At 45.9% G+C, this 71,663-nt stretch overlaps 1 protein-coding gene across 23 annotated transcripts; it reads left to right on the top strand.

The window, feature by feature from the left end:
- The first annotated feature begins 21,438 nt into the window (after positions 1-21,438).
- On the top strand, positions 21,439-67,790 carry SNX19 (sorting nexin 19). Of its 23 annotated transcripts, XR_016393971.1 has the most exons (15): positions 21,441-23,595; positions 25,387-25,606; positions 26,642-26,742; positions 26,851-26,970; positions 29,185-29,315; positions 30,509-30,605; positions 31,083-31,263; positions 33,708-33,837; positions 53,888-54,072; positions 54,850-54,937; positions 55,212-55,242; positions 55,473-55,528; positions 55,873-57,111; positions 57,727-57,790; positions 58,249-61,986. XR_016393971.1 is itself a non-coding variant. In XM_022556161.3 (14 exons), the coding sequence occupies exons 1-13, from the start codon at positions 21,883-21,885 to the stop codon at positions 56,003-56,005; spliced, it is 3,186 nt and encodes a 1,061-aa protein (XP_022411869.1). In that variant the 5' UTR covers positions 21,441-21,882; the 3' UTR covers positions 56,006-56,035; positions 66,544-66,634. The 23 variants fall into 23 exon arrangements, 15 of the variants coding, with proteins under 15 accessions (XP_022411876.1, XP_022411877.2, XP_089771963.1 ...); XR_016393970.1 differs by lacking the exons at positions 57,727-57,790; positions 58,249-61,986 and adding an exon at positions 66,544-67,790; XR_016393969.1 differs by having other exon boundaries at positions 57,727-61,986.
- Positions 67,791-71,663: the final 3,873 nt, after the last annotated feature.

The following is a 71,663-nucleotide window of genomic DNA, read 5'->3' as shown; positions in this document are numbered from 1 at the left end:
TGTTTCCTGGTGCGCGAGGAGAGGGGATTCAGAGCGCTGCTTAAAGGAGTTCCAGAGACGGTCGCGAGCCGCGGCTAAAAGCGCGGACCCCAGAGACGGACATGAGATGCTAACGCTGCTGCCGCCGCCACCAAGGGGCCTGTATGCGAGCACAGGTCACTCTCCACACGCCCCTTCCTGGAAGGCTGTGCAGCCCGCCACTGCCAAGGTCCCGGGATCCAGGGACAACTTCCATGGGAGAACGCACAGCGCGCCTCAGGCTCGTGCAACGTCACGCCGGCCTCTGCCGCAACGTCTCGCCGCCTCTGACGCCGCAGGCCCGCCCCGCACTCCGTGCCCCTCCCTCCCCCCCCCCCGCCCCCGGCCTGAGTGAGCCAGAACCCGCGAATCAGCAGCTCCTTTAACCCCGTCCTGTCTGAGCGAAGAACAGACGCCTTCAGGCAACCTACACGCAGAGGCGGGGCCCAATCCAAAGCTGAGCCCCTGGGAGCTGTGCGAACAAAGAAGAAAAAGGGAAATCTCTCCCAGCAGCCTCAGGAGCAGCGGATTAAAGCTCCACAATCAACTTGATGTACCTGCACCTGTGGAATACATGAATAGACAACGAGTCATCCCAAATTAAGGAGGTGTGCTTTGAGAGCAAGATTTATGATTTTTTCCCCTTTTCCTCTTTTTGTGAGTGTGTATGTGTATGCTTCTGTGTGAGGTTTTGTCTGTGTAGCTTTGCTTCCACCATTTGTCCTAGGGTTCTATCCGTCCGTTTTGTTTTGTTTTAATTTTTTTTCTTAATAATTATTTTTTATTTTAATAACTTTATTTTATTTTACTTTATCTTCTTTTTTTTTCCTTCCTTCCCTCCTTCCCTCCTTCCTCCCTCCCGCCCTCCTTTCTTTCTTTCTTTCTTTCTACTTCTACTAATTCTTTCTTTCTACTTTTTCTCCCTTTTATTCTGAGCCATGTGGATGACAGGCTCTTGGTGCTGAAGCCAGGAGTCAGTGCTGTGCCTCTGAGGTGGGAGAGCCAACTTCAGGACACTGGTCCACAAGAGACCTCCCAGCTCCACGTAATATCAAACGGTGAAAATCTCCCAGAGATCTCCATCTCAACACCAGCACCCAGCTTCACTCAACGACCAGCAAGCTACAGTGCTGGACATCCTATGCCAAACAACTAGCAAGACAGGAACACAACCCCACCCATTAGCAGAGAGGCTGCCTAAAATCATAGCAAGTCCACAGACACCCCAAAACACACCACCAGACATGGACCTGCCCACCAGAAAGACAAGATCCAGCCTCATCCACCAGAACACAGGCACTAGTCCCCTCCACCAGGAAGCCTACACAACCCACTGAACCAACCGTAGCCACTGGGGACAGACACCAAAAACAACGGGAACTACGAACCTGCAGCCTGCAAAAAGGAGACCCCAAACACAGTAAGATAAGCAAAATGAGAAGACAGAAAAACACACAGCAGATGAAGGAGCAAGATAAAAACCCACCAGACCTAACAAAGCAGAGGAAATAGGCAGTCTACCTGAAAAAGATTTCAGAATAATGATAGTAAAGATGATCCAAAATATTGGAAATAGAATAGACAAAATGCAAGAAACATTTAACAAGGACCTAGAAGAACTAAAGAGCAAACAAACAAGGATGAACAACACAATAAATGAAATTAAAAATACTCTAGATGGGATCAATAGCAGAAAAACTGAGGCAGAAGAATGGATAAGTGACCTGGAAGATAAAATAGTGGAAATAACTACTGTAGAGCAGAATAAAGAAAAAAGAATGAAAAGAACTGAGGACAGTCTCACAGACCTCTGGGACAGCATTAAACGCACCAACATTCGAATTATAGGGGTTCCAGAAGAAGGAGAGAAAAAGAAAGGGACTGAGAAAATATTTGAAGAGATTATAGTTGAAAACTTCCCTAATATGGGAATGGAAATAGTTAATCAAGTCCAGGAAGCACAGAGAGTCCCATACAGGATAAATCCAAGGAGAAATACGCCAAGACACATATTAATCAAACTGTCAAAAATTAAATACAAAGAAAACATATTAAAGCAGCAAGGGAAAAACAACAAATAACACACAAGGGAATCCCCAGAAGGTTAACAGCTGATCTTTCAGCAGAAACTCTGCAAGCCAGAAGGGAGTGGCAGGACATATTTAAAGTGATGAAGGAGAAAAACCTGCAACCAAGATTACTCTACCCAGCAAGGATCTCATTCAGATTTGATGGAGAAATTAAAACCTTTACAGACAAGCAAAAGCTGAGAGAGTTCAGCACCACCAAACCAGCTTTACAACAACTGCTAAAGGAACTTCTCTAGGCAAGAAACACAAGAGAAGGAAAAGACCTACAATAACGAACCCAAAACAATTCAGAAAATGGGAATAGGAACATACATATCGATAATTACCTTAAATGTAAATGGACTAAATGCTCCCACCAAAAGACACAGATTGGCTGAATGGATACAAAAACAAGACCCATATATTTGCTGTCTACAAGAGACCAACTTCAGACTTAGAGACACATACAGACTGAAAGTAAGGGGATGGAAAAAGATATTTCATGCAAATGGAAACCAAAAGAAAGCTGGAGTAGCAATTCTCATATCAGACAAAATAGACTGTAAAATAAAGACTATTAGAAGAGACAAAGAAGGACACTACATAATGATCAAGGTATCGATCCAAGTAGAAGATATAACAATTGTAAATATTTATGCACCCAACATAGGAGCACCTCAATAAAGTTACATCAATGGAACGGGATAGAAAGCCGAGAGATAAACCCACTCACATATGGTCACCTTATCTTTGATAAAGGAAGCAGGAATGTATGGTGGAGAAAGGACAGCCCCTTCAATAAGTGGTGCTGGGTAAACTGGACAGGTACATGTAAAAGTATGAGATTAGATCACTCCCTAACACCATACACAAAAATAAGCTCAAAATGGATTAAAGACCTAAATGTAAGGCCAGAAACTATCAAACTCTTAGAGGAAAACATAGGCAGAACACTCTATGACATAAATCACAGCAAGATCCTTTTTGACCCACCTCCTAGAGAAATGGAAATAAAAACAAAAATAAACAAATGGGACCTAATGAAACTTCAAAGCTTTTGCACAGCAAAGGAAACCATAAACAAGACCAAAAGACAACCCTCAGAATGGGAGAAAATATTTGCAAATGAAGCAACTGACAAAGGATTAATCTCCAAAATTTATAAGCAGCTCATGCAGCTTAATAACAAAAAAACAAACAACCCAATCCAAAAATGGGCAGAAGACCCAAAGAGACATTTCTCCAAAGAAGATATACAGACTGCCAACAAACACATGAAAGAATGCTCAACATCATTAATCATTAGAGAAATGCAAATCAAAACTACAATGAGATATCATCTCACCAGTCAGAATGGCCATCATCAAAAAATCTAGAAACAATAAATGCTGGAGAGGGTGTGGAGAAAAGGGAACCTTCTTGCACTGTTGGTGGGAATGTAAATTGATACAGCCATTGTGGAGAACAGTATGGAGGTTCCTTAAAAAACTACAAATAGAACTACCATATGACCCATCAATGCCACTACTGGGCATATACCCTGAGAAAACCATAATTCAAAAAGAGTCATGTACCAAAATGTTCATTGCAGCTCTATTTACAATAGCCCAGAGATGGAAACAACCTAAGCGTCCATCATTGGATGAATGGATAAAGAAGATGTGGCACATATATACAATGGAATATTACTCAGCCATAAAAAGAAACGAAATTGAGCTATTTGTAATGAGGTGGATGGTCCTAGAGTCTGTCATACAGAGTGAAGTAAGTGAGAAAGAGAAAGACAAATACTGTATGCTAACACATATATATGGAATTTAAGAAAAAAAATGTCATGAAGAACCTAGGGGTAAGACAGGAATAAAGACACAGACCTACTAGAGAATGGACTTGAGGATATGGGGAGGGGGAAGGGTAAGCTGTGACAAAGCGAGAGAGAGGCATGGACATATACACTACCAAACGTAAGGTAGATAGCTAGTGGGAAGCAGCCGCATAGCACAGGGAGATCAGCTCGGTGCTTTGTGACCGCCTGGAGGGGTGGGATAGGGAGGGTGGGAGGGAGGGAAACGCAAGAGAGAAGAGATATGGGAACATATGTATATGTATAACTGATTCACTTTATTATAAAGCAGAAACTAACACACCATTGTAAAGCAATTATACTCCAATAAAGATGTAAAAAAAAAAATAAATAAATAAATAAGGCTAAGCTGTTATAGAAAAAAGACACCAAAATAGAAGATTATTTTTTTCTGAGCTAATCCTCTAAAGAAAGTGGACTCTAAGAGGCAACCCAAGGTCTTAGGCTGGCAGAGTAGAGCTGTCATCCTTAATACATGATTGTGGCCTCTTTTTCTGATTCTACAAGGAATTTGTCAATTCCTTGCTAGTTAGAAGTCCAGAGTGAGTATCCTCTCTTTAAGGAGGTAACACATAAGGTGCACACATCACTTTTACGTATATTGCATTGACTCCATGTTTGTCATATGTCCACACCTCCATGCAGGGGAGTTTAGAAAATGTGGTCTGTAGCCAAGTAGCCATGTGCCCAACTAAAACTGTACTACTGAAAGGAGGAAAGGGAGAACAAATTCCTGGAGACAATTAGCAATCACATACCCATTAGTTCATATTGAATGTGAAGTACTGGCATGAAGGTACTTTGCCTTTTATTTTCTCATCAGTAAACCACAAGAAACTAAAATAAGACCTGATGGAGAGGAATAAGCATCATCCAGATATCTGGATTTTGAACCAGGTGCATTACCTGAATGGGACTTTGGGTTATTAGAGAAGAGTTTTGCTCTATGTGTGGGGGGACTGTGGCAGTTTTCTCACTTAAGTCTAGGAGGGAAAATGTACAAGGATATTTGTCATTGCATTATTTGGTGATAGGATATGGAAGGAAATCTCTCTTTATCTCTGGGAGAGTAAATACATGAATGTGTTAGATGCATACAATGGTTTACTACATAGCAGAAAGCAGTAATAGATTAGATATATGCATGGTGATATAAGTGAACCTTAAACACATAGTGCTAAGTTAAAAAAAGTGATTCTTGCCTTAATACCATTTGTATAAATGTAAAATACACAAAAAATCCAACATACATATTTGCATGAACTCCAACAAAAATATACAAATTAACTCATTAAAATAATTACTCATGGTAGGGGAAATAATGAGAGTAGGAGTCAAAGGAAAAATGTGGAAAATTAAAATAGAAGATCCTTATGTATACCAATGTTACCTGCCATGAATTGCAAAGAACGATGAACCACCCTCTGCATCTGAGGTCCTCATAGAAAAAAGAGTGACTTATGAAAGAGGAGTGGGAAGCAAGTGGTAATTCCACAACTGAAAAAGATGGAGTAAGACGGGTCACATCTACCCTCCCTTCTGAAATAATAAAACCAGAAAAAAATGTATGAAACAATATCTTCCAAGACACTGGACATTAGTCAACAAAACAAAGTGATCCCTAAGAAACAAGAACAAACAAGGTGACATCTACACTCGCTCTGCTAATGAATGGCCTAAAGAGGGTTTCCAGGCCACACTGCAGACAAGAACAGGCGGTCTGAGTTGAGATGATGTAACTGGAAGTCTCAAGGCCGAGATGGCTAGAGCTTGCAGGACAGAGTACTGGAGAGGAGAAATCTGGACGGAGAGCACTGAATATCTGCAGAGGATCCCTCTATCGTCTTCAACTTAGTGCTGATCAGCACGTGCAAGGGAGGACACTCCCCAAAACCAGTGGGGGAAACACAGTCAAAAGGAAAAGAAGAAATGGCAGCTAGCACTGACACGGGATGAGAACGGTACTGTTTGCTACCAGCCAGACTAGAAAATCTAACAATTCAAAGAACATCAGTTGTGGTACCCAGAAGGATTTAGCCTAAGTAGTAGGGCAAAATTAGCCCCAAACCAAACATTGTTCTGGTTCCACCCAACAACGCTGACACATTAAGACCCAAAAGGATCAATTGTTTCTAAGTACCTTAACTGTGTCTTGGAACAAAGCTCAAGAATATTTATAGGAATAGAAAATATCTGGCATACAACAAGACAAAATTTACAATCTATGACATCCCGTATAAAATAACCAGCCATGCAAAGAAGAAGAGAAATATGCTAAACATAATAAAGAGTAAAATGAATCTCAATAAAAACCATCCAGAAATGATACAGGTGACAGGATTAGCAGACAAAGACACAACTGTATTCTATAAGTTCCAGAAACTAGAGGAAATATTTAACATGTTAGAGATGGGGAAAATTTTTTTTAATTCCCAAATTGGACTTCAAGAGATGATAACTACAATTTCTGAGATAGAAAATACAGTGAACAGATTAACAGTATATTAGATATCACAAAAGAAAATATTAGTGAATTTGAAGACATAGCAATAGAAACTATCCAACACAAAACATGGAGAGGGGGACTTCCCTGGTGGCGCACTGGTTAAGAATCCGCCTGCCAATGCAGGAGACAGGAGTTCAAGCCCTGGTCTGGGAAGATCCCACATGCCGTGGAGGAACTAAGCCCGTGCACCACAACTACTGAGCCCACGTGCCACAACTATTGAAGCCCGCGCGCCTAGAGCCTGTGCTCTGCAACAAGAGAAGCCACTGCAATGAGAAGCCTGCGCACCATAACAAAGAGTAGCTCCCGCTTGCCGCAACTAGAGAAAGCCCGTGTGCAGCAATGAAGACCCAATGCAGCCAAAAATAAATAAGTAAATTTATTTTTTAAAAACACATGGAAAGGAAAAAGACAAAAAAAAAATGAGCAGAGGCTCAGTGAGCTGTTTGGCAAATTCAAGAGACCGAATATACGTATTTTTGGAATCTGAAAAAAAGAGGATAAGGGGCAGAAATACAGATGAAAATAATAGCCAATATTCCCAAAACTGATGAAAACTATACATCCACAGACCCAAGAACCTCAATAAACCTCAAGTACAAGAAACATGAAGAAATATACAAGAAAGAGCATCATAATCAAATTACTAAAAACCAGAGCTTAAGGGAAAAATTCAAAGCAGCCAGAGATAAAAGGTATGTTTCATCAGAGGAACAAAGATAAAAGCTGTAACAGATTTCTCATCAGAAACAGTGGAAGCCAGAAGAAAGTGAAGCAATATCCTTAAAGAACTGAGGAAAAAAAAGAAACTGTCAACAACCTTGAATTCCATCCCCAGAGAATACACCTTTAAAAGGTGAAATAAAGACATTTTCAGGCATTAAAAAATGTGGAAATTTTTATTACCAGCAGAATGGCACCACAAGGAATATTAAGGAATCCTTCAGGCAGAAAGAAAATGATTCCAGAAGGAAATATCTTCTCTACCAAAGAAATGAAGAGCACCAGAGATGGTAACTACATCGGTAAATATAAAATATGTTTTTATTACTTAAGTTCCTTTAAAAGGCAGTTCACTCTTTAAAGCAAAAATAATAAAATGTATTTTTTTTTAAAAATGTATTTTAAAAAAATAATAAAATGTATATTTTTCAGCATTACAAAATATGCTGAAGTTAAATGTATGACAGCAATACCACCATGGTCAGAAACAGAAAAATGGAAGTAGACTGTTGTAATATTCTTAAATTATATGTAAAGTGGTATAATATTACCTGAAAGTAGACTGTATTAAATTAACAATGTGTCTTATAAACCTTAAATGAAACACTTAAAAAATTATAGCAAATGAGGCAGTAAAGAAGAAAATATAGAATCGTTAAAATGTTCATTTATTCCAAAAGAGGGAAGAAAAACAGAAGAAAAGAAACAAAGAATAGATGGGACAAATGAAAAACAAATAGCAAGATGGTAGACTGAAACTCAACCATATAAATTGGCACATTAAATATAGATGGTCTGAACATCCGCATAGATAAAAAAACAAGAACTCTATGCCTACAAGAAACCGACTTTAAACATAACACAAATGGGTTAGAAATAAATGCACAAAAACCACATAATCATTCCAACACTAATAAAGCTAGAACATAGCTTGAAAGCGATCTTGTTGGCCAAATTTTTAGCAGAGCATAGAAAAGAATAATGGCAGAGAAATGGAAAATAAAGAACTTCTTCTCAATTCATTCATTAAGGCGACTATTCCTCTGACACCCAAACCTAAGACATTACAAGAGAAGAGAACTACAGCTATACATATCCCTCATAAATACAGATACAAAAAGTCTTAACAAAATTTTAGCCAATCAAATCGAATAATATTTTTAAAAAGAATAATATATTGTGACCAAAAGGGGCTTGTCCCAGGAATCCAAGTTTGGGTTAGCATTAGAACATTAGTCAGAGAAACTTATATATTAACAAACCATGTGATTATTTCAATGGATATAGAAAAATTATTAGATGATGTGAATGTTAGTTTTGATGCCTCGACTTGGCTAGGCATAGCACCCAGTTATTTAATCTACACTAATCTAGGTGCAGCTGTGAAAGTATTTTGTAGGTGTGGTTAACATCTACAATCAATTGACTTTAAGTAAAGGAGACTGTCCTTGATAATGTGGGTGGGCCTCGTCGCAACAGTTGAAAGTCCTTCAGACCAAAATTTTCCAAATGAGAAGTTCTGCCTCAACACTGCAGCATGAATTTCTGCCTGTGATCTGCCCTACAGATTTTGGATATGCAAGCCCTACAACTGCATGAGGCAATTCCTTGAAACAAATCTCTAGACAGATAGATAATTTATACATATATACATTTATTATTTAGTTAATATATTCATAAACATGTATTATTTAAAATACTATAATAAACGTATATTTGTTATTTAAATTCTCTATATATGCAGGACATATATAAAGAGAGAGAGAAACAGAATCTTAAGTGTAAGTTTTCTGAATTGGTTTGGGATCTCTGGAATATGGTTCTCTAATCAGACTATATTTAAAGGCATTAATGACATCACTTCCAGTGGTAAAAAGCACTGATAGTCTGTGGTGTGATGTGGCAAAAAAATATACAAAATATCATCACTGGATACTCTAATCAAATACTTATAAAAAGCAAGGTGCTGGGTGACTGTATTTGATACCTAGTTTAGTTAAAATAACAAGGATAATGAGATTGGCTGGTTGCTCCTAAGTGCACTGGAGAAAGTAGGAAAAGAAAAGGAAGAGTTCAAGGCCTCAAGTTCCCAGCTCAAACGCAGCGTCAATTAACTGAAAGTGTCTATGCCATCCGTGAAGGAAAACTGCATCTCCTACAGCTGCAGAACTGAGATTTCTGAAAGCCTAACTCAGAGTCTCATCCTATGAGTAGCTGAATTACAAAGCAAACCGAGTTCTCAACTTCACAGGGTATATACTCTGTTAAACAGAGAGCACTGTCTGGGAAGGAACAGGATCCTGAAGATTGGAATGGGGACATAGGGACAGATCCTGATGCAGCTGGGGATACTAAACCCTTAAATCCTGCTGAGTCTTCTTTGCAGCCCTTCTCTCCCCGTCTGAAGAGGTTAGCCCAGCTTTGCCTGAGGAAACTGTAATGACCCGTCCTGAGTAGCTGCCTTGCAATATGCTGCTGGCTCTCCTTGGGGCCCGCCCCCCAGGATGACCCATCTTTGTTTCTAGACCTACAGCAGGATTCAAATCCCAGCAGGCCCCCACTGGTGAGACACAAAGTGTGACCTGTTAGGAGGTGTACTACACTCGAAAAGAACTGCATGAGTTTTCCAATTTACACAGACAGAACTCTGGAGAATATGTGTAGTAATAAACATTAAGGGTGTGGGAAAAATGGTAGAACTGGATCAGGTCAAATTTATTGATATGGGCCCACTAAGCAGAGATTCAGGATTCAACGTTATAGGTTCAGGGGTTAGAAAGTTCCCTAACTGCTTGTTTGGTTGATTATCTGAAACACGGACAAAAAGTTGGCCAACACCACGTGAAAATGAAATGCCAGAACTGCTTGGTGTACTGTAGAGGAAAGTATCCAAAGGCTTATTAGGAAGATCAGAATGTTACAATGAATTTATCACATAAGACCTGCTCGCTCTGTGTGAGAGGGTCCAAGTGACATGCCTTTCGCCACAACCAGGGGAAATAAATGGTGAGGGGAGCCCTGGCAACCTTAACTGTGGTCACTCTTCTCTGTAGCCCAGAAACGACAGCAGGATCTACTGTCTCTGAGTAAGATACTTAAATGCAATAGAGATAATTGGATCCCATGGTAGCAGGGGTCACGTGGGGGCACTTAACCGTCAAAGACAAAGTGGGTGTGATTACCATAGGACAGCCAGGTCAAAGCAGTAGTCAGAATAATCTGACTTACAGGGTCCTATGGCATTGGCTAGTTGATCATCATCCCTAGAGGAGAAATAGATGGGCAATCTGCTAAATGAAGCGGAAGAGCTCTAGGTCAAGTGTATAGAAGTCTAACTTGAATCAACAAAACAGAAAGTGATGCCCCTTCAATCAATTCTCAGACCTGAACGTATTTCACCAGCGTGACTGTTCATTAGGTAAAAGGAAAATAATCAGACTGTGGGGGATTACTGAACACAGGTTCTGAACTGTCATTAATTCCAGGAGACCCAAAATGTCACTGTGGCCCATCAGTCAGAGTACGGGCTTGTGGAGGTGAGATGATCAATGGGGTTTTAGTTCAGGTCCATCTCACAGTGGGTCCGATGGGCCCATGAACCCATCCTGTGGTTATTTCCACAGTTCCAGAATCTGAAATTGGAGCAGACATACCGAGCAATTGGCAGGATCCCCACACTGCCTCCCTAGCCTGTAGAGTGAGAGCTATTATCATAGAAAAGGCCAAGTGGAAGCCACTAAAACTGCCTCTTCCTAGGAAAACAGTAAACCAAAAGCAACGCCATGTTCCTGGATGGATCAGAGATTGGCGCCACCATAAAGGACTTGAAGGATGCAGGGCCCGTGACTCCCACCACATCCGTGTTCAACTCCCCTATTTGGTCAGTGCAGAAACCAGATGGATCTTGGAGACTGGCAGTGGATTATCATAAACTTCATCAGGTGGGGACTCCAATTACATCTGCTGTTCCAGATGTAATTTCCAGATGTGATTTCACTGCTTGAACATATTAACACATCCCTCCTACCTGTTATGCAGCTGTTCATCTGGGAAAGGCTTTTTTCTTGATGGCTATTAGTAAAGACCACCAGAAGCAGTTAAGCTGGCAACATGCCTTCACTGTCCAAACTTAGGGGTACATCCATGCTCCAGCCTTACGTCGTTAAGTTCGTCCACAGAGACTTGGCTGCCTTTACCTTCCACAGAACATCACGCTGTTTCATTCCACTGATAATATTAATGACATTGATGAGGTAGCAGGCTAGAACCGGCAACTATTCTAGACTTATTGGTAAGACATTTGCACATCAGAGGGTGGGAAATAAATACAAGAAAAATTCAGATGCCTTCCACCTCCGTGAAATTTCTAGAAATCCAGTGCTGTTGTGCATGTTGAGATATTCCTGTATATCCCAGGCACAATGCCTAGCGGCCCGCTTTGGATTTTAGAGGCAACCTATTCCTCATTTGGGTCGTTACTCTGGCCCACTTCCAAGTGACATGAAAAGCTTCTAGTTTTGACTAGGGCCCAGAACAAGAGAAGGTTCTGCAACCGGTCCAGGCTGAAATGCATGCTGCTCTGCCACTTAGGCCACATGACCCAGCAGATCAATGGTGCTTGAATGTCAGTGATCAATAGGGATGCTGTTTGGAGCCTTCGGCAGCCCCCATAGGCATTTTTCTAAGAGAAATGAAAGGATATCTCCATACAAAGACTTGCACACAAAAGTTCACACCAGCTTCATCTGTAATAGTCATAAACTTCAAACAATCCAATGTCCACCAACAGGTTAATGAATAAACACGTTATCATATATCCATACAGTGGAATACACTTCTCAGGTATAAAAAGGAATAAACAATTGATCCACCTCAAAATAACTATGCTGGGTAAGAGAAGCCAGACACACCAAAATCCATTGTGTATGATTTCATATATGTGAAGTTCTGCAAAATTCAAACTATTCTAAAGTGAAAGAAAGCCTGGGGGAGGGGGCAGGGCAATGCTGACAGGCAGGAGGGAACTTGTGAAGATGACGGATACGTTATCATGACTGTGGTGGTGGTTTCATAGGTGTATACATATGTCAGAGCTTATCAACTTGTGTGCTGTTAGTATGTGCAATTTATTTTATGTCAATTAGACCTCAATAGACCTGTTAACATATTTAAATATAATAACTGCATGGAAAAAATGCTTTTATGTTTCCCATTCAGAATGATATTGTAAGTCAAGGAAATACCTTCCTATCATGGTTTGCTATGAGGTTTCTTTGTTTTGCTTTTAGTTTAAAGTCATGAATGAATATTGAATATTATTACATGCTTTTTCTGCATCTGCTGAGATAATATGAATTTTCTCTTTTAACTGTTAATGTAGCTAATGACTATGGAATTTAATGGAGTGGGCCAAGACAGTGTACCTTTAACTCATCACATACTTCTCATCCTCTTAGGAGCCCAATGCATCAGAAAGTGTTTTCTATTCAGGACCTAGTTGTTCTGCCATGGGAGAGACTGTTAGAACACTTAGTATTTTGTACAGCCAGAGGTAGAATTTAAGCCTAGGTCTCGTTAACTTGCAGGTCATTGTTATTTCCATTTTTATGTGCATGAAAACAAATCTTGAAAACTATTAGTATTATCATTGTCGGGCTTCCCTGGTGGCGCAATGGTTGAGAATCTGCCTGCCAATGCAGGGGACACGGGTTCGAGCCTTGGTCTGGGAAGATCCCACATGCCGCGGAGCAACTAGGCCCGTGAGCCACAACTACTGAGCCTGTGCGTCTGGAGCCTGTGCTCCGCAACAAGAGAGGCCGCGATAGTGAGGGGCCCGCGCACCGCGATGAAGAGGGGCCCCCGCTTGCCGCAACTAGAGAAAGCCCTCACACAGAAACGAAGACCCAACACAGCCAAAAATAAATAAATTAATTTTTAAAAAAAAATTATCATTGTCTTTTTCAGTATCTTTATCATCAAAATGTGACCATTCAGAGAACCCACAGATAGAAAGGAACTGTTAGGGACTGAATTGTATCCCCCTAAAATTCCTATGTTGAAGTCCTAACCCCCGGTATACCTCAGAAGTGACCTGTATCTAGAAACAGGGCCTGGTGACAGTTAATTTTATGTTAACATGACTGGCTACAGGGCGCTCAAAGTAAACATGATTTCTGGGTGTGTCTGTGAGGTGTTGCTGGAAGAGATTAACATTTGAATCAGTGGACTCAGTAAAGTAAAGCATCCTCCCAAACGTGGTGGGCCTCATCCAATCCCTTGAGGGTCTGAACAGAACAAGAGGCAGAGGAAGGAGGAAGAATTTACCCCTTTTCTCCTGCCTCACTGACCAAACTGGGACATCTCATCTCATCTTCTCTGGCTCCTGGACTGGGATTTATACCACAGCTCCCTGGTTCTCAGGTTTTCAGGCTCAGATTAAATTACACCACCAGCTTTCCTGGGCATCCAGCTCACCGATGGTACATCCTGGGACTTCTCAGCCTCACTGGCAACTCCTCGTAATAAATGTGCAGCTACATGTACATATACGTATATGTGTATATGTTCTGTTTCCCTGGAGAACCCTGACTGATACAGGCCTTTAAAGGGTGACTAAGGTTAAATGAGGTTACATGGGTGGACCCTAATCCTACATGACTGGTGTCCTTAAAAGAGAGGGAGACACCAGGGAGGCACGACAAAGGAAAGGCACATGTGAAGACACAGCAAGACCGCCATCTGCAAGCCAAGGAGAGAGGTCTCCATAGAGGCCAGTCAACAGCTTAACCTTGGACTTCCATCCTCCAGAACTGTGAGACAATACATTTCTGTTGCTGAAGGTCTGTGGTATATATATTGTTATAAGACTCCCAGCAAACTAGTTCGGGAGCTTACTCAGTACTCCTTATTCCTGAAATGACCAGTTCCTCTCATCTTCATGGGAAATTTAGCCATCCTCCAAGGCCCACTCAAATGTCACCTCTTCCATGAAACATCCCCTAATTCTCTGCATTCCCATGTTCTGACACATTTTTTTTATAGAACTTTACACGTTGTGTCAGTGCCTATCACTAGACTGTGAATCCTTTAAGAAAAGCAACCGTATAAAATCCATCTTTAAATTCTCAATATCTGGTTAATGTCTGTTGGATGAATGGATGGATGGATTTATGAATAGAGAGTGAATGAATAAATAATAGGCAATTTTTCCCTGCTGCTTTCTGGTGGCTATTTATTTTTCAACACTGCATCTAAGGCAGGGTGTGAGATGTCACAGCAATGTCCCAGCCCCTGCATAGCTTCTTTCAGATGACTCATTTTCTAATTTATGCAAAATCTCCTCCTCCTTTTTTGGTATTTCCATACTTTACTCTTCTCATTACATCATCCATCAACCTCCTGGCCGTCCTTCTCATTTACTGAGAACATGTGTACCAAGGCCATGGTCCCTCTCCCTAGCTTAGCATTAGTGACTGCCAATCCTGTGTGGATCAGCCTCTAAACAACAGATTCAGAGTTTCTTCCTCAGCCCTAATACGTTATCCATACCCTACTTCAGGAACCCATTACTTTGCCGCACCCAGACTTCACCATCACAGAAACGTTTTCATCTCTAGATACGAAGGTTCTGTAGAAAGTCAAATAATGGATTCCCAAAGATGTCCTCACCTTAATCCTCAGAACCTGTGACTATGTTACCATACATGGCAAAAGAGGTTTTGCAGGTGTGATTAAGGTAAGAATCTTGACATGGGAAGACTCTCCTTGGTTGTCTGGAAGGGCTCAATGCAATCACAACGGTCTTTGTAAGAGGAAGACAGGAAGGTCAGAGTGAAAGAGACGTGACCACAGACGCAGAGGATGATGTAACATGAGGCTGTGAGCCAGGGGATGCAGACAGCTGGAAAGGGCAAGAAAGCAGACCCTCCCTTAGAGCCTCCAAAAGGAATGCCGCCCTGCCAACTCAGCCTAGACTTCCGACCTCTCGCACTGTAGGAGAATAAATGTACTGAGTTTGTAGTAATTTGGTAGAGCACCATCAGCACACAAACCCAGGCTCCAAGAGACAAATCTATAGCCACAGAACTCCCGTTCTTCTGGCTCGCTCCCTCTCTCCCAGGACCCCTAACCCTGTTCTCACAGCTCATTTCCCTCTCCTATTGCATTTCCTTCCCTGGACACCCAGACACCGTGAATTTAAATCTGAACAGCTCTCTCCTCAGGATGTCAAGGTCTGAACACCTCAGCCTTTCACTTCCTCTACCCAGACACCTCAAATATCACAGCACACCAGCCTCCTTCCTTCTGCTCTCCTATACTGAGAGTGCTAAACACCTCGGGAGAAAATAGCTCAATAACACATACTGGCACCACTACAAAGTCGTGATATTTAACCTCAGCTTGGTCCTTGGTCCCCCTTCCTTTTTCTCCATGACCTTCATTACTTCCTTCTAATTCTTGTAGCAATAATTCCAAACTATCAACTCTTCCCAAGTCACCTGACCCGTCACTACCCCTCTTTTCCCTGCATTACCATGACTCCTCTTTTTGAGAGAAAATCGAGGTGGGACATGAGCTGCCTCCATCCTGTCCTCTTGCTACAGCACCCCTGCCTTGTCCCTGCTTATTTCTCACGGCTGCCTCTGCCTAAAAGACCCCCCCCATTCCTCTTGCTCTCTGTACCCTCCATTCACCTAAAATAACTTACTTCTTTTTCTTTTTCCAACTGAAGAGTAAACTTTCTATGAAGACTTTAATGGCACCATCCAATTCTCCAGTTGACCACCCTCCTCTGAGTTCCCAGGTTATTGTACTTCTACTGCAACTAGCATACCCCACGGGATAACATTTAGTTATATTTATCTACTTACATGTCTGTTTTGTTTGGGGGGCAAAATTAAGCTCAGAGACTGAGCTTGTCTTTGCCAATAGTTTATTGAGCACAGGTTCACTGTGGGAATTGCACAAGCAAAGAGCACACGGGGTAATATCTCTTAATAAGCCCATAAAGAAATAACAGACACCAAACAAATGATCAATTTCACTCTTGTTCCAGGCAAGGGGACATGAAAGAAATAAAGACCAAATGTAGTTCAAGCTGTACCTTTATACGAGCTGGTGCCTGGGAAAGCCACCGAGAGATGACTTCCAGCTGCCAGCTCACAACTAGAGTCCGTTGTTGCTAGCGTACGTTGCTAGGGAACGAGGTGTGGGTGCTGGTGCCACTGCCCAGAGGAGCACCCCTCTGGCAGGAACGCTGTCCCCTCTCTGCCTGAGACCACTGTCCCCCCTTTGCCTGAGACCACTGCACAGTTTCCCACCACTGCCGGCCCAGAGCAGCCTGGCCACGGCAGGAGCAGGTGTCTCAGGATCTTCAGAGGCCTAGATCAGCAAACGGTGGCTTTTGCCCACGCAGAAACTCTCAGATATTCCTCACAAACTCTCAGTATTTAGAGTCTCAGTGTCCCCTCCCCAGGGTTGCTTCCCCACATGTTCTTATCGATAAGCACTCAGGGGTCCCTCAGCAGCCAAGCTGCTAAGTGCTTATCAAGGTCAACTGATGAGATGACATCACAACATACTTTATTCTTATATCAAAACAACTTTACTTCTAAAAACAACTTTTTTGGGTCTTTTGTCATAAAGAAGTGGATTAAGTCAACTTAAGTCACAAACAAGTGGATTCGAAACCATACCAAAACAATACACATGAAAATGACTATACTACCCAAAGCAATCTACAGATTCAAAACAATCCCTATCAAATTACTAATGGCATTTTTCACAGAACTAGAACCAAAAATTTTCAATTGTATGGAAACACAAAAGACCCTGAATAGCCCAAGCAATTTGGGAAAGAAAAATGGAGCTGGAGGAATCAAACTCCTTGACTTCGGACTATACTACAAAGCTACAGTAATCAAGACGGCATGGTACTGGTACAAAAACAGAAATATAGATCAATGGAACAGGATAGAAAGCCCAGAGATAAACCCACGCACATATGGTCACCTTATCTTTGACAAAGGAGGCAAGAATATACAATGGAGGAAAGTCAGCCTCTTCAATAAGTGGTGCTGGGAAAACTGGACAGATATACATAAAAGAATGAAATTAGAACACTCCCTAACACCATACACAAAAATAAACTCAAAATGGATTAGAGACCTAAATGTAAGGCCAGACACTATCAAACTCTTAGTGGAAAACATAGGCAGAACACTCTATGACATACATCACAGCAAGATCCTTTTTTACCAACCTCCCAAAGTAATGGAAATAAAAATGAAAATAAACAAATGGGACCTAATGAAACTTAAAAGCTTTTGCACAGCAAAGGAAACCATAAACAAGACGAAAAGACAACCCTCAGAATGGGAGAAAACATTTGCAAATGAAGCAACTGACAAAGGATAAATCTCCAAATTACTCTCCAAAATATACAAGCAGTTCATGCAGCTCAATATCAAAGAAACAAACAACCCAATCCAAAAATGGGCAGAAGACCTAATAGACATTTCTCCAAAGAAGACATACAGATTGCCAACAAACACATGAAAACATGCTCAACATCTCTAATCATTAGATCAAATCAAAACCACAATGAGATATCACCTCACACCAGTCAGAATGGCCATCATCAAACCTCTACACACAATAAATGCTGGAGAGGGTGTGGAGAAAAGGGAACCCTCTTACACTGTTGGTGGGAATGTAAATTGATACAGCCACTAGGGAGAACAGTAAGGAGGTTCCTTAAAAAACTAAAAATAGAACTACCATATGACCCATCAATCCCACTACTGGGCATATACCCTGAGAAAACCATAATTCAAAAAGAGTCATGTAGCACAATGTTCATTGCAGCTCTATTTACAATAGCCAGGACATGGAAGCAATCTAAATGTCCATCGACAAAGGAATGGATAAAGAAGATATGGCACATATATACAATGGAATATTACTCAGCCATAAAAAGGAATGAAATTGAGTTATTTGTAGTGAGGTGGATAGACCTAGAGTTTGTCATACAGAGTGAAGTAAGTCAGAAAGAGAAAAACAAATACCATATGCTAAAGCATATATAGGAATCTAGAAAACAGTACTGATGAACCTAGTGGCAGGGCAGGAATAAAGACACAGATGTAGAGAATGGACTTAAGGACACCGGGGGGGGGGCGGTGTGCTTCCCTGGTGGCACAGTGGTTGGGAGTCTGCCTGCCAATGCGGGGGACACGGGTTCGTGCCCCAGTCCAGGAGGATCCCACATGCCGTGGAGCGGCTGGGCCCGTGAGCCATAGCCGCTGAGCCTGTGCTCCGCGATGGGAGAGGCCACAGCAGTGAGAGGCCCGTGTACCAAAAAAAAAAAGGACACCAGGGGGGTGGAAGGGGAGGCTGGGATAAAGTGAGAGAGTGGCATTGACATACATACACTACCAAATGTAAAACAGCTAGTGGGAAGCTGCCGCATAGCACAGGGAGAGCAGCTCGGTGCTTTGTGACCACCTAGAGGGGTGGGATAGGGAGGGTGGGAGGGAGTCTCAAGAGGGAGGGGATATGGGGATATGTATATATGTATACATATCACTTTGTTGTACAGCAGAAACTAACACAACATTGTAAAGCAATTATACTCCAATAAAGGTGTAAGAAAAACAGAAGAACAATACACAACAGGGTCTTTCTGGCGGTCCAGTGGTTAGAACTCCGTGCTTCCACCATAGTGGGCATGGTTCAATCCCTGGTCAGGGAACTAAGATACCACATGCCACATGGCCAAAATGTAAAAATACAAAAACAAAAACAAACTCACAACAACAGTGTCTCTGTCCTGTAACTAGACTGAGTCCCCTTAGGTGAATTACAGTGTCTTATGTGTCCTGTTATCCCCAGCACTCTGGCAAGACGCCTAGAATATTTTGAGAAATGATAAGAAGGAAAGAAAGAAGGATCTCAGAGATAGTGAATGATATGGCCAAACAGCCAGCCTCCCCCGCCATGTCCACACACCGTCACCACCACCAGACACCAGTCCTGCTCCCACCTCCCCCCAGTGATTAATCCGTTTGGAGACTGAGGCCCTTCGCCCCAGACCCCCAGGCAGCAGCTCACACCAGTCAAAATGACAAGTGCGCTGCCACGTCCATCGGCAGATGCTGCTTCATCGTATCCACTTCAGAAGCAGGGAGGCACTCGCGGCTACCTCAGTGCTCCAGACCATCTGGTCAGGTGGCACAGCGCCCACTTACAAGGTCAGTTTCTTCCTGCCCAGAGCATTCCAGATTCTGCTGCAGAGTAAACTTCCTCTCTGAACCATCTTGGGGAATTCCTCAGACTCGTCCTCAGTCCCTCCAACATCCACTTCTTTTTTTTATATATATAAGTTTATTTATTTATTTATTGGCTGTGTTGGGTCTTTGTTGCTGCGGGCAGGCTTTCTCTAGTTGCAGCGAGCGGGGTCTACTCGTTGCAGTGCACAGGCTTCTCATTGCGGTGGCTTCTCTTGTTGTGGAGCACGAGCTCTAGGCACACGGGCTTCAGTAGTTGTGGCTTGCAGACTCTAGAGCACAGGCTCAGCAGTTGTGGCACATGGGCTTAGTTGCTCCATGGCATGTGGGATCTTCCCGGCGCAGGGCCCAAACCCATGTCCCCTGCACAGGCAGGCGGATTCTTAACCACTGCACCAACAGGGAAGTCCTCGTCATCCAGTTCTTATTTTAGTTCTTGGCTTGGTGGCAGGGACATTTCTCTGTGATCTTCTAACTGCCCCTGAGGACAATGGAATGGTCTGGGAGAACAAAGACAGCAGCACTCACTTCTGAGGCTCCTTTTCTGTGAGAAGCAGAGCACCAGTGAAGTGGCCAGCGTTCTGGGAGCTCAGGAATGTGCCCAGTTCGCTTTGTGGGCACTTTGATGCTAAATCCAACTTTTGCTTTAGAAGTGATAGTCATGAACTATGCCCCACATCTAAACAATGGCTCCCTTTGCATTCAAATGAGATCTTTACCCCAATAGCTGAAAAGGAGATGAGAGGAGAAGCCACGATATGCTTCCTGTTGGCACAATTTTGGGTTGGAGTTTGCCTGAAGATTCCTCTAAATATGTGGGGACTAAGGCCATCATGATGAAAAGCTGCTAACAGCACAGAAAGTGCTGAAGACAACCATGAACAGCCCTGTACAAATGATACACGTCCCGTGCCAAAATAAAAAGGAAAGCCGCATGCACACAGAGCTCCCGGGGGCCAAAATGCAGAAGGAAGCCGGCTTCACATGAAACTGGCACCAACACTCTTACACCTGGTCAGTGCTACTGTCGAATACTTAATTTTCCTACAGGTAATTCCGTCTGTGTGGACAACTGAAGGCAAAAAACCCAAAACCAATCAAACGGAGCACATTCCCAAGCAAATCTATCAGAAGACTGTCTGAACATACATCTCTATCTCTGCTTTCTTTTCCTATATATTTGGGGAGGAAAAGGGAAGAAGAGATGGAGGGGAATAGAAAGGCAGCAGAAAGGCTCCCTTCTCTTTGAGGTCTCCCTTAACCACTACAACCCACGGTGACCTTTCCTTCCCCTCATACATATAATAATTTGCATTTGACCATATCCCATACTGACGTGCATTATTAAATATGCACTCATGACCCAAGAACTCGTCTCCGCAATTATCTGCAAGGTCCTTGAGGACAAGGACCACTTTTACTCCTCCACACTACCTATCACAGGGATTGAACCTAGCAGATGCTCAAAAGATTTAATTGCTCGGGCAATGCCACCAGCAAATAACCCCAAATCACAAAAAAAGATTTTATTATACGGTATTATGAAATTTTAGGAATAAATCTATCTCTGTGTTAATGTTTTATGCCTTGTATTCAGCAATTCCTGAGCACAAGTTCGCTGAGCTGAGCTGGGTGTTGGGAGAGGGGCGCTGGGGAGTGGGGGGGTGAACGTTAAAATGTATCACCAGGCCAACTAAAATATGCCCAAATGAGATTAAAGTAATTGGACTACTGAGTTTGCTTAAACGGTACCCGGTGTTTGCAAACTTCATTTAATCCCTGGAGTGGGAAGTGAGTCTCGGAGGGTCCTTACCTGCAAGCCTGCTCGCAGGTCCCCATCTCTGGGAAGTGGGCGCACGCTTGGCTGGCTCGCGCTGTGCGGTCACGGAGGCTCCTCACCACCAGGGGGAGCCGGGCCGCGCCGGGCCGCGCCGGGCCGCGGGGCGCGCGGCGCTCTCCCGACATGCCTCGCTCCCGCCGACCCGGAAGTGGTCGCCGGTGCCGGGCCAGACGGCCGCTTAGACAGGAGAGGGGCTGCGGAGCGCAGGTGCCCGGCGGTTCCAGCCCGGCGAGGGACCCTGTGAGGCCGCGGAGGAGACGCCGCTAAGTTCATTGCAGGTGGGACTCAGCGGGGCGGGGCGCAGCGCGAGCCGTTCCCGGGCGCCCCGGTCCTCGGCGTCCGTGAGTGTTCTATGGGCCCACGGCCCTGCCCACCCTCTGAGGCCGCGGGCCGCCGCCCTGGCACCATGAAGGCCGAAGGGTTTTCCTCGAGGGCCACGCCCCGGCCGGAGGGGGCTGCGGAGAGGCCGAGCCGCTGAGCCACCCCTGTCGCCGGGCCCTGCCTGTAGGACGTCGGGGCCCGCCGCCCGGCTCTCGTGTCCGCGCCGCAGTAGGCGCCCTATCGCCGGCTCTGACATGGAGGAGGGGGCAGCTGGTCCGGGGAGCCCCCTCCCGCCCGCCATGAAGGCAGAGACCGCGACCGCGGCGCAGAAGCCCCCGGCCGGGCCCAGCCTCAGTCACCTGCTGAGTAGCCGGAAGCTGGTGGCCCTGGGGGCCGTGCTCGGCTGGCTTCTGGTCATCCACCTTCTGGTCAACGTGTGGCTCCTGTGCCTTCTGTCTGCGCTGCTGCTGGTGCTGGGAGGATGGCTGGGCGCCGACGCCATCGTGGGGCCTTCGGGTCGGCTGCACCTGGAGCGCTTCATCCCCATGGCTGTCTGCCCCCCAAACCCCGAGGCCGAGAGGCAGCTGGAGCAGGAGATCGACCGCACCATCCGGATGGTCATGCGGGACTTCGTGTCGTCCTGGTATCGCACGGTGAGCCAGGAGCCCGCCTTCGAGGAGGAAATGGAGGCAGCCATGCGAGGGTTGGTCCAGGAGCTCCGGAGGAGGATGGCCAGGGTGGACAGCCATGCTCTTGCCCAGAGGGTTCTCACTCTCTGTGGTTGTCACTTGCAGAGCTATCTTCAGGCAAAGGAGGCCACGACGGGGAAGCAGAGTGGCATAGATGAGCCCTCCCAGCTCTGGGAGGCTTACTGCCAGGCCACCGCCCCACATCCTGCAGTACAGAGTCCCAGGGCTGAGGTCGCCTACACACGTGGCATTGTGAACGTGTTGCTTCAAGGCCTAGTGCCAAAGCCCCACTTGGAGACCCGGACCGGCCGCCATGTAGTGGTGGAACTCATTACTTGCAATGTCATGTTACCACTGATCAGCAAGCTCTCAGATCCGGACTGGATCCACCTTGTGCTAGTGGGCATCTTTTCCAAGGCCAGAACTGGCCCAGAAGGAGTGGGTAAACCACTCTGCCCAGCCAGTGCCCTGGAACAGCCCTCAGTGCCCACATCTCTGCCACTGATTGTGGAGGTCCAGAGTCTAGCAGATGCGAGAGCCCCTTCTCCAGCCCCAGTGCTCCTAAACTATAGTGAGCCTTCACACCCCTCCCCAGAAGTCGAAGAAGGCCGTGAAGCACTGGAGGGAGATTTGGGGGGAGTGCTAGAAGAGAGAGAAGTAGGAAACAACTCTTCTCACTTCCTGCAGCCTCTGTTCTTGTCCGAAGATGCAGAGCTGGAGTCTCCGTTGTCTGAACTGGGCAAAGAAACCATCATGCTCGTGAACCCAGGCACCTTCCTCTCTGCCAGGATTCAGGACTCCCTGTGTGCCCTAGGGGGTTCCCAGGCTCTGGAGTCTAAGGATGAAGAGGGATCTGAAGGAATTGAAGGGGCAGAAGCTGAGGAGGGCCCAGGAACAGAAACAGAGACCGGCCTGCTTGTCTCCATGCTGAATTCCTGCCCAGAGATCCAGATTGACACAGTAGACAAGGACGAAGAGCAGGGAGATGTCACCTCTCTTACAACTTTGCTGGCCAGTCCAGAAAGGATGTGTCCCCCACGACCCTCATGCTTAGAGAAAGATCTCACCGATGGTGTGAGCTCCCTAGATCCTAGTCTCCCACAGGTACTGCTCTCCTCCTCTCCACCTGGTCCCTTCAGCTCAACCACCTTCAGCTTTGAGCCCCTGAGCAGTCCAGATGGCCCCGTTATCATCCAGAACCTTCGTATTACCGGCACCATTACTGCTCGAGAGCACAGTGGCACCGGATTCCACCCATACACGCTCTACACGGTGAAGGTAACAGGGTTAGAACTGTGGTCATCCACTCTGGTCTGGGATTGAGTCGGAAAGCAGAGTCAGTGTTTTGAGAGGGAGAGGCTACTCTTACTTAGTTTGCTATGGTTAATTCAGCCAGCATCTATATGTGAATGGTCTGAAGCTCATTTGTGAAGCAGAGTAGGCCTCTATCTGATACCCTCACAAACAATCCTAGAATCTTGGTATACTGAGAGTCATATTTTTCAGTGGTTCCCAATGGATACAGTCTTGTCCAGAGATTCTTTCCAAACTTCTTCCCTGCTAATTTCTTTCTTTTTTTAAGTACTGGTATCTTTCATACTTTTTGTTTTAGGAAGGAAGGTTATTTACCTATATATACATTGAAAGGTAGCAAGTTCTTCATTCCTAGAGATGTTTAAGAGCAGTAGTAGGAACTGCTTGGCAGAAATGATATGAAGGGGGTTCATGGATCAGGTGGCTGGTTTGATTAGAGCAGCAGCTCCCTAAAGCTGGTTTGGGGATAAGCTGCCTCCAAGTCAACTGGAGAGTTGTATTTTTAAAAAATACAAATCTTAGGGCCCATTCTTGGGAAATTCTCATTCAGAATCCGTCAGCGCCTATCAGAATCCGTATTCTGACAGCAGAGTTTGTAGCCCAAGTGATTTTGAGGTGCAGCCAAGCTTGGGACCGTGTCAGTATCAAACAGTGTCCCTCAAGGAGCGGACTGTTCCACAGAGAGCATCATAACTCCCAGGTGCTCCAAGTCTGAGAGCTCTAACCTGAATTCCACCTGCATGTCTTACCTAGACCCTTTCTTCTCAGTACTGGTCTCAGGGACTACTTTGCTCATTTCAGCTCATAAGGAATACCTCTCTCTGCCTCTAGAAAAATTTTAAACACCAGCCTCAAGTCCCACCAACAAGGAGATCATTTCTTCCATCACTTGCCACAGTATAATACCTTAACCAAACAATAACAGTAACCTGCTCTTAATGAGAACAAGCACATACATTGTTCTTGCACAGAATTTATTATATCTTAACTACTCTGTCAAAAAGTCTCCCCCTGTAGGTATGAAGTTGCAGCTTTCATGCTGTTCAGGGTGCTCGCTCTGGGGGAACTTTCAGCACCGTTGTCATTTCCCACATACCAGCTCTCCAAGCCTATGAAGACAGCAGACTCTGACCCCTTAAAACATCTCTAGTCTCCACATGACTTCTCATCATACAGATGACCTGTGCTCGGGAAGAAAAATTCAGCGTCACTCCCAAGAATAATTAATTTGCCCAAAGCAAAACAAAAACACATGTTCCTTTAATGCATTCCAGGCAAACAAATGATTTTTGTTCATTGGCTGTTTGGGATTATTTGTTCTTCCCCCAACTAATATAGATAATCACTGCTTGCGTGTAATGACAAGATGGTTATCCCCTTATAACATCCAACCCCATAATTAGGGATGAAAGAGGCAGTGTCATTTTTATCAGTGTTGTACCTTCTTTTTTATCCTGTGTCTTTGGGATTTGAAAATAGTTATAAGTAAAGAGAGTGTTTGCAGGGAGAGCTTTGAGATGGAAGAAGGAGTGGAGGGCAGTAAAACTCATTTTTCACTTCCTAGGCCACGTCTGTTGGGAAATGCATCTCGTTCCATAATTCACTCAGTTTGAGTTACTCTTTACAACTTAGAGCAACAGTCAGATCTAATATGTTCAGGAACAGAATAGGAGCATCTTGCTCCCTTTACCCCTACTCTACTCTTATTGTGTGGCCAGTAAGCTGATACAGTAAACAAATTTGTTCACCCGACAGTATGAGACCGCCCTTGACTGCGAGAGCAGCAGTGGCCTGCAGCAGCTGGCCTACCACACCGTGAACCGCCGTTACCGTGAGTTCCTGAATCTGCAGACCCGTCTGGAGGAGAAATCCGATCTACGAAAGTTCATCAAAAGTCAGGAGTTACCCCAGCCCCAGAATGCCTGCTTGCTGTTCACATCGAGCCACCCTGATCTGAGAGGCTGGAGGCCTGTTGGTTTGTGGGGAGGGTGGAGGGGGAGAGTGCAGCCTCAGGGATCCTGTGCTCCCCCAGTTTGCTTTTGGGTATTTTGGGTTTTAGTGCTGGACGGTGCTAATGACATTCTTTCCGAGGTGCTTCTTTGCCACCGAATGCTTTGTTCTGGGGCCCCATCTAGTTTAAGCTTAGGAAGGAAACTTCCACAGTCCACCTGTGCCTGTGAGGTAGTGTGAGGTGTTAAATTAACTTTTCCAAATTCATAGGTCGATTGCTCTTAGATATTAAAATATCATCTAGAAATCCTTGCCAGCTTTCCTTTAACAACAGGCTTTTTGGTGTGCTGTTTGGTACTTGTGAGGCACAGGAACAATAAGAAAACATAAAATTTTACTCGAAAAATAAGCTAGTAAGCAGCTGCTTTGTTTTTTAAAAAAACTCAAACATTTTCATAAGTTTTGGCATAAATTGTGTATTTCAGTTGCACATTTTCTTTCTTAATAACAATAACTGATACCGAAAATATATGCCCAGTTCTCTACTAAGCACTTTATACTTATTAGCTCTTTTAGTTCTCATAACAGTCTATAAGATAGATACTATCATTATCCCCATTTTACAGAAAAGAAACAAAGAAAGATTAAGCAAGTTGCCTAAGGTCATTATTATAGTAGGGCTTGGAGCCAAAATTTAAACTTCCGGGCCCTTATTCATAACCACTATAGTGTTTGGCCTCTTATACCTTAATATTATCATTAATAAGGAAAGTAGGTTGTCTGTATTATATCCCTGGGGTATATTTGGAACTCCTGAAGTAAAAAAAATCCGAAGGAGGGGAGGACCCAGGGGAGGGACTCTGAAGGGATGAGCCCCAGGCCTTGGGACCCAGCCCCCTCGCCAGCCTCGGGCCGCCTCTCAGCTGCAGCCGGCAGGTGAGGGAACACAAATCCCCGCGGAAATGCATTCGACAGTTCTATTTCCTTTACCTACAGGACGCTTTTTATATGGAATGGCTCGTAGTGAATGTTAATGAATTAACTTCACGTTTTTTTTAAGATGTGAAGGGTCCTAAGAAGCTCTTTCCGGATCTTCCATTTGGAAACATGGATAGTGACAGAGTGGAAGCCCGCAAGAGCCTCTTGGAATCATTCCTGAAGGTCAGCACCCTCTGCTCTCGTTCTAGCCACCAGGCAGACACCCAAGCCAAGGTGGAGAGAGCTGGGGACCAGAATTTCTCTTTGAAGTCCTTCTTGTGTCTCTTGCAGCAACTCTGTGCCATTCCTGAGATCGCTAACAGTGAGGAGATGCAGGAGTTCCTTGCTCTGAACACAGATGCTCGTATTGCTTTTGTCAAGAAACCGTTCGTGGTCTCCAGAATAGACAAGGTACGAGCGGGGCCGCCGTGCTCAGCCTTAGTTTCTCATCAGTGTGGAGGTGGGGGTGGGAGACGCAGCACCCAGCAGTAAGTGGAACACGCACTGGAATTTTCAAGACCTGTTGCCAATATTGGTTAGGTCGTCTACTTGCCGGACGACAGTGAACAGCTAATGAGGATACGATACCCCGCCACAGTCGGTGTACACACGTCTCCCAGGGATGTCATGGCGTTGCGATTCCAGGGGAGGGATGAAAGGGTGCTTCTGCATCTCCACAGATAGGTGGGGCAGCAAGGTCTCTCCCAGAGACGAAGGTCATTCCCAGGGTCACTCAGGAAAGAGCCCTAAGACAGGACACCGAGCTGGACTTAGGTTTGTGTAGTGATTCTCTGCTGGAGAACAGAGTGTGAGAGAACTGTACCTTCTTCAACATGGTAACTCAGAACCTTTGGAGACGGTAGGAGAAGGACATTTGAGCACCACACTGGAGCCTGTGAGCAGAAGTTGCCAACTGATTTTAGTACCTCCAGGGCAGAAGGCTGAGGTTTCTGCTTATCAAAAAATGCATATGTTTTAAGAGGTCAGAAAACACTGACTTTTGTGGCAGAAGAGGCCTCTCCCTCTTCTCATCTAGACTTCAGGGGATAAAGTGACACAGTGGAACTTCACGTGGTGGGAGTTAGGAGACATTCACTGCTGTGAGAAAAAAACTGCAAATCAGAAAGGGATAGACGAGGTAAAACCCCCAGAGTTCCCTGCAGGTGTGTTCATCCATGCTGACGTGTTCCTTCATTGATTTTTTCAACATCTGCCCCCTGCATGCGTACTTAAAGCCACGTACTGTATGCGTTGCTGATGATACAGGAGTGAACAAGACAGGTATGCACCCTCACCACAGACTCGTCCTGTGAGCCGAGAGAGCGAGTTGTATTTTCTCAGCTACGTTATCCGCATTCATGCGGTTCTCTGTGTTCTTTCCCTGGGTTGCTGTCCCCCGGTCTTTACTGTGGTCCTGCTTGACCATTTCAGCCTTGCCTCGGCTCTGCTGGCTGTGCTCGTGGAGGACTAGCAGGGAAGAAGGTCAGGCAGGTGCTGCGCTGCTCTGAGCCGGCGGTGTTCATTAATGAGCCAGAGGCACCGAAGGAGAAGTAAACGTCTCCTTCCATTTGGATATTTTAGGGTTTCATTTGTTTGTTCTTTTTTCTTTTTAGCAAATGTCTGTATGTCATTTTCCCATTCTGAGAAATAGAAATAATTCTTACTCTTCAGTGAGGATTGTTTCATTTCGTCCTTATGAGTAGAGAAGTTTATATCAATTCCAGATTCCTTAACTTTAACCTGAGTGATTTTTGTTATTCTTTCTCTAGTTAAAGAAGAGAAATTGTTCAGATTAACTGAAAAACCAGATTTTTTACTCTGTGTGAATTGCTCTGAGCATTTTTATATCACATATGTTTCTAGAGGGTATTTCTTAATCTTTATCACTCTTTCTTTTCTCCGTATATTCCTGTCTGTATTCCTTCCACTTAGTCACATCTTGGTGAAAGTATTATCAGTTTGGAAATGAAAAATCATTCTTCTGTATGAGGACTTCCCTGGTGGGTCAGTGGTTGAGAATCCACCTGCCATTGCAGGGGACACAGGTTCCAGCCCTGGTCTGGGAAGATCCCACATGCCGGGGAGCAACTAATCCCGTGTGCCACAACTACTGAGCCTCCGCTCTAGAGCCCGCGAGCCACAACTACTGAACCCTCGTGCTGCAACTGCTGAAGTCTGCACGCCTAGAGCCCGTGCTCCGCGACAAGAGAAGCCACCACAATGAGAAGCCCGTGCACCACAACGAAGAGTAGCCCCTGCTCGCCGCAACTAGAGAAAGCCCACACGCAGCAACAAAGACCCAACGTGGCAAAAAAAAAAAAAAAATCTTCTGTATGAAAAGAAAAAAATTGAAAATGAAAAGTATTTCACCAGCCTGTAGAACTTCCAGATTATTATTTATCCCATTGTTTTGGCTTCTTTTCCCATGACATTGTTTGTCTTAACTCTGTGAGGAAGAAGATTTTTATGGCCAGAGAGAAAAGGGGAGAGAGTTTCCACTAAGTCATTAGCTAGTGTCTGTGTGGATAGATAAGGCTCTGCTAGATAGGCCAGCCATCTACTTGTCCTGGGTGCAGAAAGCACCTTTGTGGTTTCTGTCTGACCCTGCATCTCTGACTCCTGCAGGTGGTGGTGAGCGCTATCGTGGACACCTTGAAGACAGCATTTCCTCGCTCTGAGCCCCAGAGCCCCACAGAGGAGCTGAGTGAGGCCGAGACAGAAAGCAAGCCCCAGCCAGAAGGCAAGAAGGCTACCAAGTGAGAAACCATTCCCAGTTCTCAGGTTGATCCCCAGTTTTCAGCCAAAGCCCATTCCTACACTTAGGCCCTAGAAGAGAGGAGATGGGTCATACCTACCAATTTTTATACAAAACCAGACCACAGACTGAGCCTGAGATCCTGCACAGGCACACTTGCTGAATGTTTGTCTTGCCATGAGAACCCAGGGCCCCAACTGACCAGGGAATTTTGATTAGAAGGAAAATTCTGGAATATGGATATTCTCCTTTTTTATTCCCCTGGAAAATTGAGATGTTTCTTTCCCTTTAAGGATTAAGGCTTATGACTGATCTCTGTTTATCTTCGTTTCTGGAAATCTTGGCTCAGAAGTTGAGTGCACTAGCGGTAAACAGAAATGGGCTAGAGTGGACACCTACAGGGCCGATTTCAGTCCGTGGCTATTGCTGCTCCCTCCTGCACTAGGGTCCCAGGTGCTCTCTGGCAGCACTCAGAGCCGGCACGTGGAGAGGAAGGGCACCACACCTTCCTTCCTGGACACTTCGTATCTGTATCTGGGCCATTACGAAGGGAGAGAGAGAATAGGGGATGGGGGGTTGTAGAATGTGTGTGTGTGTGTCTGTCTGTCATGTGTCATGTTTCATGGGCCGGCAATAACACTCACAATTCTTAGCCTTTTGTTTTTACTGGTCCCATATTTGAAGGGTAACCATGGTGCCTGTGCTTATAAGAACACTGTTCCTTGAAACATTGAGGTTAGCACTTGTGGTTCTTTCGCTGGTTTTATTTGGAACACAAGGGGAATAGTGGATGTGCAAAAAGGTGTGAACAACAGGGACAGCCTTGGTCCGTGCCACTTGTCTGTTTAATCTTCAACAAATTTTTAATGAGTGCATAGTATGTGCTAGCCACTCTTCTAGCCTATGGGAATACAACCGTGACAGACTGGTCCTTATTTTACATTAGCAAAAGTCCTTTCACAAATGCAGGGTAGGCATAGCTTAGTGCAAGTGTTGCACTGTATATTAGGAATTGCAAGAGTATATAGTGTTTGGGGGCTTTCAGGGCTAGGCCTTTCTGGCCCTGAACCATAGTAAGCTCCTAAGAATAAGTATGGGTGTTCTTGTCTTGAGGTATTAATACCTGTCAGCCCTTTTGTATGGGGATCAAGCCCATGAATTACATACTGTTTCTGCTCTTCGTTTCTATACCAGGTCCAGACTGAGGTTCTCATCCAGTAAAATTGCTCCAGCACTGAATATAACTGAGGCACACGAGAAGATTCTCTATTGTCTCCGGGAGGGCAGTGTGGTAAGAAGTCCCTGGAGAATTCTTGGACTTAATAGCTGGGATGTTGAACCTGCAGTTATAGGCAGCTGAGACAGTCTCCAAAATCAGAAAGGACTTAGGTGCCTTCCTAAAGGACTTAACCAACATCTGGGTCTCTGATTTTTATTCTAGGAGTATTTTCTCAGAGTGGTTTGGAATTCCTACTAGTTCTGGGTTGGCAGGTTGGCTTCTCAAGAGTTGTGGGCTTGGAATAATGGATGAGAGAATGAGAAAGCCAGTTCCTGGAAGAAAACCCAAAGTTTTTGTGGCAAGTGAGACTACAGAGGCATGGTTTTCCTTGCAATTTAGGTTAAAAAAAAAAAAACTTAGGTGGTCACAGAGTCAGTGGGTCCTCTACTTATGACACTTGCAGGGAAGGAACAGAGGAACCACAAGTGCTGCAGTTGGCCTGATGCTTTCTGCATTCTTCATGTGACATGCCACTGGCTCTTTCTTCAGGAGTCAGAGATCCTCTCCATGTCTGGGATGGAATCCTTTATTGAAAAGCAGACAAAGTTACTAGAAACGCAGCCAGCAGAAGCCCCAGGAAAAGATTCTGAACAAATCTCCAAGGGATGTGTGGATGACTGCGTGTCAGGTGCAGCCTTGCCAGCCCAAGACCTCAGCAACAGTGATCCAGGTAAGTGACAGAGAAGGGAGCCAGGGTACAGTCCACCTGGGACCTGGGACTGTTGGGATTCATTGCTTCAGTTTCTCATCTGTTCAGCTAAGCAAGCCAGGTGTTAAACACTAATGTTTGAGGTACTCTGCTGGGATACGGAGAGGAATACGACACAGTCCCAGAGCTGAGTCGAGCAGAGGAGCGTGGCTCGTAAACAGGGAGTTCCAGCAAGATAAGATCTACGGTTATAATACCATCATTATTTATTTTTGGCGTGCTTTGGCATATCTTTGGACGACTCCCTTTATTTAGAACTTTTCTTCCCTTGATGTCTGTGGTGCCACTTCCCTGGTTCTCTTTCTGCCCCTCTTGTGGTCCTGCCTCATCCCCTTGGCTGGCTTCTCAGCCTTCCAGAGCTTTATTTTTGCCTCTCTGCTCTTACTCTCTGCATTCCTGGGCGGTCTCATCTGTTGGTTGGCTTCAGCCCTAACACATATGCTGGTGATGCCTCAGTACTGGAGGTGTATTTCCAGCTGCCTACTGGAAGCCTACACGTAGATGTACTATAGGGCAGCTGAAATACAGCATTCCCAGAATGGAATTTATCTGTTCCCCTGGATCTGTTCCTCCTGGTTTACTTACTGCTGTGGCAAATGGCACCACCAAGTTACCCACGGTAGAGCAGAGAGGAGGAGGTGAGGACACCACTCTCGCCTCATAAGCATTTGAGGCAGGGCAGGTTTACTTCCCAGCAGTGCAGATGTTTTCTACAGGGGAAAAATTGGGAGCCCTGGATATTAGTAGGTTTGCAGAACTAGAACTTTTTATAAGAAGAAAGTTTTTCAAATCCCCCAAAACAAAGGCTCCCGCTGAAAATAAAAGATCACAAAATCTTGGGTTCAGAAAAGGAAAAAGGACTGATTTCACCATTGTTTCTCAGGTGCCCACAGTCACCTGACCTCTGCTCTACGGACCTCAGCTTAACTCTGTGAAAAATGGAGTTTACAACCCCATCTCTGTTCACAGAGCTTACATCTCACTGGTTAAGTAAATGAAGTGTTACGACAGCAGAATCATCAGAGAGCTCTAAGAAATTATAAATAAGATGGGATGGGTAAAATAATATAATTCTAGCCAAAATCAAGTCTTTAAATTTTGAACGTTATATCTCTAAAGGGATAATTTATGCCTGAGCCCTTCTACCAGCCCTGAGAGACTCAACATACTCACGTGGTAGATAATTTACCACTTTTATCAAGAGGACCTGGTGCCTTGTTTGCTTTCGCTTATTTTTTACTGCTATGACTAATTGTCACCACGTGATGGCAGCTCTGGGTAAATGCTAAACCTGAGAAAATGATAGAATTGAAGAGGGTGAATAAGGAATGCTATTTTCCAAGGAACTGAATATCCCATTTTGAGCAAATGACTAGAAAGCAGACACATCAGCTCCCATGCCCCCTTGAAATACAGCACAGAAAAAAGAAAAGATATAATGGATGGGATTAAGAAGAAAGTAAGGTTCAGTTCTAGCAGATTTATCCAAATTTGAAATCATTCATGTTCTAAAGAACCCTTAAGCAAGGAATGCTGGGGCAAGCTGGTGCAGAGAATACCCTTTGGTCCTAGGCTAATAAAATGATTGTTGGTGATTAATTATAACATTAATCACAGCTGTAGCTGTGGTTATAGCTGAGGTTTATTCAGGAACAGTATGTATTCCTGGGGCAGTTTCCTGTGAAGCAAATCAGAAGTGACATGGGACCCCATGAACAGGGTTAGGGAACAGTGCTTGCATCCATAAAATACATCTATGTAAGAGAGTTCAGCTCAGCATGGGTATGAGCGTATTTGTGGTCCTTCCAGTCTTTGAAACAGGAAAGAAATGAGTAATTGTCATAGCATTTTACCAAAGGTATAGTGTTTTTCCTACAACCACGTATTATCTCAAAATGGAACTGAAGTCTGGATCCTAACCCGTCAGCTCTGTGTAATGGAGATGCTTTCAAAGCAACTTTTTTTACAGAAAAGTGAATCCCAGATCTGCTCACAACATTTCCTTGCTACTTTGTGGAGGCTGGTGGAATACAAGGATGGAAGGGAGTGGACCTTGCTGGTTCCCGTTAGGCACCAGTTGTGAGCACTTCCTTGGAACAAAATGTGTTCAGCTTCCTGGGGGAAGTACAAAAGAAACAGAAGTTGGGAGGCAAAATAATTATATGCAAAATCTTTTTAAAGATAAACAATACTTACTAAGTGACTAAGGAACATAAAAGAATTGTAAAGAAATACAGAGCCTATTACTGAACTTGGTAGAAATGAAGTAAACATCTCTTGAAAACAGATAGATTACAAAAATTTAAGACGACTGATACAAAGATGGAGAAGACCCAGTGCACTGAAATGTGTTCCTCAAGTATGGGTCTCTTCTGAGTTACTCTCGATGCCTTTTCATTCCCCAGGAACAGAGACAGAGCTGGCTGACACGGCCCTGGATCTGCTTCTCTTGCTGCTGATGGAGCAGTGGAGATGGCTGTGTACGGAGAACGTGCAGAAAGTTCTTCGTCTCATCTTTGGGACCCTGATTCAGAGGTAGGACTGCTGCACATTAGAGTCTCAGGTTGGACAGGGCTTGGATGTGATGCCCAATTCTCCACTAGAAAGGGAAAGTATAGAGTCCAGGAAACCTGTGGCCATAAGAGAAGATAAAATCTCTGTTCTAGGGGTACAGGGATGAAGAGTGCCTGGAGAGTATCACCTTGTTGTCTAAAGTGTGAATGGGTCTGCTTCTGTAAGACTTCTGGCATCATCCACTGAATGACAGGCACTACCTGTGATCTCAGATACTTCAGCTGAACTCTTCCTCCTCTAGGATCAGTTCTCCACCCAGCTTTACCCCCGGGCCCTATACCTTTCACCTTGTTACAGTGGCTGTGTCTCTTAACTAACAGTGTATAGTCACTGTGACGATAAGCAACAAGAAAGACAAGGAGAAAACTGGTCAGTGCTCAAAATAAAGATTATTTTCTCCGGGAGGGGTGTACATATTCACTACTGAAGAAGCACTTACTGACACAGGATGGTAAGGAATAGAAAGATACTTAGATTTAAAACTTAGATTTTATAACTCAGGCTTTGTGATCCTAACACCACTTGAATCTCCTGAAAGATTTGAACATAGATGGAGTTTTTAGCTACTGACTTCCTAACCATGAAACTGATGCAAGCTTTGCTGAACTGAAGGCCAGAGACACTGTCTCTGAACCAGACAGACACAGTAGTGCTTGAGCTTTGGCCACTGTTGCATGAGACATCCTGGCAGATCCCAGAGTAAGAAGAAGCCAAATCCTGAACTCTTCTGTTAGCATGTGGCTCATGCTAATAGGCCGCTCAAAAAATAAAAATAAAAACTTAAGAATTATGTATCTATCCTGCAACAAGTAGGAAAGCCATTAACAGCAAGCAGTGAAATTGCCCCTTCCACACTTAAAGTTACACAGGATCAGGGGGTCTCAATAAGGTTTCATCGTTAGGAAACTAAGTGAAAGAAGAGGATGCACGTTTATATTTGCTGAGTGTGTATCATTTCCAGCACCTGACCTCTGTTGGCATATATTTTCTTACAGCAGCCAAGTGAGGTAGGTAGCCCCATTTCACAGAATAAGAAAGTAGAGCTTGGCAAGGTCGGGCAACATACCCAAGGTCATAGTTAATGACACAGTGGAATTTGAAACTGGATGTGCACAACTCCAAAGCCAATGTGCTTCTTCCTATGTATCGCAGCCTGAAGACCGGTCTCCGTGTGAAGCCCACGTATAAAATGCTGACTGGTCTCTGTGCCTCGCTTTCACCCTTGTCCCTCCTCCATACTCAGCTCTGCCTCAAGGCTGCTTTTTCTGAAAAGCAAATATGAACATATATCCTGCACTTAATATCCATCAGGGTGCTCTGTTGCCTACAAGAGTGATTTTCCCAACATGCTTTCCAGAGTTCTAGGGTTCCACAGAGGCGCTTCAGAAGCCAACTTGGAAGCCACGGGGAAAACCGAGTGGACCATTTTGATCAGTTAAATAGACTGGGGGTCTAGATAAGGTTTTGTTTGAAAAAGGGCTCCACTGTGTTTAAAATATATATTCATTTATTATAGTAAAATTCCAACTCCTTTCTTACGTGATCTGGTCCCAGCCTCACTTCCAGTTCTCCCCATGCACACCATCCACCGTGGCCTCAGTACTCTGTGGATGCTCTTCCTTCAGGCCTCTCTTCATCCTCTTGTCTCTGCCTGATTGTCTTCTCTACTCGTTCTTTTCGGGCTCTCTCCCTGTGTCCTAAACTTCCCGTCTTCTTGGCCTACTGCTAAATATTTTTTAAAAATCAACATTCAGTGTCATTTATTCTGTGAAACTTTTTATGGCATCCTCTCCCATTTTTCCCTGGATCTAAGGAGTCTTCTTCTCTAGTCAAAGTTTTGATAATAATACTTAACACAGTATATTAGAGAAATGGTCTACTTTCCCAAAACTAGTGATCCACCCAGCGTATCAGTTTTCCCCCACGGTATTTGGCGGTATCTGGAAATATTTTTGGTTGTCACAACTGGGAAGGGAGGCAGGATGTGGCTAGAGGTCAGGGATGCTGCTAAACATCCTGCACACAAGAGAGCACACTCTCCGCCCCAAGCAACAACGGATTATCCTACCCTGAAGAGGATGTATCTACACCCTCAGTAGTGCAGAGGTTGAGAAACCTTGCCCTAGACCAGTGGTTCTTTAAGGGCCAGAACTGGCTTATGTCCCCAGCAGCTTCCACAGGGCCTGGGACATAGAAGATGCTCATTAAATATTGGACAAAAGAATAAATATTTCCCTTCTCAATACCTTTATACTGGAAAGTAGAGTCTTCGTATGTTTTGTTCAGTCACGTGTGAATGTTGCTGATTGAGGCTTCATTTCTCTTCCTTTGTTAGGCTTATCTTTGCTCACCTTCCCCCAGAATGGGAACATCCTAAACGAGCTAGTGTGTCGTCGTTGACTCCCCACCTCCTGAAGTCATTTACATGATAAATTGGTTTCAGAACACAAGAAATTACTCAGTAGTAACAGAAAAGTACAGATGAATCTGGAGAAATTCAGAAAGGATTGAGATTCATATATAAAAAAGGTAGGAAGGTTACCTGAAGTTTGAATGACTCAGAATATTAAAGAGCTTGGGCCAGAAAGGAGAGAGAAGTGTATTTGGGGAATTATAGGAAGGTCATTGAAGAAATGGTATTTTATGTAGCTAGGGAGCTTTAATACAAGAATTAAATCCGGGGGAATTGCAGGCTGTGAGAATTCCAGGCCGGGCTGCATTACCTCAGTGGGCGATGATCATAAATTGCCTCGTGATAGGGAGGAGACAGTAAGGTGGAGGGTGGGGTGTGAAGTAAATAGACGGTGCTCTCTGGTGTAAGCACTGACTTGACCCGACCGTAGACATGGGTGAGCCTGCATTGTGGCAAACATCCCACTTTACCTTAAAATACTCCTCTCTCTCTCCAGCTGGGTGATTGTTCTGGTCTTATTCCTTTATTCACTGAAAAAATATTAAGAGCTGGTCAGTATAAGACATGATGCCTACTTTTACATATTTTACGGTTTAGCAGGGGTGAGAACTGAGGACCTTATCCGTGATCACAAAATGAATGCTTGGTGAGGGTAGAAATCAAACCCAGGTATTCCAGAGCCCAAGTTCTTATCCACTTTAGTATACTACGACTCTGCTGTCTTTAATCTCTCTGGGCTTCGGAATAGTAATGATGTCTATCAGTAGGTATCTAGGTGCATAGAACATGTCCAGTAAATGTTAGCTCTTCATATTTGCGCTTCAGGAAAAGGAAAGAAGGGTAAAGAGTGCATTCTGTTTCTGATTCCTCCAGCTAGTGGCCCCGAATTCTCTCCCCTGTTCAGGATGCCCCACCCAGATCAGTCTCCTGCTGCAGCATCCCTGCTCCTACTGCGCCTGTCTCTGCGATTGCACACGGCCCCTGTTCTAAGCAGCACCGCGTGTGAGGCCTGTCAAGGCGACTTTATACCAATGGACTCACTTGCAAAGGCGACAACCAGAGCATCCCCGCGTCTGACAGTAGGCGGCAGACCACTGGTCTCCCTGCAGCACAGACAAGCACAGGTTCTCTACAGGGTGCGGCACTGTTCTCCAGGTTTACTGGTGCTGCTGGAATCAAGTCGCACCTTTCCTCACGAGAAGAACTTGGAGTCAGGCTAAGTTCCTCCCGTTTCCGTCCCCATACCCTGACAGTTCCACTGGAACCACACCTGGTTAGCTGGGTAGATGGCTGTCTGGTGAATGTAGCTCATGCCATAAACAAAATCAGGGAGAGGGCTTGTGGCTGAATTTCCCTTGACTTTCTTCTCTTTTCACTTTTTTTTTTAAATTGGGCGGCATCTTTTTTTGTTGTTAAAGGGAGAAAATTCTGAATGTTCATAGTGAATTTGAATGAAGCCAAAATGAATACTGTGCAAGAGCAGAATTTTGTGGCTAGTTACTTTTGGAAAACTCTGTAACTGTGGTCTGTTAACCTCTGTTCATCCTAGGTATTTCCAAGTGATGATGTTTTGTACTTGTTGACTTGCCCCATATTTCTTCCTGTCAGAAAGTTCTTATAGCTAATAAAACTTTATTCTTAAGTCCATTTTGTTTTGTATGAGCTGCAACAGAAATAGGAACACAGCTGTTGACACCCTCCTTGCCCTGAGCGTCTACAAACTAGAGTTAAATGAAGAGTCTCACTCCTCCATGTTCAAGGCCTTTCACCTTTCTCTATAAATCATTACTCCCAGCTTTTTTAATGATATACTTGGCCCTCTTCTCAACTCTCTTGTGCTGGGTTCGTATTGTTCTTGAAGCTTCCTTAAGATAGCAGTCAAGAAGTCATGGACATCGGAGAAGGAATCCCAGTGCCCCCCCTCCAGAGGCTCCGAGGATCTGATGCCTGTGGCCCATGGTCTACACCAGCAAGTTCCATGTGCATGGTACACAGGGAAAAGCCAGGGCTTAGTTCAGGGTTCAGAGTGTAGACATTAGTAGTCTTATCAGCTGCAGGATTTACCGTGCAGCAAGCTTTTGTTGAGCGTTTACTTTGTGCAGACACTGTGCTGAGCACTACAAGCATATCACTGCATGCCCTCAAAAGCCACGTGAAAGACCCATTGTGATCCCATCTCAGAGACGCGCAGGCTCACAAAGAACTGTGCTTGCTCACTCAAGATCACAGAGCTAATCAGTATACGACAGGCACAGTCTGAACCCAGGTTTGTCTGATGTTCAGCTATAGTGACTGTCTCTCAGGATCAGATGTTTGCCCTATGATTATGAAGGATAAAAGCCAGCCCCAAAATCTTTGACTCAAAGCAGTATACATTCCCCAAGAGGAGACTGCCAGTCAGTTTGTAAAACAAAAACTGCATTTCCACATACGCCCACTCACATATAACACAGAGGACTCTGCAGCACCCTAAAGCCAGCCCATGTTGCTTGTCCCCTGGACAGCTTGCATTTTTATTTTTAAAAAGAGGTTCATGCAGTGAACATTCTTGGGCGTTATTTGCTTTGGTAAGCAAATATGCTGGAACGTGACACCTCCCCAAAGCCGAAGCACCTCCTGCCCCACCTGTCCTCACTACGCCAGAGAGGTGTGCGTGGTCGCAGCCGGTTCAGTGCTGGCCTCCAAGACTGTCCCCTAACGGCTCCTCAGGAGGCAGCATGTTTGTTCTCTCCCTGAAACCACTTGTGTCTGAGCCATATCCTTTCGCAGAATACTTGGATTCTCTTTCTTTAAATTCTAAAGAGAAGGAGAGTTGGTGTTGATGCCACAGGTAGCTACCGCCACTTCTCTGGTTATCCTGAACACACTGCCATCCCTGATGGCATCTAGACTTAGACGCATCTCCTTTTAAAAATGTCATCATTTTCCGACCTCCAGCATTATCATCTCCAAGAAGATAAGTTAATTTCTTCTGCTTCCAGCTTTCCTTATTCTCCCTGCTCCCTTAACAGACCTGTATGCATAACTAACTGCCTGGGATGCCAGGGACTGCTGCCAGATCAGAAGCATGCGCGATCTCACTTTTTCTCTCTCCTGCACAGGCTCAGTCTCTCTCTCTCTCTCCCTCGCTCCCCTCCCCTCCCCCCTCCTTCTCTATCTCTGGCCTGCAAGGGAAAAAGAAGAGAGAGAGTAAATTCAACCTTCTGACCCCTCGTTCCAAGCCAAGGTTGGAAGAGTTCTGATTTGAGCCAGGCTCCATAAATCTCCCTTGATTGTTGGTGGTGTGGAGAGAGAGGGGGCAGGGAGCTGAAGAGAAGTTTGATGCCCAAAAAAGGCATCGTTAAGTCAAAGGGAAGTCTTGCACACACGCGCGCCTGACCTCGTGTGTCAGCTTCTGTGCTGGGAACGTCCAATTATGTAAGAAGGAGCACTCCTTATTTGGACTTAGAGTCTAAGGGAGGGGAGAGGAGTGGGGGTAGCAGTCTAAGCCAAGGAGTGAGTGCAGCTTGTGTACACTGCTCATGTCCGAAAACAGGAGAAACTGACAGTATCCCTGCATGCGTGAGAATCAGGTTTAGGGAACTGGACAAGTACTCAGACATCGACTGGGTTGGAGAGAAAGAGGAGAGATGTACTGTGCTCCATTGACGGTAGAAGGTTTGGGGCAGGAAGACCCAGCCAAGGTGAGGGGTGAGATTATTATGGAGTCCTGATGTAGAGTGAAGGAATGAGAAGAAGCTGGCCCGGTTCCCTGCCTGGATGCCCAGAGCAAAGCCACGATAAAAATACGAGCCAGGTTAGCAGCAGAGTGCACGCATGCCACGTCCTGTGGCGCTGCCCTCCCCATGGCCCCGAAGGTGGCATCAGACTCTGTGTCAAAAGGACAGCAGACACATTCCTGGCATCTGTGTGAGGATTTCTTAGTGAGTGTGGGTGAGCATGTGTGTGTGTTGAGGGCACGTGGGACTGGAGTAACATGGCAGAAGAGTTGGGAAAAAAGAGAAAGTTCTGCGATCTATGGGTATAGGAGAGTAGAAAAGTACATGAAGTCAGGAAGCAGACAGAGAGGAAGAAGAAAAATAAAGAATATGTCAGGTTAAGTTGTTCAGCAAGCAGTGGGTCCAGGAGAAAATTAAATGGCAAGCTCTGGACCTTGTGCCAGGCCGTGGAATCGTTTTCTTAGAAAAGAGGTCTCTACAAACCATCTCTCAGGAAAGGTCAGGAGAAGGTTTATGGACAGTGTATGGGACCATTGGAGAGGGCTGTGTTCGCAGGTGGGAACATTCGTTTTCCTTAAGGGCAATTATGAACGGATGACCGTGAGCTCTTCTGCCTCTGCCGTCCTCTTCGGTCACTCCAGAACCTTAGATGCTCTCTGAGTGGAGTCCGTCCAAGGGCCTCTTTCTCGGTGGCATGTCCAAGTAGATAGTTAAATGGTCTTTCTGACGATGGTTATATTTTACGGGAAGCTCCGGGCGCACCACTAAAAGGTCATGAGCAATTACAACAGAAAAGGAACTGACATTTATTAAATACTAACTCTATCAGGTAAGCAGCTGTGTACTTTATATACTAAGGTGCAGTTCAATTCTCTGAGGTAGACATGTATTTTATAAGTGAGGAAAATAATACTCAGATTAAATAAGCTTCCCAGAATCATAGAGCTAGTAAGGGCTACATCTGAGATTCCACTTAAGTCATCCTGGCCTGCAAGCCTGTGCCCTTCCTACCACTGCATACGGGCCTCCCCACTGAGCAAGCTTTCTCACGAAGCAGTGGCCACTAGAATTGGCCTCACCTGAAAGTCCCTGTGCACTACTTCCGTCTAACCTCTTACTTTCCATCTGACCGGCCTCAGAGACACATGTATTTGATGGTAGCATATAAATTCATTTCCATCTGTATTCTTAAAGCACTTCTGGATCAGAAATTATATAGTCTCCCTTTGGTATCTCTTTTCTAAATCCTTCACCCAGTCAGAAAAAATTATCAGAGTTATGATTCAGAGTTTCTCAGGAAACATGGATTATGGTTTCTTCCTTTGCTCCATAAATTTCTCTTTCAATTCAGCTCTGCATTTCCTTGGGACTCTTATTTGCTAGGGCAGTCACGCGTCTGATGTAGGACATAATGTGTTTACATTGCAGTGGTTTTTTGGCGAGGTCTTTATAGTGAGCTTGCTTTGTGATCTGTTAGTAGCAAAGACCCCGTGAGACAGATGGCCTTTTCTGCATCCTTCAGATCAGGGTCTCTTCCCTCATGTTAGCTATCTCTGAACGCCATCCTGTCCTCCTCACATACTTACTTAACATCTCCCCAAGTCATACCCAGAGCAGAAACTCAGAGCTTCAGAACCAGGGAGCTGCCCCTTAACCCAGGTACTCCCAGCCCTCTTCCTTTACTTTCTAGGAAACTCACTTCATTTGGTTCTTGTATGGTGATCTCTTTACAGATAATTTTTGAAAAGTCTGTGTAAGATTTGATGCCTGTGTCTACTTAAGTACTTGTTGGGAACTAGCTCTTCAGACCTGCTACGGCATCATTTCTATGTTAAGGTCCTTTCAGCCTAAGAGAAGAGATAATCCATAAGAATCAGAAATACTGAACAGTGTGAGGCCAAATGACACAGTATAGACCATAAACACAGTTAAAAAAAAAAAATCATAAGGATTCTTGGGGGTAAATGTTAGAGAGGAAAGTGTTTAAAGCTAGACCTTGCATTATAGGAATCATTTAGACCGGTTTAGGGTAAAGAATGTCCCAGGCACTGAAACATTTTTAAAGAGGGAAAGGGACATTATTTTTACTTTTACAATTAAAAGTAACCTTTAAACATATTTTGAATATTTTCAGCCAGCCCCTTTCTGAGTGTCTGTGTGCAGAGAGAGATCCTTTTGTTTTGTTAAATACGTTATGGAAAGCCCGCCTGCCATTGCTGCTTGGGGGAGTTAGGATGGGATTTCTCCCTGGGCACCAGGTGGCGCTACAGGTTAAACGATACCTATTTACCTTCTTTGAGGGAGCTGTTTATTCTGCAATTTTAGGTCCTTGTCCTGGTGGGGATAGTAATGAAACCACTCGTTATCCCACTCCATGATTCAGAGGCAGCTTATCTGCCCTCTCCTTCATGCCCTTGACTCTGAGACCAGCCCAGTTTCTCTTATCCTTCCCCCTCCTCCCGTTTTGATTGTCCTTCAGCATCTGTGCAGTGTGTGCTGCCAGAAGATGCCCCTTGGGGATTCAGTGCCAGAGCTGCTTCGTTGAGAACAGTTTTGACTCAGGAGCCCAGAGTGAACCAGGGTTTTTATAGCTGATAAAATCAGCTGGACATCTGAGGTTGAAAAATTTTGTCAGTACTCTCTGTAAGCTAGTTGCTCCTATGCTCAAGAAGGCCTTTCTAGGATACCAGAGTCCTAGATACACATGTCACTGAGGTAGAGATTGTCAGGTTGCACTGATACTGGGAACCTTACCAGCCTGTTGCTTTCAGCCACGGGTGGAGATCGTTTGGCTTTTTCCTATCAGCTTTGGTTTGGAGACGGAGCCAATGTTAATGCCTCAGTTTTGACCTTTACCTCTGTCTTGAGACAGAGACTTCACCAAGTGTCCTGCAGCCTGTCTGGTACTGGAGCAGTGGGGGAGTCGAGGTGAACTGGTGGGAAACATACTTTTATCTAACACTGACATAATCATAGGACCAAAGGTTTTCTTGGGGTGATATAACCCCCACAAATATAGAATCTATGTAAGCACAGTGGCTTGCTGTGTAAATGCAGCTTCAAGGTATTCCCTCTGCCACCTCTTCTCTCCCTCTTATTTTCCAACCACAAGTCGGGCCCCCCAAATCTCTGCTGTGTGGAGACTCTGGAGTTGTCACTGCTGTGTCCTGTATTCTTAGTGTCAGGATGGATAGCCTCCTGTTTGGAAAGGTTTTAAAAGTCTGCCTGTAGACATTTAACTTAGAACAGATACCTTCGGGTAGTTCTTCTCCAAGGTGATTCTATTCATTATACTCACTTTCCTTCTTCCCCATCTTCTGCCAGTGTTTGTCCTGCTTTCTTAACTTCCACATCTGCTTCTCACGTTCATCCTTTGTTCTCTTCAAGGCTAGTCTTTTCCAGCTTACTCTCGCCGTTTTCACAGCATAATTTGAAACTCTGCCATGTCTGCTTGTTTATATACATCCCTCATTCTTCTCTTCCAAATCATGGCTGAGCATACTCTAAATCTGTGATCTCTAGTATTTGTGGACGTTGGGAGCCGGCGCATCAAGTGGAGCACACACTTCCTCATCATCTCTCCGTCCTCCAGAAATCCCCCTCCTTTCTCCCCTCCTGTAGTGACCGTCTTTGCCCAGAGCAGAGCCTGGAGATCTCCCTGTGAGGTGGAGTCACTGGGAACAACAGAGGTCTGGTTGTCAAGACAACCACTAAATTCCCGCTGCCGCCCTCCTTTGTGTCTTGCCCTTCTTCCCAGTGCTCCAGCTCTAGTGTTTCTCTCCCTCTCCCTGACCTTTACCCTCCACCAGACACAGGATTCTCCTGAATGCGTGGCCATTTTAATCAGCCTTTCCTTTCCCCACCCACCTCCCTACCGTAGGTGCTGAGAAAGGAAAGGGTCAGGATAACTACCTGGTGACTGAGAACCAGCCAGGCTTGCTGTTCACACGGGACCAAGGAAAGAAGGAAGGGGAGTCACTTTGGATCCCGCAATCCCTGTGGTGATTGTTTCATAGTTTAGTGTAGATAGGTCTTGTTTTAGGAAGGATTCTGAAATAGTGTCCTCAAGTTACCCATCACCCCAGGGAGCCCCTCCTCAACCTTTGTAGACAGTACCAAGATGGTTCGCCCTTCTAATATTTACATCCCTGAACCTGCCAGGAGGAGAGTAAGTCTTACAAAAGGAAAACTAAAGCATGAAGTGCCAAGTCCCCTCAGCATCCTGCCATCATTTAGTCCCTTGGATCTGCTAGAATTTTTCAAGAGGATCCAAAGGAGTCTTTCTCTGACACATACACAAACACACAAACACTTTCAAAAATGCTGTCATTTTTCTCCTTTCATCTCGATAACTTTGTGAAGGAAGCAAGGCAAGAATCAGTCTTAAGAAGGAATCCAGAACCCAGAGTTGTGTGGCTTTTCAGTGCTGTTTTCACTCATTACAGCACGCTATGTGAAGCCTTTGTGGCTCTTCCGGCTACTGAGGGCTTTTTGCCCTGAAGGGTATGGACCAGTTTTATGTGCAGTATTGGGGTGAAAACTGTGATGGCCTCTTCTGGACAGGAATCTCTCAGACTTGGAGGAGAGACATGGTGGTTCCAGAGACTCGGAGGGAGTCACTGATTGTGAGACAGATGTCCTGCTGCTGCTTTTACTTGGGTCAGATGAAAAACGGGCGGATATCCAAAACGTGTAACTGATTTTGCCCAGCTTTGAGGTCTGTCGGTCCCGATTTTTCAGAGCTAGTTTATGGTACGTTTATGGCCACATAGTGTGGGGCTGAGAAAAGTCCTGAAGGCCTTCAGAGGGGCATAGATTTGTGCAATCATCTTTAAAACTGGGATCCTACAAGTGTCACACTGCTCAAGTCGAGAGCACATTTCCAAACATTTCCACTTGGCATCAATCTCGTTCATCCCATGAACACAGAACCTCCAAGCGGCTCCCTCTCATTCTGTATTTGTTACGAAGGTAGGCAGGCCTTTGCTTTTGGCCGTTTGTACCCAGACATTCTGCTACCTTATATTCTTCTTACTAGATTCAAGTAATGGGTTGGAATCAGCCCGATGCTGCCCCATCCATCAGGAGCACTTCCCAAAATACAAGTGTGACTCACAGCCCTCATAACCCCTTTGCTTTTGTTTGACTTTCAGTCTCTTCTGTCCTCTGGGCCTATTTGCCAGGAAAACTAACAAAAACACAGACTGCTGGCAGCTGTCTCTCCTCTCTAGGATTTACAGAGTGTGCCAGACACGAAGCCCAGCTGACCCACTCCCTTGCCTTCCACCTCTCTTCCCTTCCGGGGGAGTACATAACCAGGTGTGAATTGCATGGATTATTCATGACGAATTCATAATTGTAGCTCAGCTGACTTATTACCCAGTATACTGCTTACAATATCCACCCTACAGCTAGTGTATTGGCACACAGTTCAATTTTAATATTAGCCTAAACAAAAAGTTCTTAGGAAAATAAATCTGCCAAATGTTTATGTAAATACATCTCAAACGCCAAATACAAAGGATTTCTAGATTGTCTATTTTTTTTTTTAATTATTGTCCTCCTCCATAAGCACAAATAATTAAGAGCTCACTATTCTTTTCCTGCTTTAAGTATTGGGAAGTTTGCCTTCTGCACAGCTTAGGTTGAGCTGTGCACCATGCTTTAAGACCAGTGTTTGTCCCATTTACATCATTAATTCACGTAGTAACTAATATTTATTGATTACCTACTATGTGCCAGACACTAAGTTAAGTGATTAAAATACAAAAAAAGACCCCAAATTCCTACCCTGCAATCTTATAAATAAAGAGGTATAGTATAAAGTTAGGACTTTAAAAAGAACTCTACACATGATTAAGAGAAGGGACTAAGTAAATTATGAGAAGCCCAGGGAAGGCTTAATAGAGGAGATGACATCTGAGATAGGATTTAAAGGATGAAGGGAAATCGAGAGCTGACATTGTAGAAAAGAGCATTGAAGGCAGAGTTGTGAAGCAGTGTGGCCTATTTGTGGTACTCGGAGAAGTCAGGTACGATTGGGAATATACGACATGCAACCAGAGTGGCCAGAGATTACACCGAAGAGTTCAATAGGCACCGACCCATACAGAGCCCTGTGTGCTGTTCAAAGAACGTAGGATTTGACCCCATTTATTAGGAAACCATGTACAGAATTTAAATAGATGATGACATGATCAACTTTGTAACTTAGAAAAAGCACTTAAATAGTGCTGTCGAGGGTTAATGGAAGGAAGAAACGTTAGAGGTGGGGAGGCAAACTAGGAAAGAGTTACACTGACAGAAATGAAAGGTGATGGGGTCTGAAACTAAGATGATTGCTACAGCGATAGCAAAGGGGTGATGAATTCATGAGAAACAGTACTGAGGAGGTCGCTCAACTAGATTCAGTAATTGTTGCAATAATTATGTGGTCTTGTGTGGGGCACATGGACTAGGGATGGAGGAGAGGAGAAGTCTAGGGTGACTCTGTCTCCTACCATGTGGATTGAGAAGCGTAACAGAACGGCATAGTATCCTCTCAGCAGGATGTCTGACATGTGATACTGAAAGTTTCTTGTTGCTTATTAAATCAATAAATCAATAGATTATTACCTACCTTTGTGTAAAAAGAAATAATGACACATGAGGAAGCATGGACTAGATCTCTAACAATTTTGAGATTTTTAGTAGGAAACTTCAGGACTTGGAGGCCTAGATTTTCATCCTTTCTTTTAGCCGTAAGCTCTGTCTTTGGAAGAAAAAGGAAAATGTGGAATGAATAGTTAATTGTGTAGCTGGTACAGAGGAAAGGTTTTTAAATTTTCTTCCTCTGGCAAATGATGCTCACCTGGTGGACTCCTGACTGCAGTTAAAACATAACTCAAGGGGAGTAGGAAGAGTATACTTGACAGGAGACCCGTCAACTCAGCAAAGACGAAGAAGCTGCAAGAAAAACTCAGATACAGCTACAAGTGGATGTAATGGAAAACAGCTGACAGAGAGAGGAAAGTAGAGGTAGGTGAGAGGTACTAGAATTCACAGAAGAACATAACAAAGAATCCTGTCTTCTATGCCATAATAACAAGTGAACTTAAGGTTTTAACACTGGAAGTTATCGCTGAGAGTTTTGGAATAAGGTTGATTCATTCAGTATATATTTGATGCCTTATTATGTGAAGGGCACTCTTACAGTAAATGCTGAGGAATATACCAAAATGAATTGAGATCCCTCCCCTCAAAATTTTGCAGTCTTACTCTTTTGGCACTTTTAAGAAGCTCAACAGTATGTACTGAGTAAATGGAATAAACAAACACATGACTCCAGTAAGAAAGGAAAAGAATCAGCATCAGATGAAACCCGAGTAGTTAACTGAGCATATATGAAAAACAGAGAAAGGAGAAACATACTGAGTAATGCAGACAACAGAAACGAAAACTGATAAGAATGGTGTCCAAAAAGCTTGACTCAGGAGGAGCTGACATTGTGGATAAATGTTAGTGGAAAAGATTTTTTTTAAAAAAAGGCACATGTTAAAAAGAAAAAGAATAAAGAAAATACAGGTAAATTATTTGGAACAGATGCTGTAGTATTATTAACTGGTTACATTGAGAAATCATTTATTCATTTATTCAACAATGAATTGGTATACTTTTTGCCTAGGGTATTTAATTTCTGTTTTTTTCTGTAAAGAAAAAGGGTCTAACAAGAAGAATTGAGCAAATGTGATTAAACTAGAATTGAAGACTAAAATAGGAATGAAAATAATGAGAGCATTCAGTCTGCTTTAAAACTCATGTACCTGACCCAGATGAATTCTGTTCCATGGAACTGAAAGAATTTGTATTTATCATTGAAGACCTAAGATCATTAAGAAAATTTCCATATAGAGATGTGTTGTGTTAGAGATGGACAAATATCTGGCCTTATAAAAAATGGATACAGGCTCCTGACCCTGACATTTATCTCTGGAAATTTCTGAAGTAGATTATTAAGTAGATGTTTTGTGAACACTCGGGAAGAGAAACAGCAAGCCCTGGAACCCGGTGTGCATTCAGCGGGAATGCACCCTGCCTGATTAGCGAGGTTTCTTTCTTGGCTTAGCAGGACTATCAGACCATTAGATGAAAGGAATGCACTGGTTGTTATACTGCCTGTGAATTTCCACAAGCTTATGCCATATTTTCCTGATATCCATATGGACGCACATGGTCCGGACTGTGGTACTTTTAAGTGGTCCATGGCTAACTGAGTGTCTTTAGCCCAAGTAGCTAATAGATTGATAGCCTGGAGGGCTATTTTCTAGTGACAGAGCATTGAACTTATCCTGTTCATCAGAAATTTGTAAGTAACTGTAATCTTAGAGGTATAATTAATACTCTGGGTGACAGAAGTCAAGATTCAAAAGGATTAAAAGAATTAGAATGATAGTCTAAAGCAAACAAGACGGAATTTAATAGAAATAAATATTATAAATCATAATTTAGATCTTTTTAAAAACTACACAAGTACAAAAGGACAAGTCTAGGCTTAACAGGCGCATGTGATTTTTTGTTAAAGTACATACGTGGACTTAGGGTTCTAATTGACTGCAAACTCAGTATGAGTCAGTGCTTTGATGGGTGTGCCCAAAAAGCCAACACAGTCTTTGACTATATTAATAGAAGTATGGTGTCTGGATCAAGCAAGGCTCTCATCTGTATTTTTTACTGGTCAGGGCACATCTGGAAGTTGTGTTTGGTTCTGGGCACTCTGTTTTAAGAGAATAACAAAGCAGCCCACACCCAGAGGAGGGAACCAGGATGAGGAATGGTTCATTTCTCTCCTTCATTCGTCTGATGTTGAGTGTGTTCTGTGTGCTCAGCCTTGACGTTGGCAGAATCAAAGATGTATACCTTGTGGAGGAGACTTAGCATAATAGCTGAATTTAAAAATGCATAGTGTTGTCTTTTGAAAGAGATTTGACCAAGTAACTTTAATACCTCCTGTTAAACTTCTGAGGGTATAAATAGGAGCAATGACTGGAAGTTACAAGGAGGCAGATTTTGGTGCCAGTATTTAAGAAGAATCCCTAATGAATTGAAATTACCCTCTTCAGGAGTTAAGCAACTTCCCCAAAGTCACATTCCTCATTGGTGGCAGAGCTAAGATAAAAGCCCAACTTTCTGGAGTCAGAGGCCAGAACCCTTGGCTCTGCCACGATATCACACAGGGGATTTCTACTTTGGGAGGAGGTTAGATAGGGTATCCTCTTTCCTTCCAGCTCTAAAGTTGTATGTTTCTATAAGCCTCTTGCTATGAAATGCTTGTTTCTTCGCAGTGTTTTCATTCGTGAATTGGTGAGATTGGAAAAGATAACCTCTAAGGTTCAACAGAGGATTTCTTTAACCTCCTTGGTTAAAAATACTTCAATTATTAAAGCATATTAATTTTGTATCTGCAACTTATATGTTACTAATCAAAAACAAAAACTTTGTGGCTAGTTATAAAACTAGAGAACTCAGATTCTTAAATCATGATGTTCAGTCAGTAGTCTTCCTTTGAAGCACATGTTTTAAAGATGTGGATCCATGATTTAAACCATGAAAAAGCAAAAATCAAAGAAGAAATTGTGTGAGACTCTTCAGATTTCACAATAGTCACTGGGAGGAAGAAACAGGAGTTTCTTGCCCTTGAAGTTCATTTCCTCCTCATTCTTCTCCCCACACAGGGCAGGAAAGGATGGTGACATAGATACACAGTCAGAGGGGCTGAACTCTCTCAGGCACAGCCGAGCAACCTGGGTCCGGCTGCTGTAGGACTGGGAAGCCTAGAGCTGAGCACAGACTGGGAGGGACTGTCTGTAAACACACGAAGGGGCCATAGCAGGAAGGCAGAGGCCTGGGAAAGGAATCAGAGGGAAGGGAACTGTTACTTTTATCAGGTGTGAAGTTGGCAAAAACAACTTGTGTAAAATGGGAAATACCTTGGATCCGCACCGTCATCCTCAAGATCTCCTTTCTGTCCACCCAGTAGATTGGGCCTACTGATTTCACGAGCAAATGCTCAGAGCAGTGTGCTAGGACTGTGGTACAGAACACAGTGTTCGGGTTTATGCCATTGTAAACATTTTACAGGGCGCTTGGGGGCGGGTGGAGGTGGGGACTGTCTCCAGGAGGCTAAAGATGTGGCTTGAGCTTTTTCCTCCTTCTCTTGGAACTCTTAATTCCTTGTACCATAGCGATGTTTTTCAAACAATTTTTAAACTTCATCTTACAGTAAAAAATATGTTTTACATCATGACCCACTCTGAACACACACATGCACACACACACACAAATACAGATCTGCTATATCCATATATACATGCATAAGTAAAAGGGTCCCAAAACTTGAGGTGCACTTTTATGTTTTCTGTTCTTACCTATTTACATTTAGGTGTTCTTTTAAACGTTGTCACAAACCACAGAGTAGACGCCATGACCTCTAATGCTGTCCAGCCACAGTTTGAGAAATATCCTGTGCCCAGCAACCCATTTAGATGACTGCTAACCCTGCTGTAAGGGTGATGGGATGAGTGGGCGCTTGCAATCTGTAGATCTGTGTAAAGTGACAGAAGCTTTAACGTCATCTTCTTTTTCTCTCTCTTTCTCTTTGACCTGTATTTGGTACTTCCGGTTGGTTGTAAGTGGCTGAGGCATCATCGCCCTTGTGTTGGATACAGAGGTACAGCCCAGTGGGTGAAGAGGATTCAGGAAGCAGTCTGTTACTGTCTTTCATTTAGACTGCACCAGGCATTTTTGTTAGAATATTGTTATTGCTCTTGTGAATATTTTCTGTTATTATTTCACTGTCCTTCTCCCCCTCCCTCCCCATTAAGCCATACTTATTCAGGACCTTCCTACTCAGCCATAGCAGCAATCTTAGAAAAGAAGTGAGGGGAATTTGGCTAATTAGATGTGGTCCCTTAAAGCTTTCTCCCCTTACTCTTGAGATTTGATTCTGCTGTTTTGATGGAAAATGACCTTCTGCTAACCTTGAAGTGCCATCTTAAGCCCTAGTATTAAACTGTCTCCTTTATAGCCACTGCTTCATCCCTCTACGTATAGCTGTTTCAGACCAGGTTCCTTTGAGCGTGGACTGGACATGCGCGCCCAGTGGAATGGATGCCCTGATCTCTGCATCCCACGTCTGGCATCATAGAGGCTCTTGCATGTCTCAGTTACATCTGTTGTTGTTTTTTTCTCATTTTATTGCCTATTCTGGGCCCCCTAGTAAGGCTTCTTGGTGCTCTGAATCATTCAGAGATGGCCAGACGGAACAGATGTGGTTTGGCTTTTTTTCTTCTTCTTTTCTTTGGGAAAAAGGTAGGATGGTAGAAGAAGATATCTAAATCGAGTATCAGAACTAGAATAGTAGTAGAAAATAAAACCAGTGCTATTTGAGGCTATTCTCTACCTTATTTATTTTAGTGTATTTACCTCATGCATCTTGTATTACGTAAACAATAACATTTGTATTTAGTAGATGATTTCTTATAAATAATTTGTAAATAGTAAATAGTCCAAGGGATATGTGTGTGTATATCCCCCTTGAAACTTGAGCTGTCTGTTAGCTTAATAGTGATAGCAGCAGATTCCAGAAACTGATGCTGGAAAACTGTTGTGACACACTGGACTGCAGACACATAAGTTCCATTCCTTTTGCTTCAAGACACAGATTTCTTTTTAACCTTCCCACTCCTAGGTTAAGAACAGCTTACTCTTAACTTTTTCACACTTTGGTTCTTCTTCCCAATGCCCCCATTTAGAGTTTGATGAGGTACAGTCTAGTATATTTGTATAAGTTTATATTTTGCCACGTGTACACATTTGTTTTGCGTCAAGCATGTGTGCATGAGACACTCAGTCACTGTGGAAGGGAACAAAGAGGACCTGCTTGCCCAAATGCAGCTCAAGGTCCTGTTCCCATCGAGTGAATGACCACTAATTCAAAACCGTGAGACTCATATGTTGTAAAACGTGCCCTGAAGGTGACCGAGGTGCCCAGGTTTGCTGTCGTATGCTATGCTTAGCCGAGGAAGGGTTGAGTGGATGTTAAGATCTCTCTGAAGAGGTGAGTCACAGGTACTACTGGCTCCTGAGGACAAAGAGAAGGGCAAACAGAAGGGCAAGCCAGCCTGTTGTATGCGTCTGTGCATGAGAAGCTGAGCTAGAACTAATGCTGGCTGAAGCCTTCTTGTTGAGGATTCTCCTGGCTCCTTTGGAGGACTTAAATTTTTTGACTCTCAGCTCCTTGCCCCTCTCCCTCAAATCACTTAGGTGAGACGCTGGTGCAGGTCCTTCACCTTAGCTAAAGTCACACAAGTGTATGTGACTTGAGGTGAAGACGAGTTGGGTCACTTGATTCCCTGCAGAGAACCTGATCAGGTCATCGCATCCACCTCCCTTTGGTGACCCTCTTCTATAAACAGGAACAGGAATTCTTGCTACTGGATCCCTTTCATCAGGCGTCTTAGACTCACTGAATGAAAAGCCCTGTAAGAAGGAGATGCGGCCCTAATAATAACAATACAATTGTGGTGGCTATTTTAGGCAGGAGCAGCTTTGTGCCTCTCTTGATGTCCATCGACGTCTGCCATTCTTGCCCTGCCATTACCTTTCAGACTTCCTATTCTTAGAATCATTTGTGAGCCCTGGGCTTGGGGGATTGCAGCCCCCAAAGCTGGAATGCCTAGCTTGAGTGGAATGCAGACTGTCTGGCAGAGTGGAGGTTAAATAAAGTTTGCGTTGGCAGCCCCCTCTGCTCTTGGATGGGCGACAAGTAGCTCGGGTTGAGAGTGATGGCATGAGCTGCATGTGGTGCGGTACCAAATAGAGTCTTCTGTGCGTGAGTAACGTGGCTCATGGTTCATTCATCACAGCCACAGCCATGCCAGTCTCAAAATGGGACCTGCTAAGGAGGCCTCTGCAGTCTTAAACCCCAGCTAGTGACCGTATCACTCTGAAGAAATGCAGAGACAAACAGAGAATTAACATTGAAACGCCTTGCAGGAACTGCAGGTTTGGTATACCTGCCCCCTCAGAGTTACTGACTCGTTTTTGAAAGCAAGACAGAGGGGTAAATTGTCATTGTAATAAGAACAATTGCCAGTCAGTCAACCACTATTTCACCTGGGAAGTTTCTGTTATGGGGACTCTTGTGGAGCTTACAGTTCAGCTGGAAAAGTCAAGCTGTGCATACATGAGAAGAGAATTCATGTTCCAAAGTGAAGTTCTGGTGCCAAATCTGTGTTCTAGAACTGAGTGCCAGAGGAGGCCTGAGGAGAGAGAGCATTTCTGGCTGGAATGCTCAGGAAGGATTTCGTGGAGGAGGTGGAGTTTGAACAGGTTTTGCCAGAGGGACAGATTTCTGTTACTGGAACGCAGAAGGCCTGGTGTGTAAGGAGCAAGGGGCAGACGAAGGGAGTCCTCAGGACAGGTCCTGGGGGCTTGAAGAGCAACTGGATACGGACAGGGTGGCTGTGGAGAGGGATTTGTACAAAATCACCAAACCCTGCACTCTGAAGGCTGTGTGTACACGTTACTGAGAAGTTCTGGTGCTTTCCACTGGAGGACAGTTGGAAAGGTGCAGCCTTCCCCAGAGCCACAGGCCCCTTTAATGTTCTGTTCTAAAGTCCCTAATACTACACGTGCCTCATAGCAGACACTCAGTGAATAATTATGATAGTATATTATTACTCATCTTCAAATTCTGTGATCCCAAGTTGTTGATTGGCTTGGTTTCACCTGTGAGAGTCGGTGCTCACTTGGCTTTGCTCTGTTCTGATTGCTCACATGACTCACACCTCGCTGCATCCTTTCCTCCAGGTTTACCTGACCCTTCTGTCTTCGACCACAGGTGGCTAGAGGTGCAGGTGGCTACTCTGACGTGTCCTCAGCGCTGGGTGCAGTACCTCCGGCTTCTTCAGGAATCCATCTGGCCTGGCGGGCTTTTGCCTGAGTATCCTCGACCCGTAAGGACCAAGGAGCAGAAGGCGGCTGCTGAGAAACAGGCTTTGCAGAGCCTGATGGGAGTCCTGCCAGGTGATTGGACAGTGAGACCGATTATACCAATAACTGTTCCTTCCCCTCCGCTTCACCACCATTAGCCACACCCTTCCCCGTTTTTTACCAGGGCCTTGACTGTGGCTAAACGCAAAAATTTGTTGACCCACCATTTCTGAGGCTAACAGGAAAATGATCGGGACTTCCAGTGATGCTAAGGGAATGGGAAGGCTCACTTTAGGGCAGGTCTCTTCATTTTCCCACCAGATGAAGACTTCTGGGTCTCTGCTTTGGACCAGGGAAGAAAATGATACAGGTCCTGCAGAAGCTGAGCTTGGTAACTTGGGGCCAGTGAGTGAAGTGCATGGTCCTTAGCAGTAGATAAAAACAAACTCTGAAGAAGGCTTTTCCCCTTTGCTTTATATGGTTTTTGGAGGGCGGGGAAGGCAGTTTGTTGCCTCCGGTTGTGCTGGGGGAAGCAGGGTACAGCAGTGAGCTCTTAGCCTTGGACAGTGTTATTCACTCTTACTTACCTCTGTTCTCCAACCTAACCTGTTGTATCAGAAGTACCTGCACTTTAGTGACGGGTTACCAAATTGTTTCTTGAGGCCCATTCTAATTTAGATACCTAAAGTTAAGAAACATTTTTCTTGGCTTTTCCCTATTTTCTGACGATTTTAGTTTGGATGTGTGGTTCAGAGGTGTGCCAGAAGTACCCAATATGATTAAAGACAGCAGATATCTTGAGGAGACAAACCCCTTAGAAGCTAAAGCTTCAGCGGTGACACTAAAACCACATCTGTTTTTCCTCTTCAGATATCGTCGTAGAAATCCTTGGGGCGAACAAATGCCGGCTGAGCTGGAGTCTTGTCTTGGAGTCACTGCAGCAGCCCCTCATCAACCGGTAGGCATGGCTGATGCCGTCTCTGGTCTGAGGCATCTCGGGTTTCTGGGTGAACAGCTTCACTGAGAGGAACGGTGCCGCAGTCTCTCCTTGCCCTGGGCCCTGGCCCCAGAGTGTGATGACCAGGTCCACGCACACTGGGTAAAACCCACTGTGCTGGCTTCTGAGCAGGTGTCAGGTGGTCGGAAGCTGGTGGGACCAGCCACCGTTTGCATTTGGAAGAACTCGATGCAGGCCCCGACGTGAGCTACTGAAAAGGCCCTGTCACCCCCAGGCCTGTTCTTCCTGACAACCTGCCTGCCCCTGTGAGCATCTCGAGAGCAGCCCTTGGCCTGGGCAGTACTTTCAGCATGGGTCTTTGCCTGATGTGAGGTAGACAAGATGAGGAGTTGGCCTCTGATAAGGGGACCAGAAATGCTGGTGCACCTCCTTGAATAGTGCAGAGAGGTCAGTGCTTCCCTGGCTGGTGCCTTGGGGTGGAATCTTCTGCACGTGTTGAGTGCTCGCCCACTCCCCTCTCACCCCCGTCCTGCAGCTCACCGTGTCTGCTCACTCTCGCACCTCAAGGCTCCTGGCTTTACCTCATCACAGGTAACCTGAAGATTCTTAGTAAGTTGTTATCACAGGGATTTTTCCCTCCTTTAGAGTTCTTCAGAGCAGTGCCAATGTGCTAATGTAGCTAGCTATAAAGCAATGTGGAATTTCCTAACATCTAGTCTCGAGTACCATCTCCACCTTTACTGGGGTCATAGCCTTTATGAGTTCAACAGACTTTCATTTCATGACAGAGGCTTTGTCCAGCTGTTGATGTTTGGAGTCCACTAAGGATATCAGTAGAGGGGAAAGGGAGAGGGAAGATAAATGTCATAAACAGGATCTGGTGTCTCTAGAGCGAGCCAGACCCTGCTCTGAGTTGTTTTGTCCATCTGTTTCAGGCATTTGATTTACTGCCTTTGGGACGTCATCCTGGAATTCTTGGATCTCAGTGCCTCTGCTGAGGTGTCCGCCATAACCAGCTCTGCCGCAGACACCCCAGGCAGCCCCAGGAAGATGGGCATCTCCCCTTAACCGGAGGTTATTTCACCCATTTCTTCGAAGGTTAGGAAGAGAGCACTACTCTGCCACCCAGAGACCAGTCAGGAGGGCTGTGCCTCTGGAACTGGGCTGTGGCTCAGAAGGCCTGGGGTCTCAGTGGCACAGTTCTCCCCCAACTTATACTCCATTTGTAGCAGGCGATGAGGGGGTATATGGACCAGTTGCATGCATACCCATTTCCATGCCTCTTTGGTGGTGTTTGGACTGTTGCTGGTGGGCGGATCCTGCTTCCTTTGGAAAAGGAAGCTGTGAGGTAGAGGAATGAGCCCCTTTTGCCTCTCCTTTGCCCTCCTCCCTAAGGTTGTTTGCCGACAGCCTGGCCCTGTGCACACGTGTGCCTCACGCACCAGTGCAGGCTCTAGGTAGACCAGGAGAAAAACCATAGCCAGATTTTCTTAGAGAAGACAATCTTCTGAGTTCTCTGTTCCCACCAGGAAACTGAAAATTCATTTGGGACCACTCTTGAAAGCCAGACCCCTGGTCCTACCTAGCTTCCCAACAGCCCCGCAAGAGGGAGGGAAGCCTTTCTCAAGGCGTGCTTCCAGCACATCGGCCCCGTAGAGGGTGTCACTGCAGGCTTTCTCCCTGGGTGGCTGTACTCTTCCTGTCCCAAAGACCTCAGCACAGACTGACAACACTTCTGGTAGATCCACCCGACCCTCCGTACCCTCTCCTGAAAGACAGCTGCACCGCAGGTTTTCTTTACTAGCTTTCTAACCCGCTCCCCAAGAGCAAGTGAGTTTTGACCTTTGTGGCCTCCTCAGTCTTTCTTCAACCCAATCGGATGGCAAGTTGCATATTCAGCCCAGAGCTGCCCGAGGGAAGGGAAGCACTTGCTTCTTGGCTGAGAATGCCCAGAGGAGTGAGGGTTCTCTCTCTGCAGGTCTCTGGCAGGGAACTTTAACTCTAAGCCAAGAACATTAGCGGCTTACCCAGAAACAGCTTTTTACTTCCTGTTCCTTCAGGATCTAATTAGTCTTGAAGAGCACCAGTGGTGAAAGCAAAGGCATGGCGTCCATTAGAAAGACGGACAATTCGTAGAAATTGGTGGAAGGAAAGGAGGGACGGAGAGCCAGGAGGTAGGCGCTGCACGTAGGTCTCACCGCGGGGGGTTCGCTCACCCTCGTCCCTTTAGCTTGCGCTTGCTGGGGCGTGCCTGATGCCACTGAACTGGGACCCTTCCACTTGGAGGAGGGTCTTGGGGTTGGACTGGCGAGAACAGGGTGGGTCTAGGACAAGTGTCAAAGTTCTCTTAGATTAAAACGGCTCACGGGAGAAAGCTGTGAAATCTTTCTGCTTCCCCGCACCCCACCCCGGAAGGCTTTTAACCATCAAACATGTAGTGAGGTAATTGGGGGCTTTAGTGGTACTGTTAGTGCCTAAAGGCAAGGGGATGAATAAGGTCATGTCACTTGGTTCCTTCTGCCTTAAAAGTTGATTGTTGGGCTTCCCTGGTGGCGCAGTGGTTGAGAGTCCACCTGCCGATGCAGGGGACGCGGGTTCGTGCCCCGGTCCGGGAAGATCCCACATGCCGCGGAGCGGGTGGGCCCGTGAGCCACGGCCGCTGAGCCTGCACGTCCGGAGCCTGTGCTCCGCAACGGGAGAGGCCACAACAGTGAGAGGCCCGCGTAAGGCAAAAGAAAACCAAAAACAAAGCAAAACAAAAAGTTCATTGTTTCACTTTGTGGCTCCAGAGTTCTCAGAGCGTCTCCCACCCGGGGCACTCACAGGAGAAGCCGCTCAGCATTTCTCCCTGTGGTAAGTGTCTGCAGGGTGAGGGACTGCAGGGGGCCCAGCGACACCGTGCTGCCCCTCCCTCCCACCGCCAGGGCCAGGGTGCTCTCCAGGAGAGGTGGGGGCGGCCCCGTGCTCCGCTGCCCTTCCCTCCCCATGCTTTGCTCTCATGTGTACTGGCCACCTATATTGCTTTGAATCTCTGCTACCAGTTCTGGCTCAGATATGACACAAAACCAGTACACAAGCTGACAACACCGTTAGACCCCTATAATGGTAAATTCTAAGCAATCTTTTGATACTTCCAGCCCAAAGGACACCTCCTTGTATTTCGTGTTCTATAAGAGACCCCACCTCCATACTCTCTGCCCCAAAAAGATCAGCTGTCTGCAGACCCTCCTCCTACCCAGAAGGGAAATAATGGATATCGTCAAGGAAGTAATCAAACCCCATCTGGCTCTGAAACGACCTCCCATGTTTAGGTAGTAGGTTCAGACAACAAGGGAGATAAGCGTTTGGGAGCGAGCCACAGGTCTCAGGAAAAGATACTCCACCTGAGAGAGCGATGAATGAAGAATTGGACCTACACTAACCTGGAACATTCGTGATTCTCCTTTTGCCCTACCCAGCCCATTCATTTCCAACTTCCACTCTTCCTTTGCTCATGGCACCCAACAACAGTTGTTAGGTCCTGGGCGGAGTAAAAATATGTGTCAACATGGTCCCTGGCTATATGAGTTAGGTGGCTTTAGCCTGAAATTAAATTACTAGAAACATTTATTGTCTTCCCTCAGATCAGTACCTGAGTGGGTGAGGCCCAGGGGTTGATGGATTCAACAACTCTGACCTCATAGAGGGCCCAGATTCTTCCCATCTTTTTGCTTTGCCCTTGTAAACATGTTAGCTCGTCCTCAGACCGCCTATCTTCATAGTTGCTGCGCTTCAGGGCATCACATTCACATATAACAAATATCCATGAAAGAACGGGGTCATCTCTCCCACGTTTTCTTCTAAAGAATGAGGAAACCGTTTTCCAGAAGCCCTCCAAGATTCCTCTTCTCCTGACTCGTTGGCCAGAACTGCCCGCCCCTAAGCCAGTCCACCGACATTGAGGATGCATGACCACGACTGGCTCGTAGTCGTGTTTGTCGCCCAGGGAGGAGGTCACTCTCCCGGAAGATTAGATACCTGAAAAAATAATTAGATGTTAGCAAGGAAGAAGCAGAGAATGGGCGTTGATAAGCAGTGTCAGGTGCAGGGGCCATCCTGCCAACATCACCAAAGTCCCCGGTGCTCTAAAAATAGCGAACCAGCTAAGGGTAACGTTTGCGGAAGGTGCCATGTGAAGCCCTTCACGTCCATTACCTTACGTAACCCACACATCAGCCCTGTGAGGTAGTTCTACTCTCTGTCCCCACTTTATAAGGGAACATGAGGCACAGAGACGGTGACCTGCCAGTCACTTGAGGGAAATGGCAGAGCTGAGATAGAAATCTTGTCAGTCTGCCCTCAGGCCCACACACATAACCATTGTGCTAATTACAAAGCAAAGTAAGACGGGTTCTCACTTTGAAGGAGCCTATGGTCTAGTAGACGTCTGTGGTAAAGGGCCAGGGAACACACGTTTTAGGCTGTGTGGCCACATGATGGTCTGTTGCAGCCGCTCAGCCCTTCCACTGTGGTGTGAAAGCAGCCACAGGCAATGTGTATTCAGACGACCGGCTGTCGGCGGAAAGCTTTGTTCACACAGGGCAGCCGGTTGGGTTGAGCCCAGGAGCAGTTTCTGCAGCCCCCTTGTCCAGTGAGAACAGTGCTTGCTGAACTGGAGTGTGTGCCTGAGTGACCTGGCGCCCTGGTAAAGGCCTAGCGAACTGCATTCTCTCAAGCTCCCAGGGGTAGCCAGTGAGAATGCAGGCCCGCAACCGCACCTCAAGTATCAGGGGCTTAGGACTCGGTCGCCACCTCCAACTGGGTGCAGCTAATGCACCACTAAATATACAGGAGGGGCACTTAATTGAGGCTGGGGAGCCAGGGAGAGCCTGAGGTGATAACATCGGAATTGACTCCTAAAGGATTAACGGGAATTGGCCGGTGAAGCAATGGGGAGGTGTCCAGGTGGAGAGCACAGTGAACCAGGTGGGTAGAGTTACGGGGAGTCCCCGGCATACACATCCTGTCTGGCCTCTTATCTGAGGTGCCCCGAGCGGCCAGGCCCACAGGACAGATGGAATGGCGGTCGAGGGCCAGGGGTGGCCGTGTAGCGGGTGCGGAGGTTCCGCCTCACGGGAGAGGAAGCAGTCCTGAAGACCCGTCTACACCAGTGTGAGTGTCTGTAACCCTGCTTAACTGCACACTTCGAAGTGGCCGAGAGGGCACATTTTGGTGTATGTTACAGCAATCCAGACATTTTAAAGACAGCTGCGTGCGGCCCAGCACAGGGCGAGCCCTGTGGGTGGGGAGGGAGGGGCGAGAGCCGAGGCGGGAGCCCCGGGGGGGTCAGGCGGAGGGGGCCTGTGGGCACGAGGGCCCGGCGGGTGAGGGACCTCGGTGGGTTCCCTCTGCACGGCGGGGGTCAAGGAAGAGTCCCCCTGAGAGCGTCTGTCATCTGCAGGCCTGCTACCGGGAACGGGGGGCTCGACCACACGCGCGCAAACCGCCTGGCCTGGTCCTGCCCCTGGGACTCGGCTCCTGCCTCAGCCCCTCCTGACCCCCTTGCTCCCTCCCGGCCTGTTCCCGCCGCTGCCTGCATATGAGGTGGCGGAGTCCTCGCCCTGCCACCTAGTCGGCTCTGAGGACGCCATGTGGTTGGGTAACTCACCTGCACCGAGACTCAGGTCTCTCGTAGAAAAAGGGGCGAAAACGTTACAACCCTTTTGAGAGTCAATCGAGATCACGTGTAAGAGCGGGTTTGTCAAGCGTCGGCGCCCTGCTGGGACGCAGCGGTGCCATTACTGGCCCCTCCTCAGCTCCTGGACGGAGCCGTGGAGCGGCCTGCCTCCGGACACCCGGCGGCCGCGCTCTGGCCAGACCCCGCCGCCGCGGCCCGGGAGCCTGCAGTTGCTCCTCGCCCTGCAGACGGGAGCAGGAGCCGTAACGGGGGAGAAGGGAAAGCATGATGCTGCGCTCCTTGAAGCCCCGCTGGGCGGGCTCCGCCATAACGCGGCCCCTCTGTCCCCTTTCTCCACCGGGAGAGCCGGAAGTCACAGGGCAGCGCTCGCTTGCACTGCCTTGGTGGGCCAGAGAACAAAGCGCTGAAGGCGGAAGGGTTTCCAGCCAGCAAGCCTCCGTCGCTCCTCTGTGGCGTAAAGGGTGAGGAGGCCGCTACACACGGAACACTGGCAGCTACCCCAAAGCCCCTCCCGCACCCTGAGACTGGTCTGCTACTTCGTAGTGCACAGAGACGGCAGGGTCTGGTTTTCTTAAAAACAGGCAGGAAAACACGAACTCGGAAGAATGTGTCAAGCAAGAAACAAGTGAAAATCATCATAACATTTCCCGGCCGTGAGCCAGGAGCAGCGGGGTTGAAGCAGAGGCAGCACGAAGCGGTGGAGGAAGTTCGGGCGCCAGCAGCCCCCGTGGCACGTGCACTGCGCTCTTCTCAGATTCGCTGAGCCCTCCTGCCGCGTCCCGCGCACTCCCACCTGTCTCTGGTCTGAAAGTACCTGTGAACTCGGCTTTTCTGGAAGTGCACGCAAGCAAGTGATAGGATACAGAGAACTACTCCTGGCTTTGACGTCTTCACCAGCAGGACAGAGTCTGGTTTCCCCACACATCTTGATCCTGCAGACCTCACCCACAGGTGCTTCTCTAGGCGCCACTGGCACACTGCTTCTGGGTGTGGAGGGCTGGAGGGGAATGAAAGAAAAGTAATAGAATCAAGATCCAAACTTAGAAAACGTTTCCTAAGTGACATTATCTACTCATTTTAATCCCAGATAGGCCTCTTTCTCACCAATGTTCGTTTAGGAAATGCAAGCTAATTTTGGTATTAAAGTGCAATAAAGGTTAAGGAGGTAAATCTGCGGCTTATATATAAATAATCCACACTTTGACTTTTTCTCAATTGAAGTGTAGTTGATTTACAATGTGTTAGTTTCAGGTGTACAGCAAAGTGATTTGGTTATACGTATACATGTGTATATCCATTTTTTATGTTTCGATTATTTTCATTATAGTTTATTACAAGATATTTAATATAGTTCCCTGTGCTATACAGGAAATCCTTGTTGTTTATTTTACATGTGGTCACGTGCACACTTCGACCTTTTTTTCTTCTCCATATGTTCCCTGTTACTGTTGCACTATATTATTATGACCAATGGAGAGTGGGTCATACTTACTTCCAGACACTTGGATTAATCAGTGGGAGATAAAGACCAAGACAGATAAACACAAAAGTCTGAGATTGCAGATAAAGGCACTATCGTGACCACAGAAGCTGTGACTTCTCTGTGCTGGGTATAGCATTGTGTGGTGATCTATAAGCTTGGGGCATCAGCCCTTTTGTCTGTGCCCCTTGATAAAGAATCATTCTGCCCCTGTAGCTGTCAGAAAGATTTACCATGATTTAGCAAAATGCCTGCATTTCATTTCATATCTTGCTGTTAGGGGGAACAGACCTTATTGAGGAAGAAAACCAGCCCTTTCTTTAGAGTTTATATCCTTTACAAATACACAGAGTCCAAATTCAACAAAGTGATGGCAAACCAGATTCTTTCAAGAACAGTGAGGGCACCGTTCATTAAGGTTTCATGTGTCTCTAGGAGAATCATGTGGGCTTGGTTGGCAGTAGGACTTTTACTTGGGGACAGAATGTATTATGGAGTTGGTTTAGCCAGGAAGTTGGATGAGATAGTTTCACAGAAGTCTAGGGGCCAGTGTTCTGCTCTCTCCTGCTTCTGTCCTTTGGCCCATGCCCTTTCTCCAGGTAGATTCCCTTCCTTCCTCCAGCTGTGCGTGGGTGGGCACCCTCTATCTGTCAGAGCCATTCAAGTTCCACCTTCTCCTTAAAGCTTTACCTGATTGTGCCACTCAGAGTTACCTATCAACACGCTGCCTCTCAGGTCCTTGTGCATACCTGTGGGGTCTTCAGCAAGAGGTTATAATTCTTCAAGGGCAACGAACATTGTATCTGTTCTACTCCCGTTATATCCCGGTGCCTTCGCAACCATTTTATCTACCTAGTGCAAAATAAATACTGAAGCTCGTTTAATTAAAGACTATTATGCTTATCAACTCTTAGGAGGTAAAGTATGTGAATAAGTTGAATGAAAGAAGAATTTGCTGGGGACAAAAGATGGAGAAAGGGATGAGGCGAAGCCAAGTTTTCCTTTTTAGGAGCTTATATCTTTATTCTAAAGCAAATATCAAGTGAAAGAAGTTCATTTTTCTATCGCCAAAACCCACACAGTTTTATAAGAGTGCTGTTTGCCATCTAAGTATGTAGGCCGTAAGGTTCTAAAACTATACGCTTTTTAAAGAAAATTGGTCCTGATTTGAAAATGGTTTCTAAAATGATCCAGCCACAAAAACACCCAGCGTGCCCTGTTTACTTTCCAAGTCCCCCACCTTCACCTACTCTTTACCGCACTGGGATCAGAAGACAAAACAAAAATCTGCCTGCAAGAAATATTCTCAACTTCTTCCTGCCCCAGACACAAATTTGTAAGGAATGCAGTTTCCATGAAGAGAAAGACAACTTTCTCTCCCGTTTGCTTTCTGGAAATCCTTTGGTCCCAGATCCAAAATTCTCTATTTCACACCTTCTCTAATAGTTTAAGTCATGTCTAAGATACGGCAAGGAAAACTCTTCAAAGACACAGTAATAACCATGAAGAAAAGGAAGCCTAGCATAAATGCCACTTCACTCTCACAGGTGTTTGCTATCTTCCCCACCAAGTTTGCTGCTGCAACTGTTTGCCCAAACACAGATCAAAACTGGGCAGCTGCCATCAGAATGAAAACTTAGGAATCTAAGACATCCAAATTAGCTGCAGGTCAACATGAAAGTCGCCTGCTGTTCCTGGGCCCCAGAAGGAGCCTCCAGGCCATGACTTGAAAGAGGGCAAGTGCAGGTAAAGGAGGAAGAAGTTCAGTCTGAGAATTAAGACAGTGATGCATTTCGCGAAAAGTAGGAAGCTCTAGACAATGTAGTGCTTGGGTCATATATTATCTTAGAGTCGCCCCGCGGAAGAAGGATCCCATCTGCTGAGGAACGAAGTCCATTCCTGTGCCAGTGCACATTTGCACAACACATGATGTGGAATAGTCTCTGGAGCCAAGATTGGTTGTGTATCCACCCCAGGGCAGGTTGGTCAGTCTCCAGTGTAAACCTCCTTGGGATTAAGCACTTATTCCAGTGTAGAGCACTAGGTAATTAATACCAGATCTGTTCCAGACAGCTTTGTATATCCTGCATATGGATGAGGACCCAGAAAATTTCCTTTTCGCCGATCTGTTTGGATGAGATAGAAGCTGTTGTTTTAATGTTTGAAACAGAATTTTCCCCCGTGTACAGGTGTGTGCCTTGCACAGATATGGGCTTGTGAGTGCCATACGGCATTTGCTTACAAGGCGAGAGCTTGTCTGGACGGATAAGAGGGGAGATAAGTATGCATGTGTGGAGACGGCAGTAATACTCATGGCCTCAATGCTTGGAGAGCAGGGCTGTGCACCTCCTTCTAGCAGTCTGGAGAGGATTGAGAGCTTGTGTTTCAGCAGGCTCCGCGTCCTGAGGTTTGGGATGTGGAGAATGCCCACTGCTGGAGTGGAGTGACCTGAGATCTATATAAGATTAGGGTTTCTGTAGATGTTTCCCAAGTGATAGAAATTTTCCTCATCTAGTCTTGTTCATAGCAGGCAGCCTTGGACCAATAGTTTGCTTCACCCAATCCTTTCCTGTGTTTATTTCTGAAACCCTTTTCTTAAAAACCAAACTAAGTAAATAATAACAGGAAAAAAATATTTTATAAAGACTTCATAGCTCTGTCATTTTTCCTTTCTTATGCAACTCAAAAATTGCTCTCTCTTTATTCCTTAAATTTTTCTCCTGTATTAGCTTACCAGTCTTTGTGGGTTGACTCGGCTGTCCCACTAGTCTAATTGTCTCTATGATAAATTAATATGGACATCAACTTAAGATTACAGGTAAACCTTAAATGTATGATATTTCTTTTTTTTATATATATATAAATTTATTTATTTATTTTTGGCTGTGTTGGGTCTTCGTTTCTGTGTGAGGGCTTTCTCTAGTTGCGGCGAGCGGGGGCCACTCTTCCTCGCGGTGCGCGGGCCTCTCACTACCTCGGCCTCTCTTGTTGCAGAGCACAGGCTCCAGACGCGCAGGCTCAGTAGTTGTGGCTCACGGGCCCAGTTGCTCCGCGGCATGTGGGATCTTCCCAGACCAGGGCTCGAACCCGTGTCCCCTGCATTGGCAGGCAGACTCTCAACCACTGTGCCACCAGGGAAGCCCCTATGATATTTCTTATACTTGACTCCATATTTGATATTCTATGAAGAAGACTGCCCTAGTATTCCCTTCTGTGAAATCAGAATAACCATCGACCCTAAGATTAAACATTTTCATAAATGCTTTACATGTTCCAAACCATTCACACAATGTTGTAGACAAAATGCTTGTGTCCCTCCCACCGCAGAATTTTTATGTTGAAGCCCTAGCCCCCAGTGTGATGGTATCAGGAGGTGAGCCAGGGGGAGGTAGTTAGGTTTAGACGAGGTCATGAGGGTGGAAGCCCCCATGATGAAATTAGTGCCCTTGCATGAAGAGACACCAGAGCTTCCTCTCCTCACGCACATGAAGAGGTCACGTGGGCCCCCAGTGAGAAGGTGGCCACCTACAAACCAAGAGAAACGGCCTCAGGATGAAACCTACCTTGCCAGCATCTTGATCTTGGACTTCTCAGCCTCCAGAACCACGAGAAATAAATTTCTGTTGAAGCCACCCAGCCTGTGGGGTTTTGTTATGGCAGCCCAAACTGACAGGACGGATGACTAGAAAGGTTAGCCATGGGAATCTCTTCCCCTGACTTTAAGTCTGGGTTCTGAGACTCAGAGAGTTTAGCGACTTGTTGAGTTTTCCATGGAAAACCTGTTGTAAAAACTTCAGACATTAGAAAATGCAAAACAGCCTCTGGAGATACTGCTGAAGCTTTCCTCTCCCTTAAATCATCTCTGTAAGTTCAACCTCCTAGAGAAAACTTTCTGAAAAGCAGGGAGAAAATGCCAAATAATTAATGCTCAAGTGGGAAAGATGCCATGTAAAAGCAGAAGTGGTTGCTGATTGTATCTGTTCATAGTTCTGTGTGCCTTTTACCTGCTGCCCTGAGAAGCAATGTGTAATGAAGAGGTTCCTTCTTAAGAACTGAAACGTAATGAAACAGAAGTTTCCCTTGAATTGGCTGGGCTCAGCACACCTTGCTTGGACTGTATCCAGCTGTGCTCATGGAGCTGCACCTGGAGTAGGTCTGTCCTGACCTGCCCCTGAGGACGTGCCCGTCTGTCCTCTCCAGCAGCTGTAGAGCCCTTGGGGGCAGATTGTCTTGCGTACTGTGATTTCTCCAACTACTACACCGTGGCATCTCCCTAGTTTCCCCTTAAATATTCTGTCATCTCACAAATTCTCAGAGGCCATGGCTGGTTCCTTCATCTTCTCACACGGGCTCGGGACAGACTTTGCCTGCACACAAAGGCTTGATCTGTAAGTGGAGTTGGCAGCCTTCTTGTGTCAGTGAGTAATGTCTTTCTTTCTCTTCTGGTAGACTTGGAATCCTCAACACCATCTGGCAATTTTCTCTCCATCTTCCTGCCCACAATGGAGCCACACCCCTGCAACCCCCCTTAAAAGCCAGATGACAGCAGGAACCTTCCACTGAGCAGAGGTGAAGCCTTAGACGTCTGTCAGCACCCCCGCTGTAAAGATCTGCCAGCTTCTCAGATCAGTGTGGGAGGAGGCTGTCTGAGTAGGTTTCATAGCTGCAGCAGTAACACCGGGCCCCACCTCCCACGCCTCTCAGGCTGACCATCTCATCGGAGGTGCCGACGTCCCCAGAAGCAGGCCCCAGACTGGTGGCCCTTAGCCAGGACCCATCTCAGAAGCACATGCCCAGCTGGAGCCTCCTGGTTGCTGGGGTGAAAGGACCTCTCTATCACCATAGGAGGAATCTGATGAATTCTGGACTAAAAAGGGGTGTTGTTTTCCCCCAATGACAGACGTACTCTCTAGTCCCCAACCCAGCCCCTGGTGAAAGGTATTTTTGTTTGTCTTTTTTACCTTTTTATTACATTTTGTCTTGTTTATAATGCTGAGCTGAAGTGGGAGGGAGCGGTAACACCAGAGGATGTGAATTATCTTGCAGTCAGTGGGGGAGATTCGGCCACCAGCACGTGATAAGGGAAGGTGAGACGGGAGAGGAGCGGAGAGTCAGCTCCACGGGGACTGGTTAGGTGTTCAGTGGCCGTAACTGACTGTTTCTTCTCACAGGGACACACAACTCCGTGTACATGGGTGCTGATCTCAGTCTTACAGGGAAGCACTCCTTGATACGGGAAAGCAGGTGATCGATAGTCCATGAGACCCCTATGTAGATTGTTCCTATTTAACTCTTCAGGCGTATACAGGCAGAGAAAGAACCATTTCAAAGGTGAGCTTTAAAAAAATCACCTGGCATTCTTTGGAATTGTTGTCACAGGGCAGTATATGGATTGTGAACGAATTCCCCCTCCCTCACCCCAAATCCACCCAGAAGGGAATGTCTGAAACGGGGAGGAAACACACATTTGCCTGGGCACGGTGACCTTGAACAAATCTCTTCACTTCCCTGGACTTTTCTTTCTTTCTTTCCATACAGAGGATGGGCTGGATATTGGATGAAACCCTGTCCAGCTCTGTCACATCAGTTAGAGAGCAAAGACTGTGCCTTCCAGTTCCTGGCCAGTTTCTGGAACAGTGATGATGCTTTCTGAATGTTTGTCATCAAAACGAATGAATGATTATATTTCATCTTGACTCTTATCTCAGTAGAGATTTTCTTCCACTTCATTTGGGTCTCAGTTTGAGGAAAGAAGGAAGGAAGGAACGAAGCATGACGAAAGTGAGGGAGGAAAGAATGTAGCTTTGACTCTGAAGGACTGTCTTGACTTTCTCTGGGCTCCTAGAGTAAAAGTCCCTATCCGCCATTCTCCCTCTTTAAGCCTTCCAAAATCACATGGATTAAGGCTACCATACAGCTTTGAGGAATAAGCCACACCCCCAGACTTCCATGGAGTCCAAGGACCTATTCATCCCCAATTAGCCTGTCTCGGGCTGATAATCAAAGTACACACTTTTGGTTTTCATTTTTCTAGAGTCTTTTCCATCAGCTCTTCTTCCATTTTATCTTTTCATTGTTGCTCTGAGGAATGTAATACTTTACACATGTATAGGACTTTCTAAATTATGAAGTATTTCATATCCAATGTTTTACTTAGATCTTGACAAACACTTTTTAAGGTAATTTGGGGGAGTTATTAGTGTCTTCATTTTACTGAAAAAGAAACTTTTGCCCAAGATCAGTCACCCATTTTTTCAAGAGGCAGCAGCACAGGGATTAAGAAATAGTTCTGCCGACCGACAACCAGGTGTGAATCCCAGCTCCACCACTGATTAGCTCTGTGTCCTTCGGTAGGTGATTTAAAATCTCCGTGCCTTAGTTTTTTCATTCATTAAATGGGAATAACATGGAACTCTCCTCACAGAGAACAGGCGGGAGACGGGGTTATACTTAGGATCCTTAGTACAAGCCCTAGCACACAGTGCGTAATAAATGTTTGTCGTTTTCATTGCCGAAGCCAAGACTAGAACCCGAGTCCCCCAACTTCCAGCTCAGGGCTATTTCCAGTGCCCCCAGGTGGGTGTCATCCTGAGCGTGCAGACCAGAACCTAAGGCCATCCACGTTTCAGTGAAAAGCTCACCCAAGTCTCCGTTTATTGGGTCCAGAGCTAACATCTCCTGGAACTCCATTAAACAAAGCTGCTTCCCGTTGCTCTGGGCAGGGTGTCAACCCTCTAAAGTTTCAAAAGTGTATAAACCAAGCTCTCTCATCCAGTATTACTGACTCCCACTGTCCTGGGGAAAGGCCTTCTTCCTTCAGTCTTAAGAGACAAGGCTCAGGGTGACTTGTTGCTATGGTGATTCTCCCTCCTACCTCCCAGCATTCGCTCAGGCCAAGTGTCCACTGGAAAAGTCTCTCTTCTCTTCCTTCCTCTTGCCATTTTCATTGGTGCCAGACTAGTTGATTCTGGACCATTGGTTTCTGACTCTCTGCGTACAAGTTTTGTCTTTTGCACTTGTATTATGTACCTCTTGCGAGTAAGGCCTATGTTGTTTGTGGCTTTGCACTCTCCGTTGCACGTAGCAAATGCTCAGGACTCAGCAGGGACACAAACAGTGCTTAATTCATGAATGGACTGACTGTCTGAGGGATTGGTGGTGGACTCCCCGAGTAGGTGACAATCATCCCTACCCCTTGGTTGCAAGTTCAGGTGGTCAGAGAACTTGCCCAGATGGCGTTCAACACCACAGTGCTTGAAAAGGGGAGAAGTTTCAGGAGTTGTCTCGGGGGAGGGAAGAGAGTTCTCTGTATACTCACACCAGGCCGGCTGCCACTGAGCCTCAGAACCTGGGCTGTGCCACCGTCTGAGAGCAAGGTGTGTGCACGGAAAACGCAGACGGAACCACAACTCGGGGAGCGCACCCAGCCAGACGTGACCTTATTCTTCAGTTAACAACAAGGGAAAGTCATCTGGCCCAGGGTCACTCGGCACCAAAGTCCCGCAACAGAAGGGGCTCCACTTAAAGGGCAGCACAAATCCAGGGCATTAAAATAACCTGAATGGTGTTGTTTTCTGATCAAGTGCCTTTCCCTCTCGGGTTTGTGATTTTTGAGCCTAAGAATGTCTCCTCACAGCTCAGGTTTCTCTGCTGCCACCCTGGTCTCAGGCCTGGAATGTGCGCACTGGCCATTGAGGTCTGATGTAACTATGTCACAGTCCCAAAATGGAGAGACATTATCTCATGGCCGGTGGCAGCGGGCAGGCACCGGCGTGCTGCTGGCAGCCCCGGCTCAAGGCGGCTGGTCCCGGGAGTGTTGCACGTCCCACCTCTCAGCGGACAGACGGCCGGAGGCCCTAGGCTCCAATCTGTGCCCAGTAAGTTGGGGTCCTGCAACTCTTCCCGCCCAGAAGCAGACACGGGGAAACACAGGCCTAGGTGCAGACAGGCTCACTTTTGGACAATCACATTGGTTCGCAGAAAGGCGGTCCCTGGTCGGGAGGCCCTTGAGCATCTGGAGGGCTCAGTCAGATGCAGGGAGCGGCCAGTCACACGACGAAACGCGTGGGCTCACGGCCACGCTGAGCTGCTATCCTTCCTTAGCTGGGCCCCTGGGGGCGACGGCTTCACCCGCAGGGCAGGTGGGGCCTGGTGGCCTACGAGGAACCATCCCTTTCAGCACTTGGAGGGGCCGAGGCCTCAAGGGGGACCATGCACCGCTTGTGCACAAGAGAGGGCAGCAGGGCCTGGCCGCTCAGTCGTGATGACATTCTGGGTGGGGATCTGCCCCTTCCCGTGCAGCTCGGGGAGGAGCGTGGGCGGGCCCTGGCCTCCTTGGCCAGCCTGCTCACTCACTCACTCCGCCACCTTTGCCGTGAGAACCGCTGTGGCAGCCCAGCCATTGCCCACACGGGTTCCTCCCACTCCTGCCTCTGCCCCACTGACTCCTTCCAGACGGCTGCTCGAGCCGCTTCTCGGTGGTCCGGGCCATGCCTCCTGATGGGCACAGCACGGAGCTCCCAGCCTCCAGGCCCTAGGCGGAGCTCCTCGAGGGCGGGAGCCTGCACCGCTGCTTCCATCCCGCTGCTTCCATCCCGCACACAGTTCCTGCCACCGCCCGTTACCGCCACATGTGGGCACCCGGGCACCTTCGAGGCCCTTGCACGCGGAGACTGTAGTTTACCTCTCGGCGCCCCCAGTGCCGGGAGGCATGCTCACAACACTGACTCAAGAACACACCAGCTCCAATGGCATCCATCACACTTGGTATCAAAACCCAAGATGGGATCCAGGGATGCAGCCTCCTTTCCCACGTGCAGCCTCCTTATCTCCCCCCCGCCAGGCCCAGCACGCTCGCGTCCAGCCTCTGTGCGGCCCTCCTGCCCGCGTGCCTGCCCGGACGTGCAGTTCTCACGCCCTCATCCGTCTTCTCTTGCCAAATGCCACCTTCTCTTCTCAGAGAGGACTTTCCTGATCACGCTGTCTAGAAAACAGCTTTCCTCATCCCACGACCCCTGTCTGCTTTGTCTTCCTAGCACTTATTACCAGCTGACTGTCATTACGTTATCTCACGCTGTAGGACAGTACACGACGCCACACATTTTTAGATTTTTTTTTTATTGTGTGTGACTGACCCGCACAAGACTGCAAGCTCCAGGTGAGCCAGGACCTCGCTTTATTCCCAGCTTGTCCTTGGTGCCCACAGCAGTGCCAGAACGTTGCAGGCACTCACCGTTCGCTGAATGAATGGGTGGGGAAATGCATGAGCAGACGAACATTCCTTGGTAAAGCAAGGACCATTATGCATGATAATGTGATGGGTAGTCAACCACGGCATGACATGAGGCTTCATTTTAAAGAACCAAAGAGCATCAGAACTGTAAAGGTCCTTGAAAGTCAGTCAACCCCCAACTGTACAGAGTAGGAAACTGAGGCCCAGGGAGGGAGAATGAATGCAGTGAACACTCACAAAGTCAGTGTCTTTGACTCCTAACCAACCATTCATCTGAACAGATTCTGAGCTATGAATTTTCTACTAGTTTTGCATTCAATTAAGTTGTATGAGGATG

This window comes from Delphinapterus leucas, chromosome 7 (assembly GCF_059928025.1).
Source record: "Delphinapterus leucas isolate spDelLeu-1000000601 "Yukka" chromosome 7, BTC_Dleu_Yukka2, whole genome shotgun sequence".
NCBI classification, from domain to species: Eukaryota; Metazoa; Chordata; class Mammalia; order Artiodactyla; family Monodontidae; genus Delphinapterus; species Delphinapterus leucas.
The sequence above is the reverse complement of the archived record's forward strand: the minus strand, read 5'-3'. Positions and strand labels throughout refer to the sequence as shown.

Bases quoted from the DNA above. Each gene is read 5' to 3' on its own strand.
- SNX19 (XM_022556161.3), top strand. From the start codon at position 21,883: ATGGAGGAGGGGGCAGCTGGTCCGGGGAGCCCCCTCCCGCCCGCCATG. The intron at 54,073-54,849 runs GTGATTGGACAG...TTTCCTCTTCAG, and splicing joins CCTGATGGGAGTCCTGCCAG to ATATCGTCGTAGAAATCCTT. The intron at 55,529-55,872 runs GTAACCTGAAGA...CATCTGTTTCAG, and splicing joins CTGGCTTTACCTCATCACAG to GCATTTGATTTACTGCCTTT.